The sequence below is a fragment of the Taurulus bubalis genome (genome assembly GCF_910589615.1).
Source record: "Taurulus bubalis genome assembly, chromosome: 1".
Taxonomy (NCBI): Eukaryota; Metazoa; Chordata; class Actinopteri; order Perciformes; family Cottidae; genus Taurulus; species Taurulus bubalis.
In genome coordinates this window covers 15,573,684-15,645,602 of record NC_136589.1, presented here as the reverse complement: position 1 = coordinate 15,645,602, position 71,919 = coordinate 15,573,684, and the positions used below count along the sequence as shown (strand labels likewise).

At 41.8% G+C, this 71,919-nt stretch overlaps 6 protein-coding genes across 7 annotated transcripts in view; 5 read left to right on the top strand and 1 right to left on the bottom strand.

The window, feature by feature from the left end:
- Nucleotides 1-19,889: 19,889 nt before the first annotated feature.
- Nucleotides 19,890-21,611, top strand: LOC306740759 (uncharacterized protein; the record flags this gene model as incomplete). The annotated part of the gene is made up of 4 exons (XM_079222987.1): nt 19,890-20,491; nt 20,581-20,911; nt 21,030-21,205; nt 21,380-21,611. The coding sequence occupies 4 exons, from the start codon at nt 19,890-19,892 to the stop codon at nt 21,609-21,611; spliced, it is 1,341 nt and encodes a 446-aa protein (XP_079079113.1).
- An 18,347-nt stretch (nt 21,612-39,958) lies between these two features.
- LOC306737502 (programmed cell death protein 10) lies at nt 39,959-47,209 on the bottom strand. Its single transcript, XM_079219235.1, has 8 exons — nt 47,171-47,209; nt 45,233-45,441; nt 44,954-45,007; nt 43,333-43,450; nt 42,426-42,552; nt 42,183-42,261; nt 42,008-42,090; nt 39,959-40,786 (listed from the first exon to the last, which is right to left on the bottom strand). The coding sequence occupies exons 2-8, from the start codon at nt 45,320-45,322 to the stop codon at nt 40,705-40,707; spliced, it is 633 nt and encodes a 210-aa protein (XP_079075361.1). The 5' UTR covers nt 45,323-45,441; nt 47,171-47,209; the 3' UTR covers nt 39,959-40,704.
- Nucleotides 47,210-51,601: 4,392 nt separating this feature from the next.
- LOC306736378 (inositol-3-phosphate synthase 1-A-like) lies at nt 51,602-60,020 on the top strand. Its single transcript, XM_079218010.1, has 11 exons — nt 51,602-51,714; nt 52,639-52,763; nt 52,842-53,003; nt 53,799-53,928; nt 55,003-55,196; nt 55,282-55,431; nt 56,275-56,490; nt 56,624-56,788; nt 56,875-56,988; nt 57,836-58,053; nt 59,143-60,020. The coding sequence occupies exons 2-11, from the start codon at nt 52,650-52,652 to the stop codon at nt 59,336-59,338; spliced, it is 1,659 nt and encodes a 552-aa protein (XP_079074136.1). The 5' UTR covers nt 51,602-51,714; nt 52,639-52,649; the 3' UTR covers nt 59,339-60,020.
- An 848-nt stretch (nt 60,021-60,868) lies between these two features.
- Nucleotides 60,869-62,870, top strand: tpgs1 (tubulin polyglutamylase complex subunit 1; the record flags this gene model as incomplete). The annotated part of the gene is made up of 2 exons (XM_079218320.1): nt 60,869-61,206; nt 62,158-62,870. 2 exons carry the CDS (start codon nt 60,869-60,871, stop codon nt 62,831-62,833), a joined length of 1,014 nt encoding a protein of 337 aa, XP_079074446.1. The 3' UTR covers nt 62,834-62,870.
- A 1,429-nt stretch (nt 62,871-64,299) lies between these two features.
- On the top strand, nt 64,300-68,968 carry LOC306740649 (uncharacterized protein; the record flags this gene model as incomplete). The annotated part of the gene is made up of 4 exons (XM_079222878.1): nt 64,300-64,464; nt 66,521-67,069; nt 67,160-67,320; nt 68,536-68,968. The coding sequence occupies 4 exons, from the start codon at nt 64,300-64,302 to the stop codon at nt 68,966-68,968; spliced, it is 1,308 nt and encodes a 435-aa protein (XP_079079004.1).
- A 2,110-nt stretch (nt 68,969-71,078) lies between these two features.
- LOC306746579 (guanine nucleotide-binding protein subunit alpha-11-like) overlaps nt 71,079-71,919 on the top strand; it is a gene marked incomplete at its 5' end in the record, with an annotated part of 23,292 nt that continues 22,451 nt past the window's right edge. For both annotated transcript variants that reach the window (XM_079229509.1, XM_079229510.1), the window contains one exon: nt 71,079-71,214. In XM_079229509.1, the coding sequence (XP_079085635.1) occupies nt 71,079-71,214 (136 nt within the window). The remainder of the gene's footprint in view (nt 71,215-71,919) is intronic.

Below are 71,919 nucleotides of genomic sequence, written 5' to 3'. Positions count from 1 at the left end.
TAATCAGTTATGTTTGGTTTAAAGTATAACCTTACATGGACTCCCTTTTTTTGGTCACATTCTGAGCCAGTTTGTGACACCAGTCCTTCCAGTTAATATGTCTGTTTTCAGGCGAGCGCAGAGAATATTGTCTGATCAATCCCAGATTCTCCATTGGAGTGTGAACTCTAATCCTCTGATAGAAGATATATTGTGCAGCCTGAAGGAAACTGAGCCTTTTAAAAAACTAATTTGTGCCAATAAAAATAATATTGCTTGAGGCTGTAGGCGTTGTTCAGTGGCTTCATGGAATTATGCACGGGATTGGTTTATTTAATGTGTGTGTAGTGTGTGTGGTTGTGATGTGCTTCAGTGTTTAATGTCTAGTCAAGTCGTCCACTTACCGTGTTCATTTGGGGTTTTTACTTGACAACAGATGGATTTTTGCAGTTTTTCAATTAATTTGTATTTTTAATTTACTCCCATGATTTGCTTTGTAGCAACCATCTGCTTTGTTCCGACTGGCTACCTGATGCTGGAGCTGCGTGCACATTGGAATCATGACGGGGGAAAGAGTCTTTTCTCTAAATGAAAAACTCTTCAAAGCTTTTGACAAACTGGCAAAAACAAGATGCAGCAGTGGAACTTGTACGGCAATCAAAATCATAAAAGATTTATTTTTATTTTTCAGCAGCCCTTACAAAGTACTTTTGCATGCAGTATTCATTCAACATATTATTGCACTTTGACCCTCTTGCTCATATATCTGCTGCTGGGTTAAGATAGCACCTTGGCGCAGTCGGACACCCTGCATAGTCCAGCCCGTACAGCCTGTTTTATTTTGAAAGCTCACTCTCCACATGGGTCACGAGCCCATGTTTGAGACGTTCCCAAGAAAAAAGGTAAACAAAGAGGACATTGCTACTTAAGCTCTCACCCGACATTGGTCATCACACGCCCAGCCGAGCATTGCCCATCTCACAGACTGTATAGACCAGACCTGGTCAACTTACGGCCCGCGGGCCGGGTGTGGCCCGCGAGCTCTCCCATTCTGGCCCGCGTGAGGTGAATAAAAAATAAATAAATAAGATGCACGCCATAAATGCAATACAACGGCACTGCTTTTACTTTGAAGGCGATTTATGTATGTGCGCGCACTTACGCAGCCTCGCCGACAGGCAGTGTTAACAACGAAGCACGTATTGTTATGCAGTTCCTGTGCTCAACGAGCAGCGGGTGCACCTCCGCCGTCCCAAAGCTCTCACAGGTCAGTCTCACATGAGCATCGCGCTGCAGTCTGAGAGAGAGGAGATTCGCTCAGATTGAAAATGAATCGCGCATGCGCAAAGCCGCCGCTGAGCTAACCTGCAGTCTGATACACTATGGCAAAGCACTTTAAGTCAGTATTACTTCTGGATCTTTACTCTTCTCTCAAAGAGGAGAACTTTCCTCACATGAGGAGGCCTGCTCAGAAGATGTTAGTTCTCTTTGGATCTACCTACACATGAGAACAAAGATTCTCAGTGAAGAAGTTCAACAGATCAGATCCTTGTGGTGGCAGGGGCGTGGTTAGCTCAGCTGGAGAGGGGAAAGGGAGAAGTGAATCAGAGAACAGGTGTAGGGATGCAACCTAATTGGCCTCAGCTGGAGCAGATTGTGTGTCTTGGCTATATAAGCCATAAAATGGTCAGAGGAGGAGGAAGAGGGGCGAGGAACGCAGGTCCTAACAAAGACATTGCCAAACAGCATCAAGGTCTGCGTGTGTCATTTGGGCTGGGGGAGACTCGTAGGTAACGAATCTTGTTACAATCCTCTCTCATTGAAGCCTGTCAGCTGTCCTTCACATCTCCACCTCATTCAACCAGACATCAATGCACTTGTTCAAGCCAACACAAACTGGACGTTTCTCTGAGTAAGAAAAACTGAACTGGAAAACATTAAAAACATGTATTGCTTTTATGTAAAGTTAATCAATTGTCTTTAACATACATCTTTAAGGTAAGATTTAAAGGTATCTTTAAAAAAATATATATATATATTTTTTTTTACATATTTTCATAGCCTTATTGTAACATGTATTCTTACCAGTAGCAGCTCAAAACCATATAATTTACAGGTCTTTTATAAAGTAATGACATTAATATTTAGTTAATTGAATTAAATTCAGCCTATTGGTTCGGCCCTCCACAACGGCCCCAATTTCTCATATGGCTCCTTGGGAAAATGAATTGCCCACCCCTGGTATAGACTATCACCCGCTGCATGCCGTGCTGTTCGTAACGTTTATTTAGCGCTTAAGAAACTTACAGTACATATATCCTCACAAGCATATATTAATTTGTATACTACTGCCAGCAGGCACATTTAAATAAATATAATCTAATTGATTTAGGGGGATGAGGCACTTAAAATTAGCCAATACATTTTCCCCAACACTTACGCATTGAACTTGATAGTTTGAGATGCTTATGTGACTCTAGCCCGACCAGTGGGGGCACCGTTATGCTGCTTTCACAAACGGGAAGTGTTGCGAATATTCGCTTTGCTTTGGATATGAACGCACCATATGACTTTGCCATGATTATAGCCTTAAATTCATCATGATCGACTTTGTTGAACCACATCCGAAGAATACCCCCCAGGAATGTAAATGTATCAGTGGCGGGCTGCGGATTTGGGCCTTCAGTGGATCAGCTGTTCGCGGCGTCCTGAAAAACAATTACATCATAAAATAGATATAACCTTTAATAAATATATAATAAGATCTTTTTTTGTTTTTACAGATTTTAAAATTGAATTATAAAATAGCTATAACTTTGATTCTCTTAGGCCAGCAGAGAAGGCTTAGCAGACCCTTACGGCCCGCCACTGAGGTGTGTGTGTGTGTGTGTATATATATATATATATATATATATATATATATATATATATATATATATGTGCTCAGACCCAACATTAAACATACCGGTACCATCTGGGCATAAGTGTGTTGTATAATTTGTAATAAACCATATACAGGGCTGTCACTTTAAAACTCATGTTATAGTGTGTTATTGATGTTTAAAAGACATTATTAGATTTCAGAACATTATAATAAACACAAATCTGTTATAAGTTACATCAGGGCTCTATGTGTCTGTATAACTGGCTAAAGTTATAACAGTTATGATGTGTGGGGTAAACCAGAGCTCTGAGACCCTTTGACATGGAGGCATTGTGAATTTTAAGAAGGATCTCGGCTAAACAATATTCAGTGGCTTGATTTCAACTACTTATATAATAATAATATACACATAAGTAGGGACCGGTGCCTACCAGATCAAAACGCAACGCAGATTTTGGTGCTTCCTTTCGGTGCCTGAGCCGAATGAAATACTTTTTTACACTACTCTGATTACTCTGCCCTGACAGCAGGTAATGATAGCCTATTGTTTGTATAGCTACAGTAGCTAGCTAGCCATCAACCTTTTAACAGAGAAAATGCTGAAAGGTAAACGGTTAAAAGTGTGGCTGTATTTCGCAAAAAAAGATTCGAGCAACGCGACGTGTAGCAAATGCAACAAAACAAAGAAGAAGAGCCGAACTCCGAGAGAGAAACGCTCTGTTTTCTCCACCAAACCTCGTTGAGGAAACGTTTGTTTTAAACGCTGGAATCTGGTGGACGTGTTTGTTACTCGGTTCATTTGGTGTTTGCAGAATTCAAGAGCAGCTCCGTCTGGTTCAGAAAAGCTTTCCCAGTTGATATTAATGATGACGTGTAGTCCAGTAAAGCAGTAGTTTGTAGAATCCAACAATTTCTGAGTGGAATTCTGTTGCACACGGTCCTCATCAGGCCACCTGATGCTTGTGTCTGTTCTTTTTTTGTATATATATATATATATATATATATATATATATATATATATATATTGTTCATAGTTTGAAGTTAAAAAGTTTGAAGCTGTAGTTTGAAGTCAATGTTTTATATTTATTTATATTTATAGTATATTTTAAACAGTTAATATATTGTTCAATTTGAAGATTTTTTTTCGCCTTGGCAATAAAAAAAGCCTTTCTTTAATGTCGTAAATCGTCGTTTTGTGCTTCTTTTTCTTTAAGTATCGGTTCAGGCACCGGTATAATTTTAAAAGTAACGTTTTAGCACCGATATCGGAAAAAACCCAAACGATAACCATCCCTACATATAAATTGAACAGTCACTGAAATGCTGCTAATACACGTTCAGAGTGTGCACAGACAATTTTAAATACAAAACTACACCCTGCAGCTGTACCAAGGTTTTGCTCACTCAGAAATATGAACATATAATCTCCAATATTAGAGGAATTAGATTCCATCGTTGTTATATATATATATATATATATATATATATATATATATATATATATATATATATATATATATATATGTGTATATGTCAAAGAGAACCTGGAAAGACATACAAATGAAAAAAAAACAACGACAAACACATGAAAGCGGTAACTTTCGATATTCTTGGGTTCAAACTAAAACCAGGATGGAGATTTTTACAGATAGTAAAAAGAGTTGGTTACCATGGTGGGAGAGAGAGTGTGTTGCTTCTCTCGGGGTTAATTAATTGTGTTTCCTCTCAACATGCTGGCTGGAACAAAGTCTCCTGCTTTGGTTGCTTGTTGTCTATTCTTCCCTCTAGTGGTTTCTCACACCAAACCAGCTTGTTCTCAGTTTTGGTTTTGTTTGTCCACCTGTGTAAGGATTTGCCTTCAGCATGCTCCTTCAGTCTTATCAGCCTTCCTGTTTTAGTCTTTTGGAATCAGCTTTTTGTTCCTAAAGCTCGCCGTGTGTCCCTTAAACCCACCTGCCGGGTGTGCTGCATGTGGTTCCTTCTTTTTTTTGACTGTAAAAAAACAAGTTGGGGACTAAACATGACTTAAAATACATAATCCGGTTTAAATAAAGTTTTGACAGCCTTGTTTAAATGAAAACTTTAAATTAATGTTAATTTACATCTTTATTATAATTTAACTTTGGGCTGAGTGCCACATACAAGTGGATCAGTACTGAGAGATGGACTACACTATTGCTGATCTTTTTATGGGGTTAGTAAATAATAAGAAAATATATTTAGGAACACCAGATGTGATGGATAGAGGTCATTCATTTTTGGGCGCTTTTCAGCGTCAGCTCCAGGAGACAATGCCGTTTAAAAATTCTTATTTGGAGTGCTACATGATGATTTATGGACAACTTTGATGCAGCTGTTGTAGTTATTTTGATAAAGCAATATCTCCTCAACCACAAGGGCTATTTGAATAATTTAAAAGGGTATAATATACAGAAAACACTTGTGAGATTAGTTAAGAGGTTCATATAGCAGTATGTGTTACTGGTTTATTGGTTGATAAAAGAAAAAAGAGACTTCAGAAAAAAAGGATGCAAAATTTGACTTTGATTAAATGAAGTATAATATTTTTAGTAATTAATTTAGTGCACATTTCGTGAACTGTAGGTTTAGGTCTTCTGAAAGCAAAAATGCCGTAACTTTCTTCCTGGACCTTGGACGCCTCTGGTTCCACAACAGAGGGGCTCTACTCAAGCAGATGCACCAATACATACCAAGCAAGTATCGTTTCATCCATAAGAAAGTCATATTTCAGTTTTTTGGGCTGTAAAAAAATGCAATGTGGTTGATATCTTGCTGAAGGTTTTGTCTGACAGTGGATTTGACGCTTGGGGAGCTCTCTCAAGTCACTTCCTAGTCCTTAGAGTCATATTTATGGTTTTTGTTAATATTTATGGTTGAATTCGGTTATAAACATGTACAATTGATTTATATGCTCTTGTAAGGCCAGGCTCTCCAGGTTTTTTTGCTATGTTACATCAGTGGCTCTGGTATCGATTCATGGGAGTATGAGGACTTGGAGAGTGAGGAAGACCTCCTGATGAAGAATTCTGCCCCCAGTTTTGGAGGCTGCTGGGGTTTATACGGTAGCATTTTACTGAATGAGATCACTGATTGGTTTTATTCAAAGGTGTTGATTCAAGTTCAGGCTCTGTGAATGCTGGTAATAAGAAGAAAGGATAGTGAAGAAAATAAGTATTATTTTGCAATTTCACCTTTTGATTTACTTATTGACTTAAAGCTGTATTATACATTCAGAAATGTACAATTGTTAAAGGTTCCAGAGTGAATTATGTTATGCTCGTCATACAAAAGGCATTTTTCAGTTCGAAAAGAAGTCGGTTATCCAGGATCCAAAAATGTTGGAAAACAAGTTTCAGGTTTCTAAAACACATAACAGGCCCGGGTCCTATTATTACAGAGCTGGAACCTGAGATGGCTTTGGGCTGTTGGTAGAGATGTCTTCGCTTTATAAATTGAATATTTATTTGATTGAATAACACCGTGTGGGGACTCTGCAATATAAAAGAAAGAGTTCAGGTTTATTGTGGACTTTGGAAGCAGAATGTTATTACAACTTAAATTAGATTTTATTGATCTTAAGTCTCTCGGTGTCAGTTGTTAGTCAAGTGTTTGGGTTTATGTCTTCTATTTGGTATTTCAAGACTCAGAATGCATGAATTCACTCTGTCTGAACAGTTACTGTTCAATAAAATAACTCCTATTCGACTTCATTGTATGTTGTGCTTCTAATTTGATGTCCTCTTGTTTATGTAAATGAAGGTTAACAAAATATTAGCAAGGCAAGGTAAGTTTATTTGTATAGCACATTTCAACAAGGCGATTCAAAGTGGTTCACATTAAACCTATAAAAGCATCAAAATCTAATGCAGAAGAAAACAAGATTTACAATTAAGAACATTCATTAAAACATTTAAAAAAAAACAAAGCACCACACAAAAAAATGCAGTAGTGAGATGCAGAAGTTGATTAATATCCTTGAATCTGGTTCAATTCAAGGCAACAGCAAACAGAAAAGTATTCAATCTGAGGGTCTCTGAGGGTGTCAGCAGTAGGGATGGGTATCGTTTGGGTTTTTTCCGATACCGGTGTTGAACCGATACTTTTAAAACGATACCGGTGCCTGAACCGATACTTTTTTATTGCCAAGGCAATTTTTTTTCTTCAAATTGAACAATATTATTAACTGTTTAAAGTATACTATAGATATAAATAAATAAGTGCATACAAAACACACTTCAAACTACAGCTTCAAACCTTTTAACTTCAAACTATAAAAATATATATTTAAAAAAAGAACAGACACAAGCATCAGGTGGCCTGATGGGACCGTGTGCAACAGAACTCAGACACTGTTGGATCCTAAAACTGCTGCTTTACTGGACTACACGTCATCATTAATATCAACTGGAGAGATTTGTTCCATCAAGCCGAGGACGGACGTTCAAAAGCTCGTGCTCGTGTCTCCAGCGATCTCTGTGTGCGCGCACTGTGTGTGAGCGCTGGAAGCCCCGCCCCCTCGAGCCCCGCTCTGCATGCAGGCAGACAGAGAGCAGAGCAGCGAGTGCGCTCTGATCCGCGCTATTTTAATAATCGTTTTTAGCGTGCGGGTACCGCGCTACCTTTTTAGTATCTATATACCGTGCAACTTTACAGAGTAGTGTAAAAAAAAAAGTATTTAAATCGGCTCAGGCACCGGAAGGAAGCACCGAAATCTGCGTTGCTTTTCGGTCCGGTAGGTACCGGACGTGTTGGAACTGCTGGTTCTCGGTACCCAACCCTAGTCAGCAGACCTGTAGCTTTCAGGGACCCTGTTCCAGATATGTGGAGCAGAAAAGCTGAACGCTGCTTCTCCGTGTTTAGTTATGACTCTTGGAACGAACATTTGAATCTGTTATTTTGTAATTGTCTTGATATGGCTGTCTAGGTTGAGGTCTGAATCCATAACTACAGCTAGATTTCTGGCTTAGTTTGTAGCTTTGACATCAGGGATTGAAGCTGAGCACTGTAATGAAGTGGAGCTTCTAATGAGGACCAAGACACGTCTGGTATGAACAAAATCACTTTACTTATGAACTGCAGTATTACAACTGTTAAAGCGATTGAGAACGCGCTCTTGCACCCTACATGTATATATTTTCGTAGCGTCAACAAGCCTGTATCACTCGTACTTTCTGCCTTCAAAGTAAAAGCACTTCCTGTTTCCATGCTCTTCACAATAAAAGTAAATCACGCAATCAAACAAGTTACAACATTCTCCCGCCCGATGAACAGTTATTCATTACTACTCAGCCCATTACTTTAACTTATCTCTAATGGATATATCAACTGAACAGGTCTTCTCAACAAACTGCCTGTAGAGGTATGAACAGTACAGGAACGAATGGGTCCATCCCTCCCAGGGAACAGTTCTTTTATCCTGCCCATCTTCCAGTTCTGCCTGGGCGCGTTGTCCTCTCCAATCAGGATGACATCTCCCACCTTCAGCACAGTGGGTGTGGGTGTCTCACACTTGTGAGCTGAATTCAAATCCATCAGGTAGTCTTTTCTCCAGCGATTCCAAAAGCTGGTTAAGAGTCTCTGCCGGTACCTCCATCTTCGGCCCATGTCCCCTCTGCTCACGTTGTTTGTCTGGGACGGTGGCAGCATAGTCTTTGGCGGTAGAGAAGTTAGTCTTTTCCCAACCAAGAAATGAGAGGGTGTGAGTCGTTGTGGCTCTGACGCATCCTCATGTACATAGGAAAGCGGCATGGAGTTCAACACAGCCTCTATCTCTGTGAGCATGGTTGTCAGCTCCTCAACGTTCAGTGAGTCCCTCCCCAGGATCTTCTTTAAGCAGGTTTTCACAGACCTTACAAGTCTTTCCCAGAAACCACCCCAACAAGCAGCTTGCTCTGCAATAAACTTCCAGGTGATCCCCTTGTCAGTGAAAAACTCTGTGAGCTCTGATCCTCTGAATGACTTCCATAGTTCCTTTAGATCTTGATCTGCTCTTTTGAACGTTTTGTCATTATCTGAATAAACAACCTTGCAAGTCCTCGCCTTGCGATAAACCTCTTCAAGGCCAACAGAAAGTTTTCTGTGGTCTGATCAGAAACCAACTCTAAATGCACTGCTCTGGTGACAGCGCAAGTGAAAAGCGCAATACATGCTTTCTTAGACTGACCACTAGCCTTAACGTATAATGGCCCTGCAAAATCCACCCCAATAACTTCAAAGGGAGGGGACTCTGCCACTCTGTCTCTGGGTAATGGAGCCGTGGACTGCTGGTTTCACCTTCAGTCTCCTGCAGATATAGCAATGTGATATCATCTTCTTGACTATCTCCCTTTTGGAATCCAATACCTCTCTCTCACTTACTAGAGTGTCTCTGACTCCAGAATGCATCACTCTCTCATGACAGTCCTGAGCAAGTAACTCCGAGTATCTGTGATTTCTAGGTAGCACCTAGGTGGGTGTTGCTGTCTAAAACTGAAATCAGAGTGCTGTAGCCTGCCTCCTACACTAATAAGGCTATTCTCATCTAAGAATGGTTTCAAGTCTTTGATTTTTGAATCTGTCTTGATGTCCTGTCCAGATTTCAGCTGGACGATTTCTTCGCTGAAGCTCTGCTCTTGGATCATCTTCACCCAATACACTTCTGCTGCAGTGAGCTCCTCTGAAGTTAGCTCTCCCTGAATCATTTGACTACAACAGGCATTAGCTATGAATCTTTTCACCCATGCAGTTATTCTTAATGCAGGTTTTAACCTGCTGTACTTCTCCAAGTCCAACAGTGGCTCAGCTGGTTCAGTGCTAGTCAGCTGTTCTACAGCCTGAAACTTATGCCGTGTTCACACCGGACGCGGCTCGAAAATTCGCGCCGCGTCCACCCCGAAAGTTTACTCACGTGAGTGAAACGAGGGTGTTCACACCAAACGCGAAAAATCTTGACGCGAAGGGGGCGTGGCTTAGCTCCGTTGCTTGCCCCTGTGAGAGACAAGCGGCGAAGCTTTCATTTCCGCTATCGACCATGGAATAAATAACCACTAGTTCTGCTTTATACTTGTTGTGGAAGTCCCAAACATGTCGGAACATGAAACGCCCTCGTATTTGGGTTCATAACACCATCCGTAGCTGCACACAGCTCGGTGAATTTCACCGACTCCTCCAGGAACTGCGTCTCGCGTATCTCCGTAAAACGATACCGATTATGCCATCCACCATGGAAATAACCACCAGTTCTGCTTTATACTTTTTGTGTAAACTCCACATATGTCGGAACATCAAACTCCATGGTGTCTGGGTTCATAATATTATCCGTAGTCCCACAACAGCGTCTTAATGAAGCCGCTACCAGCGCTGGTTCAGGCGGAGCGGCAGCAGTTTCATTCAGAAACGGGGAGACGGCGGTGGTGACGGGCGGAGCTTCTCAACGCTGATTGGCTGCCGCAACTTTGCGTCACACGATTTCTCCGCCAGAGTTGGGAGAATTCAACTCGCATGTATTCGCGCCGCGTCCTTCGCTTTGTTCGCTCCAGGTCAAACGTTCTGTTCGCGCCGCCTCAAACGCGTTCATCTCACCGCGGCACGAATAAATCGCCAATTCGCGTTGCAGCGCGTCTATGGATTGACTTTACATGTAATCTGGTCGCGCCGCAAATTCGCGCCGCGTCCGGTGTGAACACAGCATAAGACCTAAGCTCAGTGTTCACTAGGGCTGCAACTAACGATTATTTTAATAATCGATTAATCGGTTGATTATTTTTTCGATTAATCGATTAATCAATAAAAAAACTAAAACATTCATTTCCAACCCTTTATTCAAAAACAGTGCAAAACATCTTCAAAAAGTGCACAAACAGGTTGCTCCTTGAACATCCCTGAGCTGTTAATTAAAAAAATAAAAATGGACTAACACAAAAAACATACACATGTATGCATTATGTCTGCCAAATGTGAGCCCTTTTTACTGTAGTTGATCTCCTTGGAGCAGAGGCTGCATTTAGCATACCCTGCTTTATCAATATGTATGAAATACTGGGACAGCGGGAAGCTGTACTGCTCCTCTCACGTCTGTTTTGACCTTCACCTTCCTTTAATTCTTTCATTCACACCATCTGATCAATATCTGGGCCTCTTATGACCATGACGTCACGTTGTTGGCTAAGCCCAACTACGTGATTTGATTCATTCTACTTTGAGAAAAAAAAGAAACCTGCAGCCAGACCTGCCGGTGTACCGGTTTAACGTTAACGAGTGACAGCGTTATGTTTTTTTCCAAGCAAGACTGAACTGTAACGGAACATAACGGAACTTTAACGCCAATACACAACCCAAACACGTTAGCTAACGTGATAGCAAGCTGACTAGCTTCCATTAAAAACAAGTTTGAGGGAAATGAAGACGCTGTCGACATCTTAACGCTGATTGGCCAAGACTCGACACAGTGTCCTGCCTCATCCTCCACAGCTGGTCAAAAAGCTTAGACACACCTTTATTGCTCCATGACATAAGTTAACGCGTCTACAATAACCACAAATAGTCCAGCATAATTCGACAGTAGCAACAAATATAATATCGAACACTTACCTAAAACGTTATAAAAAACGTGTGGTGCAGCTGGCGTCAGATTAAGAAAAGACAGGTGTGAAATGAGACGTGAAATTTTCAGGATAAGATGACGTGGGTCAGGCTTTTCGGTTCCTCGAAGCAAGTTTAGAAAAATCACCATCAACACAGCCCAAAATGTAAACCTGCTCCCGGGCAGGCTTACTGAAATTTACTGGATAAGCTGGCCACTCCCCCCGGACAAAAAAGGCAGCTCCCTTCCTCATTGATGAAGGAGCAATATTAGTTATATTAGTTTTATAGGGAGAGAGTTCTTTTGAGATCGCAAAGATCCGTTCTCACATCTTCATGACTTGTACGCGGCGCTATAGATTCTGCCGACAAGGAATAATGTATTCATGAGACCTCCTCGAGCCGTACATTGTGAACAGCACACGGCGCAGCAGCGCACTGGCCGTCTCACAGACTCTATGCAGCCTTGCGCTTTTTTGCGAGCGGTACATTTCTGTACAATGTCGGCAGGCACGTGCACAGACATTTTGGGGGGAAGGTGCTCAAACCAAAAAAAAGGGGCACCCGTTGCCAAAATTATTTATGAAATGTATAAATATGAATGAAATATTTATTATAATAATAAATAAATACATTAAAAACACAGTAGGATATTTTTAACTTATATATTTATTTTTGTTAACAAACTAACAAACAATAAATAAATGAATAACAGGCAAACAAAAGGCCATATTGTATAACCAAATGCAATCAAAAAATATTCTAACTTAAAACTTATCAGAACTCTGCTCTGGATAAATTAATGCAGGGGTGTCAAACTCATTTTCACCCCGGGCCACATCAGCATCATGGTCGCCCTCAAAGGGCCGGTTGTAACTGTACAGTGGCAGGCCGTGGATTTTCTACCTGCCCACATCCCTGTCCAAGAGAACAACGTAACGGAGTTACAGCACATTACATGAATATAACAAAAATGTAATAAACGTCACACTGCTGCATTAAAAATTCCCTTCACTTGCCTTTAAAATAAAAGCACAGGGTTTGTTTTTTTTGCCCATGAAAGACTGAAAACTGCTGCGCGAGCGACATTAAACATGACAAACGTCCGTAAACAGCTGGACAAAGCTTTGAAATCACAGATTTCGTGAGTTTTTGTTTGTTAATTTTTTTAGGAAACGTCGGACCAGTTGCGGCGTAATGTTTTCAGCGGCGCTAATGTTGTGGTTAATTTATCATAATGTGGCGGCCTCTTGGCGAGGTCTGATTGGCCACGTCATGTATTTAAAAGCTTTGTTTTAGGGGATGCATCTTTTGCAGCAGCAGCATCCTCAGCACTGGAATCTCAAATATATAAATTAGAACATCAAGGAAAAGTTAACTATGGAGGCTGTACAGAAGTTGACTTGCCTGCAACTAAAATAATTGAATGTACTGACAATCCGTAGATTTCCACGCTGCGGGACTAATAAAGGATCATCTTATCTTGTCTTATCTTAAATATACTAAATAAACTATTTGCATGATTACTATTGTTCTGTCTGCTGAACTGAATGTAATGTGCATGAGGTCAAACTCCAGGAGGAGAAATGTAACCATGGTGTTGGTGTTCTATCACAGCTGTCAGTATCATTTCTTGTTCAAACCTTCAGGCACATAACATGTTAAACCAAAGTAGGCTAGCTGTATCCCTCTGTTCCCAGTCAAAGCTAAGCAAACTGTCGCCTGGCTCCATGCAGCTGCATATCTAACAGATGAATATGTGAGTGCTATCAATCCTCTCAGCAAACTTCAGGCAAGAAAGAGAATAAGCAAAAGTCCAGTTGAATTATTTAATTTTTACTTTTCACTATCCATATTTGAAAAAGAAACACAGATGAATACAATGCATTTCTCTCAGTTCTGTCATGAAATGTTGCTTGCACAGCAGGCGGAAACAGTTGGGATATTACTTTTTTGCATGAGTTGAAGTTGTGGTTAAATACCTCAGACGGCTCTGTGACGTCTCACACGTCTGCAGGTTGTTTGGTTTCCTTTTCGTGCTGCACTTCATTCTCAGGAATTCTGAGGAAGTTGGTGAGCCCCTGAATTTTTCTCTAGCGCCATAAATGCATTAATTAATCATTGTGAAATATCTCAACATCCTTATGGAAGCCTATTTACACAGTCAAAGAAAAAATTATTATGACTTTGTATCTCATTATTACTTTTTATCTCATAATTTCAACTTTCTATTTTTTTTCTTTTATTGACTGATATGGGCTTCCATAAGATCTACAAGGTGGCTTGCAACCATATTTTGAGGAGACATTCATGGTTCCTTATATGGTCATCATTTAATGTTTAACAATACTTTGGTTTCAGAACAGACCCCTGCATTACTGAAGACATTCCCATTGGCCTACGCTGTACTTTGTGGTTAGTGATAGTTTGCAAATGTTCCAATGCTAACAACAGCAAGAGATAAGAGATCAAATATGGCTGTGGTAAAGTGACATCTGGCAGGATAACGAGCACAATGAGGAGAGAGAGAGCCATGTTTTCTCTGTGGGAACATCTGCTGGTGGAAACTAGCATTCACTCTTTAAAATAAATGTAATTATTATTCCTAATAATAGAATGGTTCTGTTAGCTACTAGTGGCTATCACTACAGCCACTAATATTAACCATCCTCCTCAACATGAACTGGGGTTGTATTGCAGTTCCAGAGTTGTAAAACTTCAGATTGAAAAATGTGTTTTCTGATTTAATTGATGAGAATTTAGGATAGGAGTATATGAGCATTATGCTTCTACCTATACCTTTTTAGTCTTTCTGTTTTGTATATTAGATTGTGGCTTTATTTATTGTATTGTATGTAATGATTAACTGATTACAACACACACTACTACAAAAAAAAAAGACATTACATAATGAACACAAACATACTATAACCAACACATGCAAAAACTAAATCGAACAAAGCTTTGGACGTGTCACAAGCAAGAATCTTTTCCACCTCACGTCATAAGCCATTCATCATATATATCTCTTTAAACAATGCACATATTTGCAGAGGGTTTGCTAAGCAGCTTGACGCCTGCCTTGTACTTATTTCAGGGGCAAAGTGCACTGGTGGCGCTTCAATTTCCAAAGAAATTCAGCGCGGTGCTGCATTTCTGATCAGGATAAGGTCCGTCTAACTCATCAATTCAGAACAGAGATGAGACCATCGAGGGGCCGACACTGAACTCATTGTTTGGATAAAGTCATCAAGCGGTGAGACTCTTCAAGGAAGTATCTGTTGGGTCTATGTGTTGGTTAGAATAAACTAGACTGTTGCTGGTCAAAGTTCAGTTCTGAGCCTTCTGTCACTTACATTTTTATATTTTACAGTGTGCATATTATTCTAGTCACTGTTATCTAAATATTCACTTTATTTTCAATTTGATCGCTCTATCAAATTAAAAAAATTAAGCCGAAAGGCATTAGCTTACTAAATGTAAGGGTAAAAAAGAGACGAAAAGGTGTAGATATTTCATTCAACTTGCTTATTTGGATTATTCTAAAATAACTCTTTCTTATTTGAGTTGTGAGCTTGTTGTGAGCTCACAACAATGTCTTTAATCAAGCTTCACAAGCTTTACAAGCTTTACATCACTTTAATGTTGCAGCTAAAAGTGGAGCTCTTTTTAACAACTATATACTTGTAGATATACAGGTAGTTTGGTGTAAACATGTTGTGTTAGTTGGTTATATTTTGTATTAATAATATGAATCTGTAAAGTAGCTTAAGTTATTAAATAAATGCAGAGGAAAAATTACAACATTTGCCTCTGAGGCGTAGAGTAGGAGTATAAAGTAGCATAGAAATGGAAATACTCAAGTAAAGTACAAGTACCTCAAAATTAAACCAAATACAGTACTTGAGTAAATGCTATAGTAACTTTCCTCCAGTGATTATAGTGAAGCAGCGTACATGGCTTTTGGCATTATAACCAATTTTTGTCATAATGTATTATTTGCTAAATGCACCTTTTTATATAAACAAAAATAACCCATGTTTACTTTGTCATATGGTGGTTGTTGGGTGTGGCCTAAAACACACGTAATTATTCACTAAGGAGTTTACAATGCCTTTAATGATGTTGCTTTGTATGACATGCATGAAGTATTTGATCAATAAGGCTGGGCTACTTCTTGTGTATATGTGTGTGCGTGTGTGTGCGCACGCGTACACGCACATGCACACACGCGCACACATACAAGAAGTAGCCCAGCCTTTTTGATCAAATACTTCATGTATGTCATACAAAGCAACATCATTAAAGGCATTGTAAACTCCTTAGTGAATAATTACGTGTGTTTTAGGCCACACCCAACAACCACCATATGACAAAGTAAACATGGGTTATTTTTGTTTATATAAAAAGGTGCATTTAGCAAATAATACATTATGACAAAAATTGTCATACAACATGTCGGACGCACACGCAACATGTGCGTGTGCGTCCGACATTCGTCCGTCCGTCCTGTTGGGCCCTATTTCCGAAACTGATTGGAGTTGTGTGTGTATTGGCCACACAGAGTTATGATATTATTTTTGTACTGTAGTCTTAATAGACCTCAGTCCAAATAATTAGGAACTGTATACTGGTCTGTTGCTTGCATCTTGAAAAACGGGAACTACAGAAAGAGGATATTAATTTTCGGGATTTACGGTACATGTCACACTTACTGAAAATCTTTTTTTTTCTTTTCTGAAAGAGTCCCCCCGGTTTACCTCTGTCGGCGCATCAGTCACGCGCTCGGCACAGGTGAGGCTGTGCAGCACTTAACACGCGAGAGGCGGTCTGTCTGCCTGCCTGCAGTGACGGACCGTAACTCGAACTTCCACCGCTTGTAAATGTGCGGGAGTCTTCCTACCAAGGAGGGAGAATTACACTTCGATTTGTCTTCTTTTTTTGTGAGTATTTTTCATTCATATCGGCATTAAAATGAATACTCAGGCTCCTGAGGTTACTTTGCATATATTCCTCTCTCCAAAAACGCTGTAACATGTCACGTGTTCAGGACTTCTACTCGATTGTGTATGAACAGATCATTATAACACAGACTGGTCGTGGGTCAATGCAACAGGTTTTGTTATTGTAATATGCCAAGACCATTGACTTTATATTGACTCAATGTTTGCTGTTTTTTATTTTTCCTACAAATTCTTGTTCATTATCTTGTTCATTAACCCTTTTAGTACAGAGCCTGTCGCTGGCGACATAAATTAACATGCAAACAGGATGCAAAACCAAGAACACCATAACTCGATGTAACAAAAACGGCTGTGAGTTTCGTTCACAGGTCCGTACTTGGGTATTGAAACACGGCCGGTCTGTGGAGGAGGGGTGGAAGTGAGCCGAGCTGAGCACAGCTGCAGAGGATCAGGGGAGAGAGTTTGATTGGCATTTCACTGCTTTTCACTGCCCTTTAAGTGGCGTTTTCTTTGGAAATAATGTGTTGGGCAGTCCCGGGGTGGGTAATCGGGAGAGTTCCCGGTGGGCTGCTTCACTTCTGGGCCGGTCGAGAATTGTATTTGTTGACATTTGTCACGTTAGTCCATCTTCTCTTAAAGTGGGCTACACACGTTCCGCATTCTGACACCGCAGCCTCTGCATGGGTTGTACCATGCGAGGAAGTTCTCCCCTCCCAAATAGAGTTGGTTCGGTCCATAGCTCGTCTTTTCCAAAAAGTTCTCAGATAGGCTACCGATAGCTGGGCCGGCCCGACCGCAATGATACGCGTCAGGGAGGATGGACGGAAGAAGAGGGCAGGAGGGGCTGAAAAAAAGAAAGGCATTGGAGGAGGATGCTGCCAAATGTGCCAAGCTTACCGATTTATTTTCAAGAGGACAAACACAAGTGGCAACTGCAAGGCTCTCAAGTGTCACGCATTGAGCGTGACTGTCACGCATTTCGGTCTTAAGTCACGCCCTCCCGCCACACATCGTATTTCTCACGCTGAAAAAAAACTCTAGGTTATTTAATGTGCCGCAGCGCGCAAACATGACCTGGTCGCGCTGCAATCACCATGGAGGATTCAAGCACGTGGAATATTTTTTGTTAACTTCTCATCTTAAGTGGATTATTATTGTTGTATTCAACCTTTACATTATTGGTTGGACCATGGTATTAATAAAAAAAAACTACAGGATAGTAAGAGCTGAACTGTTGCTTCATTTATCCAATTTCCATTACCATGGAAAAAGTGGGCCGGTCTTGAGCCTGAAATTCCCGGGCTGAAAAGTGGCCCCACTCCGGCCCTGGTGTTGGGGTTGTAAATAATAGTATAGTTTATGAGAGTTCTGCCACTTGCTGGCTTTTCTTTCCCCACAAACACAAAGAAGGACAACGCGCAATGCATGCAAAACTATCCGACTTGAGCAGTTTTTTGACAACGCCTCATGCTGCAGCCGACTGCTCGTCTGGATTACAGGCGAGGCGCAACTATAACAAATGAGCCTATTAACTTGTTCCAGGGCCACCAAAATGCTGTCAACACATCCGGGATCGTAGTTATGTCCTTCACAGTGAGCTGTCACACTTCAACAACTCCAAATATGCAATAAAAGCTCCGTAATTTCAATTTGAGTATATACCACAACCTGCTGGATGTCTTGTTAAACTTTTCTTGTGTCAGTCACTTGCTAAACATCAGCTGATGCATGAAATTTAACAATTATGCACACATATGTTGTATATAACAATTACTAACATAACACAGCGTGCAGAGTAAGAGTTGTATTACTCATGATTGAAAGCTTCATTGTTAAAACCCTCCTGTTACCTTCAAATGTACTAACATCTTTTATCCAAAGAACATCAATGTGTACAGCATGTGTACAGGACAATGACCGCACATTTATTCACTTTATTGGATGATTAGAGCTCCTCTCGAGAATCTTCCTCACTCTGCCAAGTCAGCCAGGGGAATGGAAAGTGTCAAAAACATGTTCGTCCCATGTATAGTTCAAATATTTTGTCCGTTCGTTTAGCGATATTTGCTGTTGACTTCAGTTTTGTTCCCACCAGGAAAGTGTCACTGCTTTGTTGAGACATTTGCATTCATTTTTATTTTTAGTGGATTGTCTCAATCATTAATGGATTGATTTGCTTTGAGATTTGGAACAGACATCCACGTTCCCCTCAGGGTGAATTGCAGTTATTTTGGTGATCCCTTGACTCATCTGACAGGTAAAATTTAGCCTAGCTGTACTTTGGGTTTATATGGAGCTAAATCCAGGTCGTATGTTTTGTTCATTTGGAAAAAAGATTTGAACCTGAAAAATCAAGTTTTGTTGTTGAACTTTGAAAAATAATATATTTTTTCAGTAACAGATTTTAAACTTTCACTCTTTTTTTTTTTTTTACAGTTTTTAATCTTTTTTGGAGTGGGGGTTGAAATCTTTTTCTTTTTTTTCAGTTTAAAAACTTTTTTTCAGATTCAAATCTTTTTTTTTTTTTTTTCTTTCAGACTTTTGGCCTGGATCTGGCGTGGGGGCGTGGTTTCAATTGCAGGGGCGTGGTCTCATGAGTGACAGCTTAACATTGAAGGCTGAGAACCAGCCTCAACCACGTTGCCTTCAGGTAACGTGGGTACCGTGAGCATTGTGACTCATTATACCTTCATACAGCATATTCACGGGATTGGCAGCAAACTTAATTGACGCCAGTGACACAGTTATGTTTAGCAAGCTGTTTTAGGCCATACTTGGCATGAATGACAGTATAAGAGCAATACACACACAACACTATAATATCTGACGTTTTGCACCACTGTGAACACAGTGTGTCCCTGATGCCGTCCAGTGTGTGAGATGAACTGGTTTTGAATTAACTGGTTTATTATTTTTGCGTGAGGCAGATGTTCCGCTGAACGTCAGACCGGCGGGTGAATGTTCTCGGCTGGGCGAGTCGGCGACCTGCCAGCGCCCCCAAACATGCCGGAGCGAGGACCCGCTCACAGCTGCTAGCAGCTTTAATTTCTTTTTCTTTTTTTACTATGTGTCTCTTGTTTGCACTTTACCCACCTGATGCTGTAATCCTGCAACTGTCCCCACTGCGGGACTAATAAATGAATATCTTATGTCATCTCTCTGGTAATAAAAACACGAACATTATGAGCTTTACAAGGAAAGGATTTATTGTGGTTCTGTTTTATTGGATTGCATTGAAGTCGCTCAGTAACCCAGTGTATAACTGAAAATGAGTGTTAACATGACGGAAGAACATGAGACCAAATAGACAAATTGGGATCAAGAAAACGAGTAGTGGTAAAACGGCGCCTACAAATGGTAGTTCTCCTCTCTGCACGGATCTATTACAACAGAGCCCAGCTTTTGTTTGTGCTGTTCCTTTTTAAATGTGTCTTCTGATCTCTTGTTCATGATTCTGCCTCAGGTTGGGACTCTGTGGCTAGATGGACACGGCAAAACAAATCAAAAGGAAGTTATTCTTCCTCTTCATTGCCACCCTCGTTGTCATCCTCTGCATCGGCGTGAGAACACCCAGGACGTACAGGTCCATCCCACAGCCGCGTTGGGCTCCGAACACTTGCCCCTCGCGGATCTCTGAAGGGACCATCACCCCCCTCGGCAACACCAAGCACTTCCTGGTGTCGGCCTACATGGACCAGAGAGAGGCCGGCTTGGATGTGCGCATCATCAGCATATTTAAGATCGACTCCATCCGACCTCTTCACTGTACTTTCTGCTGTGCAGGCCAGTTATCAAGCACAACTCCAGGAACCATTCTACAACACTCGGACCACTTTGGTTTCCCCTACGTCACTACGGACATCATGTGTCAGATTCCTCCAAACTGCAGCGCTACACATGTCAATCTCCTGACTGAGCCAAACAGATTGAAGCAATTCAACCAGATCTGGCTTCCCATAAGGAACCAGAAAACCAAGGGCAAGGAGGAGGAAATGTTCCAGTTCAACTTCACAGTCTGCATCTCCAACCTGTTTGGAGACTACAACAACGTCCTTCAGTTTGCACAGACCCTGGAGATGTACAGGTCAGCACAAGGACGATGCCACAGACCACCATGTGAATTGGGTAAACCAATCATTTACCTCTTTCTTCCCCCCCCTCCCCTTGCTGCAGGTTACTGGGCGTGGATCGGGTGGTGATCTATAACACCAGCTGCGGCCCAGACCTGGACCGCCTGCTGCAGGCCTACAGCCAGGAGGGCTTCGTGGAGATGGTCCCCTGGCCCATCGACCAGCACCTGAATCCATCTCGTGGCTGGCTCTTCTCAGAGAGCGGGGGGGACGTGCACTATTTCGGCCAGCTGACCACTCTCAACGAGTGCGTTTACAGGTCCATGGACCGCTCGCGCTACGTCCTGTTGAACGACATCGACGAGATCATCATGCCGTACCAACACGATGACCTGACCTCCCTGATGGACGTGCTCCAAAGGCAGCATCCGGATGTAGGGACATTCTGGACAAATATTACGGAACTAGCTAACCGTAAGATTATATTTGACGTTGATTTTGCATATGTAAATCCTCTCTCTCCCATCTTCCATGCTGTACGACATCGTATAGACAGGAGTGTACCTCATCGAGAACCACATCTTCCCCAAGACGCATTTTGAACCGAGTGGGAGGTTTCACCTGCCTCAGTGGAACAGGGTGCCGGGCGTCAATATCCTGGAACACATCTACAGGGAGGACCCCAATAGGGAGTCCTACCACCCACACAAGATGATAGTTCAGCCGAGGTAGGCGGAAAAGTTACTCATGCAGGACCCCCACACATACACACGATACATTTAGCTTCAGTTCCTGTTTGTGAAACCCTATTGGGTATTGGTGTGAACATGTTGAAGAGGGTTATCTCATATAACATGCCATGCAATTGTTCTCAGAGGCTGTTGTGTATCTGTGCATCACAGGTCGGTGGTGCGGACATCGGTGCACGAAGTGCTCCAGAATTCTGGACGGCGGCTCAAGGTCCCGATGGACGTCTGTCGGATCGTCCACGTCCGCGTTGCCCTACGGGGCTCATTGACGCTGGAGCAGCTCAACGAGGACAAGCGACTGTGGGACTTCCAGGAAAAACTGATTCCCAGCGTGGACGTGGCGCTGAGGAGAGCCGGGCTGCTGATTACAGAGGGGCAGCGCTGATGGACAGGGTGAACGGACACTCGGGGGTGTGAGCGGCTCTGCGAGGCTCGACTTCACCACGGCGGTATTGGACACACTGACATGTTGAACCTCATGGAAGTCAGGGGATTATCACAGTTAATACACTTTTCCAGTCTGGACCCAAATCTGTGTGAGAGACCGATATTGTCACCTCTGGAGCCACGGGTGATGCAACAACAATACAACGCATCTTGTAAAATAAATGATGAATAAAAAACGTTGTGCAGTCGAGTACACAAATAGAGAAACTGTTTTCTCAAGCTGCCAGATAAAGTAAGATGATTCAATGCTGTTGTTTCGGTACAAGACGTTTGAGGATGATTGTGACTAAACATGCAGCTGCTTGCTAAGACAAATAGACAAACGGACGGGACAGGAGCTGGTCAACGAGAAAATACGCTAATAGGGAAAAATAAGTATAATACAATATTTGTGAAAAACAATTAAATTATAAAATAGATATAACTTTTAATTATAAGAAAATAAAAATAATTAATTGTAAAGTAGTTAACTTTAATAATAGTAATAACTTTGTGATTCTGTTTAGGCCAGCAGAGAAGGCTTAGCAGGCCCTGACGGCCCGCCACTGAGTCTGAGCTAAAGTTATATAAAACTGTAAATTATGTTTTAAGAAAAAAAAGCCCAAAACTGCTGTATTTGGATGTATTGATTACCATAAGTAATATACAAGTGAAATGTATGGTTTGGTACATGAAAAAATTAAAATGTCACAGATGTGCCCAAATGCAAATTGCTGTCCTCGTCTGAATTTTCTCTGTACTAAACCCTCTCTAACTTTGTTCTGCTTCACTTTATCAAAGTCGACCTTTGCAGAGAGAAAGTTCACATATTGTGCTATGATTTGGTTTCGAGTTAAACCTTACAGCTGCACCATTCCAAAGAAATAATCATCCTAAAAGTGCTTTTTTTCTAGGTGGAACTGAAACCTGTCATCTTCATTTACTCTTAATCATGTGTCATCTTCATTTACTCTTAACCAGTAACAAATGGTCTGATATGTACACATCTGAAGCCCTCGACTGAATTAGAAGATGAAAGTCAAAAAGTATTTTCCTCAATCCAGTTTAATTATTCATTTAACTGCTAAATAAATATGTTTAAAAAAAATCCTGTTAAGTGTTAAAACGTTGTTGATGATTAATTTTAAACTCGTGAGAGTTTACATGGTGACGAGTAAACCACACCACTAATACACATTCCAATCACACCTCTCTAGCTCCGGTCTCTCAGGGCTTTATGGTTAAATGGTGAAGGTAGTCGGATACGTATACACCAAACAAACGGGTCAGATTAATAGCTCAATGTAAATGTGAGCAAACAGTCGGACAACTCTTCTTACAGCTAAATAATTCAAATGACCTCGAGGCATATGTCTGTTCTTTTTAACATTTCTATTTTATATATTGCTGGCACACTGTGGAATAAACGGCTTACGTTCCCACCTTAACTAAATCACTTTTCTTTGTGCAAACACAAAGTTTTTGTTTTAGTTTTTTTCCGCTGTGACGTCCAACTATTCAGCCTTTTTTCTTTTCATGGCTGCCAATACAACAATTCAAAAGCAACTGCATCAAACGGAACCCTCTGCATCCTTTGTTCTATTTGATGGTCTGAACATCGAGTCGTTAACTGGTTTTGCAGTATAAACATGCACACAATGAATAAGCATGAATGATCCGCAGAGTACTTTAAAACCTTTTAAGAACCAAGGATGACTGAAAGATTGTTATTTAAAACTGTAAATCAAATATATTAAACAGAACCAAAACTGCTGTATTTGGATGTATTGAATACCATAAGTAATATACAGTCAGGTCATAAATATTTGGACATTGACACATTTTTCATTATTTTGGCTGTGTACACCACAACAATGGAGTTGAAATGAAAATATGAATGAATGAAAATATGTGCTTTAAGTGCAGACTTTCAGCTTTAATTTGAGGGTATTTACATCCAAATCAGGTGAACGGTGTAGGAACTACAACAAATTAAAATGTGGCCACCCTCTTTTTAAGGGACCAAAAGTAATTGGACAAATTAATATAATCATAAATCTAATTGTTACTTTTAATACTTTGTTGAAAATCTTTTGCAGTCAATGACAGCGTGAAGTCTGGCTTCTATAGACATCACAAGACGCTGGGTTTCGTCCCTGGTGATGCTCTGCCAGGCCTCTACTTTAACCGTCTTCCGTTCTTGCTGGTTCTTGGGGCATTGTCCCTTCAGTTTTGTCTTCAGCAAGTGAAATGCATGCTCAATTGGATTTGTCAGGTGATTGACTTGGCCATTGCAGAACATTCCACTTCTTTGTCTTAAAAACCTCCTTTGTTGCTTTCGCAGTATGCTTCGGTTCATTGTCCATCTGCACTGTGAAGCGCTGTCCATTGAGTTCTGAAGCATTTGGCTAAATAGGAGCAGATAATATTGCCCGAAACACTTCCGAATTCATCCTGCTGCTTTTGTCAGCAGTCACATCATCAATAAATACAAGGGAACCAGTTCCATTGGCAGCCATACATGCCCACGCTATAACACTACCTCCACCATGCTTCACTGATGAGGTGGTATGCTTTGGATCATGAGCAGTTCCTTTCCTTCTCCATACTCTTCTCTTCCCATCATTCTGGTACAGGTTTATCTTTGTCTCATCTGTCCATAGAATGTTCTTCCAGAACTGTACAGGCTCTTTTAGATGTTTTTTGGCTAACTCTAATCTGGTCTTTCTGTTTTTGAGGCTCACCAATGGTTTACATCTCGTGGTGAACCCTCTGTATTTACTCTGGTGAAGTTCTCTTGATTGTCGACTTTGACACAGATACATATACCTCCTGGAGAGTGTTCTTGATCTGGCCAACTGTTGTGAAGGGGTTTTTCTTCTATATTGCTCTGTTCGTCAACATTACTTTAAATGTAGCAGCACTTCTCTTTGTTTTCATGTTGTTAATGTCGTGGAGTCTCTTTTTTTTAACCTGTTTGCGTTCTGCCGTCCCGCAGGCGTCTTTTACTGTACATTCTATTGTACACTGTACATCTATTTATAGTTCGGTACACAGTGCTTGGTGTTTCTGGAAACCTATAATTCTTGTGATTCCAGCTGTGCACTCCGTTTCAAGATCAGACCACCACAGCAGCTACAGTCAATCCGTTTGTCAGACAACAACAAACAAACAAACGATAGCAAAAGCCAGGCAACTCACCGATGACGCCTCATATTGATCCATAAATCCATAACATTCCAACAAGAACGCCGTTGTTACATCGTAAAGGTCTAATAAAAAAAAATCCCATAAGAGATTTAGTCCAAAACGTGATTACATCCATACATATCCACAAACTGGTGTTGCATCATTTCATATCAGCTGGAAGATATGAAACAATGGCCGTTTCTCAATACCAAGTACGCTAAGTCCAGACTTGTGTACTTTTGGAGTTTGGACTTGGGGGTTTGGACTTGGGAGTCCAGCAGCTCCTGAGGCAGGTTGAACTTCCCGAGCTGGCGCAGAAAGTAGAGCCTCTGCTGGGCCTTTTTCCGGATGGTGTTGATGTTGGTGGTCCAATTCAGGTCCCGGGAGATTGTGGATCCCAGAAACCTGGAGGACTCCACCGCAGACACAGTGCTGTTGTGTATGGTGAGGGGGGTAGTGTTGGGGGGCTCCTCCTGGGGCTCCGACATCTCTACATGCGGGGCCGGTGGGCTGACGGGGTTGGGCTGGAACATTGTGCTTTAACAAGTCTCAGTTTTTTTTTTTGTTTTAATTAGTTGTTAACAGTATTTTTTAACTTCACAGGCTAAAAATTATCAAGTGACGCAACCACATATTTGTAAAAAAAATATATATTTTCCAATTCTTTTTTTCAAACAGACTTTTGGAAATGATCCCTTGTAGTGTCTACAGTGCCTAACACATTGTTGTTTTATGGTTGTTTTATATAAATAATAATGTAAGATAATTGCGTACTCTAGGTATTTAGTATATTTAACATTTGATTTTACAATTAAATAGAGAAACATAATAATACAAATATAGAACTGAATACATTCAATACAATAGTTCTTCACATCACATTCAGCAACCATTTCTTTACTTTAACCTATTATTTATTGCTTTAAATTACAATTTTATCTGGCTGCACCACCTGACGTTTTCAATTGGGCCACCTGACAATGTTATCTCCTTGTCGTGCTGATTTCTCTTGACTTGACAGTGGCATCTTAAATAGTAAAAGAATATTCAAAATGATCATGAAAATGGTTTGAACGTGTATACTATATTTAACTTAACACTGTTAAACATTTAAAAAATTTAATAAATAATCTTAACCTCTTTAACCCCAGAGTCCCGTGGCGCCCATTATTGGACAGGAAAAAAATTAAAAAGGCAAGTGACGTTCCTAAAGTATCTTCGGAACCACAACGTTGATTAACTTCATTTAAAGTGCTGAAATACAGTAAAGCCTTGTGGGAAGAGTTCTAACCGAACAGAAAAAATTAAACTTACCGTTAAGTTTATGTAATTACATGAACCCTGTAACATCGCTGTCTTTAGTAACTTAAAGTACACTTTACAAAGTCGGATTTCAATAAACTACACCTCTTTGTAACCCTACAAGCTTGTAGGAGTCTAAAAATCCATTCATCTCTGTATATTAGTCCCTGAAAAATCTATGTGCACCCAGACGTTTTTTTTCTTCTTCTACTTCCTCGTTGCGTTTTTGACTCTGGCTGCTTCTGTGAAGGTGAGAGGTTTCTTAGACTGCGCCACACGTCTTCGTCAGAGCTTCCTGGAAATGTCCTTACCCAGTGTAATGGAAGATTTTCCTATAGATCCGTTAAAAAGGAATGAGGTTTCTGAATCAAAGTTGTCTTAAGTCCGTTTATTCCTGCAGGAAGGAAAAGTCTGTCACAGCCACTGGTGCAGCCTGTTAATGCGTGTTAATTATTGGATGCCTGGTGCCTGGTAATAGTCAAAAGCCAATTTCCCACTGTAGTACATCAAAATCCTTCTACCCGTGTACCCATCCCCCTTTTGAAATAGGACGGAATTCACAAATCCGTCCTTTTCATCAACATCGAGGTGAAAAGGTTTTGAATAGTCGGGTGGGTGCAAAGCAGTCGCACTGGCCATGGCTTGTTTAGTGGCTATAAAAGCGGCATCATTATTTGCTTTCAGTTCCTGTTCTAATGATGTATGAGAGTGTAATCTGATTTTAGCTTAAAAATGTTTTATTCCTCTTATCAGTATTTTATCCTTATACTTATTCTTACTACTTATTCAACTCTATAATTATTATTAATCACTAGCTTTGATGTTTGGATGGTGTACGACAGCGTCAGTTTGGTTGCTAAAGTGTGTGTTAGTTCATGTGGAGGAACAAGTGGACATAAATTTTGGTGCCAAAGGGTTAAATCCCTGCTGTACCCTATCTGCCCACTGGGGTATGAGTGTCTTGTCCCTACCTCTAGGGGCACTCTTTCTTATTTTGGGTGTAGTGCTCCCCCCGGCCACTAAGTGTCTCCCTTCTATCTTTCTTGTGTCTTGAGATGTTCTTGACTCCTCTTTCTTGTATTTCCGGTCCCGCTTTTCCTGTTATGCTAGGGGGGGTTAGCTGATATGCTAGGCTAAGCCTCGTGGCTTACTGCTCTCTTTTCCCTGTATCCCCTCCAAGTTTCCACTCTGCAGCTTCTGGAAGCGTTTTACAAAAACTCTGTTACGCTCCGCTCTGTACTCCCTATCTTATCAACCCTGACCTCGTCCAACCAGCCACAAATCAGACCGCCAGAGGACACAAATCAGACCGGCAACTCCCACAGCACCAGAAAAACTCTTTTCTTTTCTCTCTCTTCCAGCACGCACAGCGACTCTCCGGTAGTGCTCTCTGTACGTTAGACTCTCTACGTTAGTTATTTCAACAAGACACGCCTCCACGTCACCAGCCCAACTCTCCGTGAAGACCGTACACGACAAAGTTTATTTTATTTATTTACACGTATCCTTCGAAGCCAGGAGAAATGGATGCATTACCCAATATCGTGAATCCAATCAAGAAGCTTCTACTGTATCAGAGAGATACAGCGCTTGATTGCTGAGGACTTTAACGCCAATTCAACAATATTGTTTTATTTCTCCCTGCTTCGTAGTACCCTTAGACTATGATTTTCCCTTTTATTCCTCTTCAATGCCCCACAGGTATGTAGTCTGGTCGAACACCATTCATCCGAGGAATTCTCAGTTTCCTGATACACCTGGATTTCAGGTCTCGTCAAAAACACCAAGCTCTACAACAAGCTCCCACACATTTGCCCACACAGCATATGAAAAACAACAAATCTGTCCCTGTGTCCTCCCCTCGCCTTATAGCGGCAAACTGACCGTACACGAGGACCCAGTCTCCCGTGCTTTGAATATAGTGGCTCAGTTGCCAGAGGTATCTACATATCTACGGATTTCAACTTGATTTAACAGAGGTATCTACATAGCCTACGGATTTCAACTTGGACTTCTATCGACTAAGAGTCGACTCCGGTAGCTCCAACGAGCGTCCCTTCGTCCTTTTTAAACTCTTTATATACTTTTTACCTAGATCCCTACCAGCGGACACTTATTCTCTTTCCCTATAAAAAACCATGGAAATATGTGCTTTGTACTTTACGTGTGATCAAGAACACTTTAAAACTATTTCTAAACTATGGGTAGAGGCTTATTCTGCTGTTGACAACTAAATTTAGTCTATCCAATCACAGACATTTTATTCATTTGAACAAAAGGTTGTCTGCTCACCTGTTCTCTCTGAGGCCTCTCGTTGTCAACCGCCAAACAGCCGCCGGCCCTCGGCAGGGGGCCCGGGAAACGGACGTCACCGCTCTATGTCTTTATCTTTGTCCAGATCAACCAACCGACGTCGGGGTCACCACTGTTAATGCGTGCTAATTATTGGATGCCTGGTGTAGCCTCCAGAAGAACTCAGTTCAACAACTTCTCTCGTTCTCTATATTTATTTACTAAATGATCACAAGCAAAGTACTCAGCGCTGCAATTGCAAAAGCAGTGAGTGGTACAGCCAACACGCAGGTTGGGTCAAGAACAACTGCCCCCCAAACGGAAGTGGGGCCTTTCATACACAGGTTATCGTCACAGGTTCGTCTCGCCTCGTCCAAACATTGATTGGCTCTATCCTGTCAAGAGAAGGAGAATCCCATGTTCTCATCTTTTCTCACAAGACTGGACCGTGCAACGACCCGTCTGCTTCACTAATGTCAACATACTGATAAACAGTTGTGAGTGTTGAAGTGCGCAGGCGTGTGACTGACTTCCCTTGAGAACTGGACCTTTCATAGACACAACCAACTCCAGCTGCATAGCTGTGTTATACTGACCTCGCTGACCTGAACTTTAATCGGCATGAAGAGTAATGGAGAATATCTGCAGAATATAAGGATTTATATTATCAAGCCTGTAACACGGAATTCAAAGAAGCAATGGTCATCAGCCCAATTTATAACACCATGAGGTCTCCGCCTCCAAACCCCCCAATGAAGGAGACCAAGTAGCTGAGTCTGTTAGCAAAACATGAACCCGCACTGTTCCCGTCAATAGAATTCACATTCCATTTTCTCCTCACAATCAACACCTTATCTGTTTACGACCCCTTCATATACAAGTGGCACAGTGTCATGAAGTGGAGCTTCTAATGAGCACCAAGACAAGTCTGGTATGAACGGACTCACTTTACTGGTGAACTGCAATATTACAACTGTTAAAGCATTGAGAACGCTCTCTTGCACCCGACATGTATATATTTTCCACACGTAACATTCAACATTAGTTAGCACGCATCATTGTACTTTTTGCCTTCAAAGTAAAAGCACTTCCTGTTTCCATGCTCTTCACAATAAGAGTAAATAATGTAATAAAACAAGTTACAACATACAGGAGGGGGAGGAGGAGATTGGTGGTGGTGTTAGCAGGTGAGTGTGCTAGCTAACATGTTGATGTTGTGGATGAACACTCATTCACTAAATGTTCAGAAACGTTGTCTATGAACTTTACTTGAATAAATCTTGTTCTAAAGTGTTGGAAAATGATATACTATCCTGATTAATAAACCACTATTTTATGGTGTTGTGGTTTGAGCATGCAGATCTGTTTTTTCACATTTTTTATAATTACAAATCAGGTCACCAGAGTTAAAGTGTTTTAAGTATCAATATACTTTCTTTAAGCTCCAATTTGTTCAAATATGCTTTACCTATTTTTTTCTGTCAGTGGTCATGGTTTATTGTCCATGCGTTTCTTTTTTTTAACACTTATTTATGGACATTTTCAGATTAAATTACATAAAATAAGAGACAAGGAGACAATGACTCATTTCAGTATAGTAGTGTTATTAAGGGCTTGTGTGATTATATGCACAGTACATCAACGGACCGAGTTGGCACAGTATCTGCGCGCGAATTGTGGTGGGTCAGTCTGGACCAAAAAGTCCAGGGCCGAATTTTTGTCCCAGTCCAGGCCTGGATGTGACAGCAGGCGGATGTTAGTGACGTCAGTCTGCAGCGGTGAAACTACAATGTTGTCGTCCCTCTCGGACCACAATAAAGCGCATCTTAAATACTTAATCCGTGCGTTCTCACAGTGTTGCGTCATGCAGACGATTTAAACAACCCGGTTCATAGTATGACTTTATTAACGAGGTTGGGATAGAAATTAAAGAAGGAATGTAAAAGTTAAATCATTTTTCACAAAGTACAAAGCTACTAAACTGTCTCTTCAGTTTCAAACATGCTGAATTAAATACGTTCTCACACTAACAATGTCTCATATCCCTTTATGTTGTTATGGTTTATATGCAGATTCTAATTTGATCCTAAAAATACGCAGACAACAGTTCATGAAACACCACACAACTCGTGTTGACTTGATAGTGTTTTATTGTAATGTGACAAAATAGTTGATTAAAAAGATGATAATCAGAAACATGACTCAGACTGAAGAGCTCGTCCAGTTTAACACTTTCATTAAAGCTTCTGTAACTGAAGTAAAATAAGATCAAAGAATGAGGGCTAAAGCTGCAGTTCAACACCAGAGAGAATATCAAATACATCAGTTTGATCACTTTACAGCAGTTTTCGGCAACGTAAAAAAAAATATATATATATATATAACTTTGTGATTCTGTTTAGGCCAGCAGAGAAGGCTTAGCAGGCCTTGACGGCCCGCCACTGATACACATATATATATATATATATATATATATATATATATATATATATATATATATATATATATATATATATATATATATATATATATATATATATATATATACATATATATATGTATATATATATATATATATATATATATATATATATATATATATATATATATACATATATATATAATGCAGTGGCGGGCCGTGCTTTATCGACCAAGGCCTTCAGTGACGTGTAGTCCACATCAGGTGCGGACTGGAAAAAAAAAAAAAAGTGTCCCGGGAGTTACTGTCAAACCGACCCGCGCGTGTATTGAACACGGCACGCTGACCGGCGCGTTCATACAGACTGTCATACGCTCACTCTGCTATACAGCCGATTTTTGTGCACTATTACGAGCACGGAGGGAGGTCACACGGGGTGTGGACCGACCTGCGCAGCTATTTTAATCACTTAAGACGAGAAAAAAAACGACGCTTTATTAACGGTTACTTATTATTATTTTTTAAAACTCTTTACAACTCTTCTCACAAGGGTTACAGTACTGTAGCAATTTAAATTAAGTTAAACAACCATATGGTTGCGGAGATAATTAAGGTGCCTTTACTCGACACCTGGAGGTAAAATCATAGATCAGGACATTTATTCTTCGAAGAGGGAACAGAGTCAGAATCACAACATGACATGTCAATTGCGTATCGTGGACTGCTCTTTGAATGAGCAGAGAGTTACCTCTTAAATACATTAATGACATAATCACAGAAGCTCTCATGACGTCTTCAGATTCGCTTGCATCGGCATGGTGATATGATAACAAGGAACACCACGTTCTTCACACAGAGACATGTAGGCATCCACAGTCTCAAGACTCCATCAGAAGGTCACTGTTAAAGCATATGTATGTTTTAACAGGAGAGGAGGTCAAATGAGAAGCCACAAGCCTTTACACATTATATGATTAATAATATAACTGTGAAACAGTAGTTGATTAAGAGTAAATACGTTGTTCTTCTGACATTTCCCTCATTTTTATACTAAGTATAACAATTTAATTAAAAGAAAAACGTTTTAGAATATATCATCAAAAAAATCTTATTGTCTAGAGCAGGGATTCCCAAAGTGTGGTGCCTCTAAGGGGTGCGCGAGAGGAAAAATGTAATGGTGGTCTAATGGTGTAATAATTAATATTAAACATAATTTAAAAAAAATAAGTAGGATTCTTTAATTATAAAAATTCCCTTTGTAAGATTTACATTTAATTACAATTAAAAACGTACAATTTAATAAATAGATGCACTTCCGGTCCGGCCGCCAGACTGTCTTTTACGTACACACTAGCTAGCCTAGCTTGTGCACCTAACGTCATTTCATTCATTCAGCAACATCCATGAAAATATGTTAAAGTGGCTGAAATCGGGGAAGCTGTCAGGTGGGACATCTGAAGCTATCAGTAATAAAAGAGGAGAGGGACAGAGAGCGAGAGAGGAACGAAGCCACAGTGCGTGTCTGAAGCCTCTTATTTACGCCTCCACCTGAACACCAAGCATGCCAGTGCAAGTCAAAAGCCCCTTACATTTTTTAGATCAAAATTGGAAGAGTTACAAAACAGCCAAAAACAATTACAGTCTCATTCATGTGTTGGGTCTACACCAGGGATTCCCAAAGTGTGGTGCGCGCACCCCTGGAGCCTCTTTTTTTTAATTTATATCTGTTTCTGAGCCTATGCATGTGCCACTCTTTGTTCTTTACGTGGCTTACTGTGTTTAAGTAAATACATGTGAAATGCAATCTGCCTCTGAGCCTGTGCGTGTGTCCTCGCCATCCTTATTGCTCTTTAAAAGTGACGCCTTGTGTAACTGAAATTTATACAGCGGACTAAATCTTGTAACAAACGCCACGCGCGAGCAAACAGTTCTCGCGTTGGTCCGATTTTATGCGGCTATAAATAGGCTCTGTTGCGTTTTTTTTTAAGGTGTGGAGGATTGGGGGTGCGTGAACCCGGTCGGGATGTAGAAGGGGGTGCGTGGCCTAAAAAGTTTGGGAACCGCTGGTCTAGAGTAACAATGCCTTATTTCTGGATAAAACTTCGTAGTCGGGTAAAGATGTTTACATCAGGATGAAAACCTTCTTGGAGGATAAAACCTTTCTATGAGCAACTTTTCCCTTCCTGAAATAAATTAATGTTCTTTTCTCCACCAGCTGCAGATATGGTACTGGAATCATCACTCTGGAATGTCTCTTGATTTTCGCCGTGTGAATCATAATTGTTTTACAGTCCAGTGTTATCAGTTTGTTCAGACAGTGTGGCCTTGTCATAATGCGGGTGAACCAGGAGTCTGCTGCCCCACTTCTTTTGGTGGGGAATTGGACCACGATTCCAGCATGATTTAGGCCTTCTCTGGAAATTGATTTACCCTCATTTTGATAAAAGGTTTGGACATCCTGTCCAATGTTATCAACAGATAGTTTATACTCCCCTGAATCCCTTAGACTATTTAACTTATTTATTGTTCCTCTGATGGCATAAACCTGGTAGTCTAATTAGATGCCCTGTTCTAAGTGTCTCCATTGCTTTATCAATTTCCGCAAGTGTTTCCCACTGAAGCCCTGCCTTACAGACACCACTAAGCCTCTTATATGTTGTTAGTAATCTTCACTGGTTTCAGACAAATAATCATATTGAATTCAAATCCCTGTTTACCCAGACTTCACATAAGAGGTGCTTGGTATCCGTAATTTAAGGTTTATCAGCGGCAAAACTCTGCAGACAATTAATTGGTTCACTTTCTGCAGTGTGTGCAAAACAAATATTTATTTCCATCAAACTAAATTATTATATATTTTTAAGTAATTAGCATAGTCATATGCAGTAAAAACGTCTTTTATGTATTAGTCTTGCTGACTGGGGACAGTGAACAATGATATTTCACCTCTGTCCCAGATACAGCAGCCAAGTATGTTAAGACCTTGTTTACTAAATGTGTGGCGTTATCACAGTAAATTATTTCTTAGTGAAACCCGAACCTCGGTATATGTCTTTCGTCAAGGCTTCTGCCACCACTGTTAAAGCATCTGATGAATTAGTTGAACATACTTCAACCTATTTTGAAAACCTTATTTTATAATCGTTTAGACAATATTTATTCCCCTAACATTGGTTGAGTTCAATGGAATTCATGCAAATGTACTGAAATGGATATTCTGGTTCTGGCAATTTTTTTATTTGAGTGATTAGTAAAGCCATATGCATTAAACCCCTTCCTAGATACCCTCCCACCTGTTTAGCCATAGTGCCACATGGCTAAAAAGAGCTGTATCTCCATGTAATGTTTAAGGCAATACTAATCTACCTTCAGGAAACCTTCAGAACCCTTTCCCCATCCCTCCCACAGCTATGTTTATTCTTATTTATTTTGCTTGCTGTGGAGCACTTGTTTGCATATTTTCTTTTTATTATTTTATTTAATGAAGTGTTGAACTTCAAAAGTAAAATGGTCTTTATCAATTCTTTATGCCTAATAGGCTTGTTAGATCAGTTCTTGGTAACACAACTCTCAATACGGTCATGTGTTGAACCTTTATCAGCTGTGGGCAATATGTTATATCATCTCTCCATAGTCAAATGAGGTTGTGAAAGCAACACTGCCAGCATTAAAGGTGTTTTGCAGGTGACATATGAGCTCTCTCTGATCCAACCACGATCCCTCTCCCACATACACACTCATTCCTTAATCTTCCTCTCTTCACATTCCATACACCATCCAGTCCACTTTAAACAGTTTCACATTACTTTCTTTCTTACTTTCTTTCTTTCTCTCTCTCTCTCTCTCTCTCTCTCTCTCTCTCTCTCTCTCTCTCTCTCTCTCTCTCTCCACTAAGCTGCAGTTTATTTTTGTTTACTTTAATGTTCCAAAGAATTTCAAAATTGTGCCAGAGTCCCTTCTCTGCACTCTTATCTATTGTTTTGGATCATACCAGAGTAAAATCTGACTCTCCTGCGGAGTTTTAGCTAGTTTAGCAGCCTTTCCTCTGAGAAATGATGGTAAGATTTTCACAATACCTTCTTATTCTAAAAAAAAAAAAGTAATATTACCTCAGTAAAGATTTGTTATTCTTATTTTTGCCGTAAGGCTTTCAACCAGCTCTCGTATTTTTGTTTTTAAGAGTAAGACAGCGTGCGCATGACCCTCGTTTGTTGTTGTTCCAAATGGCGGAGCCACTTCATATCTTTTTATTCTTTAATTCCTACGTAATAGATTGTCGTGGCTAGGTTTAATTTATAACCATAGTCTGGTAGCAGTCATTTTATTGTAACCTAAACTACTTTCATGCCTTCTTGCGTTTGATTTATCATTTTATTAATCTGTTGTCTTCTGAGGTTCAAATAACAGATTTGTATGTTCTGGAATTAACCAACAATATTATTTTATATTATATCTAGTCACAAACGGTCTCCCTCTTGCAACAAACACTTTTATATTTCTTTGATTTAGTGTCCCCAGGCCCATGTGGTGTGTTTGTACGACCTTGTGATTCCGCTGAAGTGGATCATTGACGCGTCTCCGATGCTTTCCATCCCTTCCAGCTTGGATACAGATTAGAAAAGTTAGTCATGTTTTGTTCACACTTCTTGTAATTTTCTTGCTCTTTACTCTTTTTGCTAGTGTTTGACCCCATACTTTATTCGTTTCTCTTTATTTCTATTTTATTCCTATACTAAGCGCTTTTTATTTTTATTTAGTTTTTTCCACCTTGTCTTCCCTTCTGCCTTGCCTTAGATTCCTTACCCACTCCTCTTCTTGATTGTCCTTAATCTCCTCAATTGCCTCTTATCATTTAAAACCTGCTTCTCGCCTTTGAGCCTGTGTACAATTTCCCCCTTCTTCTCTTTCACCTGGGTGGCCAAATATTTACTGTAACGTAATTACTTCCCGTCTCCGGGTGGTAGCAGTCCTACTCAATGATACCCTTAGGCTTATCACATGATTTAACAGACCACATCACCCCCTTCTAAGTCCTGATGTTGGGTCGTCTAATGAGTTTTTTGTATCCTTAGAAGCCAGGAGAAAGGTTTTATGAACCCAATACCAGAAGACCTGAATGCGAAGCTTCTACTACAACAGAAGGCTGCAGCGCGCACTCACTTGGGGCTTATAAAGCCAGTCCACCAATATCGTTTTATTTCTCCTTGCTTCTTAGCACCCTATTCTCACCAGACGTCCCCCTTTAATTACTTCAAAAATATTATCCACCCCCTTTCTTAAATGTAAGTTTAATTATTGGAAATGATGCGGAAATGTCAAGTTCTTTAAAATCTGCCACCTTCCGGGAGATCCATCTTTTTACCGACGAACAGACACTTAAGACATACACACCTGAAATAATTTCCTCACTGGGTCGGTGAAAAAACAAAACGGATCTCTCGTCACTCCTCTCTCCTCCAGTCAAACCTGGCCTCACAAAAACACCAAACTACACTCTTGCAAATTGTAGGGCGGAGGACATTCTGTGAGAGTCCTGGACTCCCCCGTGCACAGTTTCAGGAAAGACACTCTGGAGGGGAGGAGAGATGTTGAGTCCGGCTTCGAAGGACCAATAATGATAGAAAAATGTACTCGACACCTGGTGGTAAAATCATTGATCAGGACATTTAATCTTTGCAAAGAGGAGCAGAGTCAGAAACACAACATGACATGTCAATTGCGTATCCTGGACTGCTCCTTGAAGGAGCAGAGAGTTACCTCTTAAATACATTAATGACACAATCACAGAAGCTCTCATGACGTCTTCAGATTCGCTTGCATCGGCATGGTGATATGATAACAAGGAACACCACGTTCTTCACACAGAGACATGTAGGCATCCACAGTCTCAAGACTCCATCAGAAGGTCACTGTTAAAGCATATGTATGTTTTAACAGGAGAGGAGGTCAAATGAGAAGCCACAAGCCTTTACACATTATATGATTAATAATATAACTGTGAAACAGTAGTTGATTAAGAGTAAATACGTTTTCCTTTTAACAGTGCCGTTTTTAAAAACATTATTTTTTTTTCTCAGAAAATGAGGCTCTGGGAGCTTGGGGGGCAAACAGCCGACAGTTCGTGGAGCAAGCCTCCAACCTCGCCGTTGCTGCGTCATTAAGTTCAAATCAACAACCAGTCACATTTAGTTATAACAAACCAATCCAACAAAACCGCGGCACTAAGACACTGAACACACACACACAACATCTCCAGCAGCTGCTGCACCTTGGCGCAGGGAGAGGCACGGCCCCAGTACCGGCTCCTGCTCGACCAGCAGCAGCAGCAGCAGCAGCAGCAGCAACAGCGCAGTGGCTTGTTGATGATTAAATACGACTGCAGGTGTAAAAACAGTGACACAACCAGCATTTCACTCACCACATGCACATGTCCCTCCGTAACCCTCTGTGTGAAAGACGTCATCAGTAAATCCACCATGCAAGTCCATTTCTCAGACTTCAGCTCTACCGGCTTTCGTCAACACCACAGTACTGAAACTGCTCTTGTTAAGGTTTTCAACGACATCCACTTAAACACAGACAGTGGCAGAATCTCAGTCTTAGTATTATTGGATCTCAGTGCTGCATTCGACACGGTTGATCATGACATACTACTAGACAGACTGAAAGTCTGGGTAGGACTCTCTAGCGCAGCACTTAACTGGTTTGAATCCTACTTGAAGGACCTACAATACTTTGTGTCGGTAGCTAATTACACTAATTAATTCAGAGCTGACTAGGATGACATGTGGTGTTCCCCAAGGTTCAATACTGGGGCCTCTTCTGTTCAACATCTACATGCTTCCACTTGCTCAGATTATGAAAAACAACAAAGTGTGTTATCATAATTATGCAGATGACACACAACTCTACATAACTATATCACCAGGGGACTATAGTCCCATACAAGGGCTGGCTAAATGCATTGAAGAAATCAATAACTGGATGTGCCAGAATTTTCTTCAATTAAATCAAGATAAAACAGAAGTAATTGTTTTTGGTCCCAAGGACGAACGATTGAAAGTCAGCGCTCAGCTTCAATCACTAATGTTAAAAACCTCAAACCAAGCCAGAAATCTAGGTGTAGTTATGGATTCAGACCTCAACCTGAACAGCCATATCAAGACAATTACAATGGATCACATCACTCCAGTTCTGAGGTCTTTGCACTGGCTCCCTGTCAAACAAATAATTGACTTTAAAATCCTGCTGCTGGTTTATAAAGCACTGAATGGTTTAGGGCCTAAGTATGTTTGCGATCTACTGCTACCTTATGAACCATCCCGGCCACTCAGGTCGTCTGGGACGGGTCTACTTTCTGTTCCAAGAGTCAGAACTAAACATGGAGAAGCAGCGTTCAGCTTTTCTGCTCCACATATCTGGAACCAGGTCCCTGAAAGCTGCAGCTCTGCTGAGACCCTCAGCTCCTTTAAGTCCACATTGAAGACTTTTCTGTTTGCTGCTGCCTTTAATTGAACCAGATTCAATTACTGCATCTCACTACTGCATTTTATTTCTTAAACTGCACTGCAACTTTTATTCAACTTTTATTTTTTATGTTGCTTTTTCTACTTTTATTTTGCTTTTTGACTGTTTTAATGTTTTCTTAACTGTTTTTAAATCTGCATTATGTTTTGATGCTTTTAGTGGTTTTATGTGAACCACTTTGAATCGCCTTGTTGTTGAAATGTGCTATACAAATAAACTTGCCTTGCCTTACCTGGAACCTAGAAGCTTCTTTCGTTAACAGAAGTCACGCTGCCCCACTGACCAATCACAGTGCACGTTAATGGTCACGCGGGCCCTGTGGCCAAACACACGTTTCATAATGCTAGCAGGCCTCTCCATATAGTTTGACCAGCTCTCGATTGCATAGAGAAACAGAGGTGAAATGTGATTGGATGAGAAGACCCTTAACAAGCAGCGGCGCCGTGCCACACAGCAGGCTGAAGGCTTCTGAAGGCTGAAGAGAAGGCAGAGAACAGAGCAACACAGGAGCTGGGCAATGAGAAAATAAGCTAATAGGGAAAAATAATTATAATACATGTAGTGTATTTGTGAAAAACAATACAATTATAAAATGGGTATAACTTTAAATTATAAATATATATATATATATATATATATATATATATATATATATATATATATATATATATATATATATAAAAGAAGAAGAAAAATTATAAAAGACCTGACGGCCCGCCACTGATAGGAGGGTGAAAAGAGGCCTAGTTCAGTATTTATGGCCACAAAGAGGCTCTGAATCGGTGACCTTCGGGTTCTGGGTGTTCTCCAAAACATTAGACCACTTAACCGCCTCCTCCCTCACAACATCGTCATCTTCATTTACTCTTAACCAGTAACATATAGACTGATATTTACACATCTGTAGCATTTTATTATAACACCAAAACTATTAAAATAGCCCAGTGGTTGCAGAGATACACCCTTTTTAGTTTGGGTATGCAATTTTTGAGCAGAGGCCTAAAAAATAGGTTGGTTTTTAAAAGGTTTTAAACCTATTTTGACACTACTTGTACACTTTTACTGACCTAAACAGGTGTTTTATGTACAGGAAATGGGCCTCCTTTCAGAGCTATTCTATCCTTCCGGTTTCTGCGACACTATTTGCAGGTGATGCTGGAAACATCCTTCCATCGCCTCGAGGAACAACAGTCTGATGAGAGCGGCATCAAGGAAATGACCCGGTAGAGTTAGGAAGCATCTGCTGACGAGGACGTGCACGCTCATCAAATCAAGGGAAGCGACCTTCGAGATGAACAGGAATAATTTACTAAATAAAACTAGGGCAAAAGATATTTGTTTGCGAGGTTATTTTTTTTACGTTCTTTTAGGCCATTGGTTCTCAACCCTTTTTCAGCCACAGAACTCTGTAATTGCTTTTCTGAAAAATAACCCCACAAAAAGATTTGCATAAAAAATAAAAATGTTCCATGCATCGCAGAAAAGCAACACGAAAAAGAAGAAGTTTAAACTCGTTTCTCAAGTCACCCCACACATATTGGACTCGGACGCATTTAAAAAAGCATCATCATTTGGAAACTATTTATTGAACATTTGCAACCAGATATCAGTTAAATACAGAACTCATTTCTCTCTCTGCATCCCCCAGCAGGCGGGGGACTGGCTCCGCTTCACTACACTGAGAGGAGGGAATGTTACAGGACTTGGTAAGGCGCACACTGTGCTGGAAGTCATTTGGCTTTCTGTCTTCTGATAATAAAGAGAAACAAAAACAAAAATCGGAGTCTGCTTCTCCAATGTCCGACGCTGCTGCGTCCTCTGGATCCTGCGCACACAGACCAATGGCAAAATGACACAAATAGGAGCCGAGAAGAGAAAACCAGTACAGGCGACTGGGACACACCCCTGCTGAATGCGGTCTGAGGTGTGCAGCCGTGATTTGAGAAAGCTTAAAAGTAAAATGATCAACATGAATATATTAGGAAAAAAAATGGCAATTAGTCTTTAATAAACACCTCGCCTCACCTACTCCCAACAAGACCAGGGTTATAAATTAAAACTGTCCAAATCAAATCAACCAAGACTTTTGGGCCCATTCAGTTCCATTTCATGACTGGAAAATCCTCATTGACAAAACAAATGGCACTTTTCAGTCTCTTGAACTGGAATCTAGAATATCGACTCCCAACGGAATCGACCCCCAACCCTAAAATCAACTCTTTCTAATTTACATATATGGGTCAGGTGCTCTTCGAGCTTCCACCAGCCTAGCAGTTGCTCCCCACACGACAAAGGGAGGGGAACCTCCGTGATCTCTTGAGGGCTAGGCTACGGTTTTGAAGGTCTGCAGTATGAGGTTGGTTTGGTGGATGAGCCGGTTCGCGCTGATGAAGACGTTTATTGCCCTGTGGGAACACACAACGTTAAAAAACATGAGACAAACAATCGGGTCCTTTCTTCCCCTGAAACCTCCACGGGTTCTTAGTATAATGGAGGAGAAGACGACCTTTAAACAACGCCAACCACACGCGTAACAAGTTCAGTATCAGGGTTCATACACATTTTGACCAATTGATTTCCATGACTTTTCCATGACTCTAAACCAAATTTCCATGACGAGACATTTTGTGAAATCTCGGTGTATACATGAAAAAGTGAGAACATTTATTATTTAAACTAACAATGAGAATCCAAAGCATACAGTATACCATAAATCAGTGGTTCCCAAACTTTTTCTGTCAAGACCCCCTTTGATGATATAGGAACATTGGACGACCCCCCCCCCCCCACTGGGGTCTCTCATCCTGACCGACAATAGTGCTTGTGAAGCCCAGAGACAGATATGCCTCGCTATATTTCCTTGCCTTTACCTTAGTTTGAGGCGTTGTCGAGGTGGTCGCGTCGCCTGTTGCGGCTGTAACAGAAGTTCCATTGGATTTGCGCTTTAGACCAGTCACAAATCTGTCCATCTTTGTACATACTTCCTTCTCTTATCTTTATCTTTCTCTGTCGCTCCGTATCTTTCTCGCTCTGTGTCGCTGTGTCTCTCTCTCGTTCGCGCTCCCTCACTCTCTCTCTCCCTCGCTCGTTCGCGCTCTCTCGCTCGGGCGCGCGCTCGCTCTCGCTGGTTTTGCCACAGTCGGTCTGTGACATGAGCCGCTCTGTTGGCGTGGTTGGAACACAGTGCATGTCACGTCGGTTATTTTATATTGTTTTACCGGTGTATGTGTGCGTCTGTGTGTGTGGGTTGGTGATGAAGCCGCGACCCCCCTGGAGTACCACCGCGCCCCCCCCCTTGGGGTCGCGACCCCCACTTTGGGAACCACTGCCTTAAATGACGCAAATGAATGAGACAATAGTTTGATTAAAAGAATAAACATTTATAGATATCTGAGTGTATGCCTGCTTATATTTTGAGCGTCTTTCTTTTAAAAGCATATTCATTATTTCAAACTCAGCGTAAATGAATGACATGAACATATGAATATAACAGATTGCCATGACTTTTCCAAAACCTTTGGTATTTTATTTTTTTCAAGGACTTTTCCAGGCCTGGAAATAACCATTTTAAAATGCCATGACTTTTCCAGGAACCCTGTCGTATGTGGTGTTGCAGTTACACTTACTTTCCGTCTTTGAAGTATGTTTTGAGGGTGTCGCTGAAACTTTTGGAGTATTTCACAAACTCCTTTTTCTGGTGCTCCAGAGCCTGAACCAAACGAGACAAGAAACACAAAGGCGTCAGAAAGAAATGAGGGGAGACGCGTACGTGGGTCTGTTTTCTGCGTGCTTCACACTTACTCTGCGATTCTGGTACTGATATTTCTTTATGACGTTGTTGACCGTGTCCAGGAGCTCTTTTATGGCGCTGGCTATGTCTCTGTGGGAAACCAACAGCAACACAAGAGAGGATTTCACAAAACAGAATTCAACCAAGAGGTGTAACACTCGATGATGACAGTGACGTTGAATTAACCATTCTAACGAGGACAGCACTGTGTTATTTGTACTATCCTGCATGTGTGTGTGCGTGTTCGCTCTCACTTGATAGTCTGTAGGAAGCGTACTCTGTCGTTGATCTCATCGGGGATTTTGCTGAGAATGTGTTTCAGAGCTCTGGCTTTCTCATTTAGGTCTTGGAACTCCTGCTCAGGCCGGTCAATCATGAACTCTGCAGGGAAAAAAAAATTCAGCACATTCCCAGAGACCTTGATGACTTTTACAACTGGACCGATACAGAAAACAAACAAAAAGTCAGGATGGAACAAGAGAATTGGACAGAGGACGGGTATACAGCTGCATCTCTTTAACTTTTAAAAACCAATCCCCTCCTAGAAGGGGCAGACTGAGCGATTGTTATATAAAACTGTAAATCATAGCTTGGTTTATGAAAGAAAGCCCAAAACTGCTGTATTTGGATGTATTGAACACCATAAGCAATATACATGTGAAATATATGGTTTGGTACCTGGGAAAATTCAAATGCCACAGATGTGCGCAAATGTGCCCCAATGCAAATTTTGGAGACCTCGTCTGAATTTTCTCTGTACTAAACCCTCTCTAACTTTGTTCTGCTTCATTTTATCAAAGTCAACCTTTGCAGAGAGAATGTTCACACATTGTGCTATGATTTGGGTTAGAGTTGGACCTTACAGCTGCATCATTTCAAAGAAATAATCATCCTGAAACCTTTTAATTTTTTTCTGTTTGTCATCTTCATTTACTCTTAACCAGTAACATATATACTGATGTTTACACATCTGAACAAAATCTCATATGTGCAGCCTTTTATCATAACACCAAAATTATTCAAATAGCCCCAGTGGTTGCAGAGATACACCCTTTTTAGTTTGGGTATGCAATTTTCGAGACAAGGGCCTAAAAAAACCTGGATCGGCGGGTCACAAAAAGGCCACGCCCCCCACGCCACCTCTTCCGCTTGTACACGCACCTTCCACATCATCGGCCGCCATGCGCAGTAGGGATTCGGTGAAGTTGATTTGGACGTTCTTTTTCTCCAAGATCTTCATAATGATGTCCTGAGTCAGGCCGGGGTTCTCCCTCTCCGCCTGACCAGAGAGATTGGAGCAAGTGGGGTGAGGAGCAGAGGACTCAGCAGTCCACACATAATAAGACATAGAACGCCGTCTCCAAGGAGAGGCTTTCGATCTGCAGGTACTCTGTCGGATGTCAGACCAGATGCCCCCCAGGCCATTCAGCGAGACCAGTAAACAAAAGACTCACACGTGTCCGAGTGAAACAGCTGTAAGGCGATCGCGTCTCCTTTTGGTCGGGATAAAGACAAAGCTGCTCCTGCCTCATTATTATTTTATCGCAGAGGTAATCTATCGCCACGGTGCTTTTATTATTCCAGTGCAATCACAGCAGTGTGTAAGATGGCAAAAAAAAGAGGATCAATACATTCAGAAAATATCATCTTAATCAATGCCAGGTGCTTGAGCTTAATGAACATCATATGAACCCAACAGTTTCTACATTGCTCATAACAAAAAGGTGAGATTGACATTTTGTCGGGCTTCATACATGTAAACGGTCACTGAATACTACTTCACAAATGTCCCCTTTAACCCTTCAATACAAAAGGACCAGGTCCATGTTTTCGGGGCCTCTTTGGGACATGAGACAAACGAGGAAGTGGTGTGATAACAGAATGACTCAGTTGGAAGTTGATTGAAGATTGCTTCTTTTTTTCTTCTTCGGTGATTCGCTGGTGAATCAGCAGCAACAGCATGGCTCCCACCAGCGAGAGGAAATATAAGACGACGCGCTTTATTACAGCTTGGGTTCTATATACCTCCAGCCATAAATTATATTGCACAAGAAGATAACACTGACCTCGCCCCGACTGAGTGCTAATACCTCTGAACGTGTCTGTGCAGGTCCAATAGGGCAACAAGCCAATTACTGGAGGTCACGACCCTACTGCAGATTGTAAACCAGCTGGCGGCTTTCCCAGATGATCTCAGCCCCTTTACCTGGAGGATCTGGACAACCAAAACCAGTGCAGGAAGTCAAAGGTGACTGAGGAAGCTGGCTGGGGTTTAAACCCTGATCAACAGGAAGCACATGGGCCACTATAATGATAATAGATTACCTGTAATCAGTTTATTATCATAAATCAAGTTAAAATGCCCAAAGTTCTCTGATTTCAGCTTTTCAAATGTGAGGATTTGTTGCTTTTGTCTCTCACTGAAGTTACTGAACTGAATGCCTTTGGGTGTCAAATCATTTGATAACATCACATAAAGCTCTTGGAAATTATATGTGTGCAAATTCATAGTTAAAACAATTAATCAGAGAGAAAATAATAATCAACAAAACGGTCGAGAATGAGAATAATTGCTCATTGCAGAAACAGTTCCTTCCTGTTGGCGTCCTCGAGGAAGGAACTGAATATTGTTAAGATCCTCAGATACATTTTAAATTCAATGTGTTTTAGTTTTTTGTATTTTAAATGGGGAACTGGGATACAGTCTAAATTCAAACCAAATCGGAAGTTGTGAAAGGTCATGGGAATGATGATATTAATAATAACTATATAACAGTTGTACCTTGATGAAGGCTGCTCGGAGCGTCTGAGCTGCTGATAGGTTGATCCTCTCCAACTAATGAAGAAGAAATAAAGAAGAGCGAAAACACACATGATCTGGACTGTTTAGTCGTTTCCGCATTTCAAGTCTTGTTGCACTTCTAGCTTATTTTTTTTATCAGTCTGACACAAATGTAACTTGCCTATAATAAGTAAGGGTATTTGTTTTTTTTAAATACTATTTATAAGGAGGTGACTGCTGACAGCATGTCAGCAGTCACTGAGTCATAGGTGTTTTTACCTCGTTGAAAACTGGGTACATCACAGCGTACAGCGTCATGGATACCATGGAGTTTGTCTCCGCTTCATTCTTCATCTCCTCCATTGTCATCCTCCAGGGAGGAGCTGCTCTTGGTGAAAAGGTGGAGCTCACACACACTCACACATACACTCACCCACTCACACTCACACACACTCTGAAAACCACACAAGCTCCAGAGTGATAAGAGTCTAGAGGAAAGAAATTGAAAGAAAACAGCAGGGTACTGATTAATCTGAGTTTGATTATATGGCAAGACGTATTCTAATAGGGTTCTTTTATATTTGGTTATTAGCAGTGGTGTATAAAGTACCCAAAGCTATACTTGAGTAAAAGTAAAGATACCTTACTGGAAAATTACTCAGTACTATTAGTAAAAGTCACCGATTAGAATACTACTTGTGTAAAAGTCTTAAAGTATCTGATATTTATCAAAAGTATTTTTTTTTATATTAAATGTACTTAAGTATTGAAAGTAAAAGTACATGCTGTTAATAAAAAAGCAAAGGGTCAGAATTTTGAGAATTATGAAGTTTATTCTTTTAAGTGTTTGGTCACGGTGGCCACTGTGACCAAGGACAAGGAGTTTTGTTCAACATAATTGGGTTGGCTGTGATTCATCCAGGAGCAACAATGTTCAACATAATATACTGTACATTTCTACTTCGTTACTATATACCACTGGTTATTAGTGAGAATGCACTGATTTGATGAACCGTATCAGTATTGGCGCTGATCCTAACTTGATGACATGGATCAGGTATCGGTTGCGATGTGACCGGTCCACATGAAATACGGCTCCTTCTGCGGCATCATTATAAAATGCAGTGTTTCAGCGATCGGTGACATCCATTTAGTCACAGATGGCTGCTGACTCGTGGCGCATCAGTCCTTGGCTTCATGTTGCGTGGCAAAACTAATAGTATATTGACTTCCACGCTGTGAGTTTAAGCATTGGAATCAGTATTGGTTAAATAAAAAGTCGGATCGGTATGTACTGAGCAGGATATTATGCAGTTATAAACATATCAACGCTCTTTGATGGACAAACCACGACACTGTCAAGAGTCTGTAACACCTTAAACATACAAATCATAGCATTTCTCTACTGTAATGTATTTTTACTTATCATTATTATTTACTTATTACCAACCAACACTGTGTGTCTAACAGAGTAAAACTCTAGGTATGTATCCAACAGGAATGGGTGAACTGGTGACTGGTTTAGGGGAGTGGCACAGTTATGTGTTACCAGCCAACATGACCAAACAGCAACTTCAAAGTGTAGTTATTACATTACACAAAGTAGAAATAAAGGAAACAAACAGTTATTGCAAGCAAGACCCCCTTCTTATCCGTTGTTGTTGTTGTTATTACATATATTTAGGCCAATTTAAGGAACCAGAAAACATCACTGACAGAGAAATTGTTGGCAGTGTAACTCAACTTTTAGCTTTTACTGGATTGTAAGGATTTGGACATTTTGCTAGCTTTACTGTCTGTTCGTGTCAGCCATGACCTGTCCAGTGAGACCCACAGTTAGATGTGTGTCTGCCACGGTGTCTGACGCGATGGCAGTGCTAAAGACAGGTAACAGCTAGCTGGAGGGCTAGCTAGCCAGAGCTAACAAAAGTGGCTGATGTGACGTTAACTGACGTTTGGAGTCGTGCTTAAAAGCGACTCATTATCTAAATTAATCGTCGGAACAATAACTCGCTGTGTGTGGCGACCGACTGATCCCGATCTAACCGCAAAAGAGACTCAATTGAGGCCTTCTGGCGGCTAACAGCGCAGCTTACGCGCTAGCTTCAGGACATTGGAGATTTATATTCGCTGATGAGCTAAAACGCGTCATCAAACTGCTTAAAAAAACACGCGTGCGCGTCGGCGCGTGCGTGTCCAATGTATACTTGTATCTACCTGCGGTCCGACTTCTTAAATCGGTTGGTTACGCCGTCGATTGCCTTTTAGCTGCTATGTTTTCTTTACAAGTTAAGGCGGAAGTTTTTTAGGACTGGCCTGAGCGACAACTTCCGGTCCGGAAGGCGTTTACGTTGCTACGTCACCGTGCACGTCCTCCAATCAGAGTGCGGAGGGATATAGAGACCGTAAAGTCGTATAAAATAGTTACCTTTCTGTTATTGTATTATTTAGACTTTGTCGGTCTAAATTTATGGAAGCCCACTTCCGCCACTGTAATTAAAAAATAAAGATCCTGTAAGTCATTATAATGAGATACTATTTTATAGTTATGATTTAGGAGATTATCTAATTATGACTCATTATCTCATAATTATATGAGTTATATGAGTATGACAGGCAAACTAAATGTATGCCTTATGTCAACTAATGTCTGTCATTCAAACCCAAATTCACGAATCAATCTGCCAAACATTGTATATGTTTATAATCTATCATTTTAGGCTAAAGCAACTTGTGTTGTTCAAAAAAAGATGACAAAACTCAAAAGCCTAGTAGAGAATTAAAACATTGGTTGCAGTAAATACTACAGCTCCTTCTGACCTGCTGAACTGGGCCCTGTATAGTTTGTATTTGTTTGCCTCTATCATAAATAGCCTACTGAAGTTATGGTGAGCAATTATACTTTTTTTCAACTGGTGAGTGACAGAGTTTCTTTTCAGCCCCATGAACATCTCGTTATCTCATTTCTATATCTCCCTATTACATTTTTCACAAGTGAAAGGGTCAATGGGTCAAGGGTCAAATTATTTTCTCCGAGGAATGTAGAGGTTATCTTGCACGCTGTCAGCTAAGTATCTGGTTATAGTCACTCTAATGGACCGGATGAGTGGAGGCTCCAGGTGGATGAAGCCTGAAGGCAAAAGCATTCTGGAGATGAAATCTGCTCTGTTGTTCATTTGGTAAAAGTCAGGCAACCTGGTCTCATCCTAGAAAAGCACATTTTATGTCACAAGGTGCATGTTGATATCAACATGGGGGCTCAAGGTTATTTCCCTGCTACAAAAGAAGGATTTTAGAGGAAAGTGTGTCGGTCAATAGCAAAGAAGACAAAAATGTATTTAACAAAAACAAATGTTGGCACCGGGCAAGGATCAGATTTGTTATCTTATGTAAAGAAATCTAATGACTCATTTCAGGATATATTACTCAAATAATAAAGGTTGGGAGGGTGGGATATTGCCAAGAAGCTGGCCATTGTAGTTTCAAGAAGCAAACCCGGTAAAGAACTATATCAATTGCTTTGACATCAAATATTTGCAAAATAATGGAGAAAATTATGTAGAAAGTAAAGGATAAATACCAGAGTGGTTGCAAGAAAGGGAGAAGTACAACAGAAAGCTATTCTGGAAAGTTTGGTATGGAAATTGGAACACCTCAAGGTATAGTCAGTCCAATATTCTGCATTATGATAAATGATGTGTTCAATGATGTATTCAGTCGCTATTTGCAGATGATGGGTCAATTTGGAAGAGGAGAAGACACCTGGAATTCACAGTAAAGAAACTGCAGAGAGACATTTTGAAGAGTGGTCATATAAATGCAGTTTTATATTTTCAGTAAGACAAAGACGATGTTGTTTGCAAGGAAACAAATGGAAGAAAAAACAAAACTATATGATCGTGAATTTGTGGTTTGACGAAAGGGTCACACAGGCTGTCACGGAAAATTAAATGGCGGATAAAGCTGCAAAAAATAATGTTTCAGTCGGCTTCAGTAAATCAGAAAGAAAAAGTATTATCAAACAGAGGTTGATGGGAATGGGAGGAAGACAGAAAAAGGACGATGGTTTTACCGAGTTCAGAGGAAAGTGTTTATACACACCGGGTTTAACAGTCCTACTCAATGTAGAAAAACATGATACACTCAAATGTGACTATTGTGGGCAAGAGGAAATATAGGAACATGTTAGAAACGCCAGGATCCTGTTCGTGGACTTCAGCTCTGCCTTCAACACCATCATCCCGTCTCTGCTGCAGGACAAGCTCTCCCAGCTGCACGTGCCCGACTCCACCTGCAGATGGATCACAGACTTCCTGACTGACAGGAAGCAGCACGTGAAGCTGGGGAAACACGTCTCAGGCTCTCGGACCATCAGCACCGGTTCCCCCTAAGGCTGCGTTCTTTCCCCGCTGCTCTTCTCCCTGTACACTAACAGCTGCACCTCCAGTCACCAGTCCGTCAAGCTCCTGAAGTTCGCGGATGACACCACCTTCATTGGACTCATCTCTGGTGGGGACGAGTCCACCTACAGGTGGGAGACTGACCACCTGGTGACCTGGTGCAGCCAGAACAACCTGGAGCTCAACGCTCTGAAGACAGTGGAGATGGTTGTGGACTTCAGAAAGAATGCAGCCCCACCGGCCCCTCTCATCCTGTGTCACTCCCCCGTCGACGCTGTGGAGTCCTTCCGCTTCCTGGGCTCCATCATTTCCCAGGACCTCAAGTGGGAGCTGAACATCAGCTCCATCACAAAGAAGGCCCAGCAGAGGATGTTGTTCCTGAGGCAGCTGAGGAAATTCAACCTGCCAAAGAAAATGATGGTGCAGTTCTACACTGCCATCGTTGAGTCCATCCTCTGCTCCTCCATCACTGTCTGGCATGCCGCAGCCACTGCCAAGGACAAGGCCAGGCTGCAGCGCATCATCCGCTCTGCGGAGAGGTTGATTGGCTGCAATCCAGGACACTGAAGCGGGCAAGAAAGATCGCAGTTGACCCCTTTCACCCTGGACACAACCTGTTCGTGTCCCTCCCCTCTGGCAGGAGGTTGAGGTCCATCAGGACTAAGACCTCACGTCACACCAACAGTTTCTTCCCGTCAGCAGTCGGGCTCATCAATAGAGCCCGGGTCCCCCACTGACTGACTCTACCATCACAGGACTATTCTCGGACAATTCTTTCGGACCATTTATTTTTCTTCCTTTCTCTCCTCTTACCGGTCACTCCACTGCACACTTCATATTTAAACACTCATGCCACATACATTTAACTTTAACTTTAACTTAAACACACACATCACTTTAACATACACTTATATTAATGTTATCTGTTATCTGAGCACTTTATCCTTATCTGATTTAGACATCATTGCACTGTTGCTGTCGTTGATTGTTGTTTGTCTCGTCTAATTTCTAATGTCTAATGTATGCACCTTCCGCCTAATTAAATTCCTCGTTTGTGCAAACATTCCTGGCAATAAACGGTTTCTGATTCTGATTCTGAAATATGAGCAAGAAAGAAGACAGCTAATTGGAAACCTCAGCAAGATTTTGATATGATATATATATATATATATATATATATATATATATATATATATATATATATATATATATATATATATATATATATAGTACGTGTTGTAAAGCACTATTTCAGTATCTTAGACCAACTAGTATCATTGAGAAAAATATGAGTGTTTTTTAAATTAAATAATGTAAGTACTAGACAATCCTGAGACCCACTCCTCGCCAGAAGGTGGCGGTAATGTACCAAGTCGTTGTTTGCCAACCGCCAATAAAGAAGAAGAAGAAGAAGAAGAAGAAGAAGAAGAAGAAGAAGAAGAAGAAGAAGAAGAAGAAGAAGAAGAAGAAGAAGAATGAGCTAAGAGGGCGGTTCCTATTGGCATTGCTGTCATGTGCGACACAAACAGACTCTTTGCATATGAACAATTTCATACATTGTCAATAAGAAACGGCAAAAATACATTTAAATACAGTTAAACCAACCGCAGAGAAAGAAAAAATAGACAGAAAAATAAGCATTAAATAAATAAAATAAATATAGAAAATGGGACTGTGTAGCTGTGTAGACTGTGTAGCTGCATCCTTTGGTATTTTGAAATGTGAAATACCTGTGAAATACATTACTACTGGTTTAGATATGTGTTATGAAAATACGATTTTGTATTATCAACCATACAAGATGTGTTTTTAGATTAAACCTGAGACGAATAGTCAATAATCGAGGGTTAAGTATTACAACTACACATAAAATAAGGATTTTCTACAACACGTGCTGTCAGATCTAAGAGCCAATCAGCTCTCTGATGTGGCAAGAGCCAGGCGTTTCCCATCATGCGTTTTCGCCGGCTTGGTCTCGTGAGAGTATCGTTGACCACGTCTGCATGACGTCAGAGCAAGTCGGGACCAAGTCGGACACAAATCTAACCGGCATGCATTGCGCAATGCATTCTGTGCAGTCCCCATTGCGTCGCCCCGCCCAGAGGAACCTGATAGAGCCTGCCAGTCGACACGCTGGGTTTCAAGCTCACTTCACCGGGTGACATTATAGGGACGGAGCCGTCTGATGGTACCGTGCATTGAAAACCGCGAAAGAATAATAGTTTTTACGCAGTGAGACGAGACTGGTTCTGGTACTACCTGGTACTTTTAGATTTAAAGGACTTCCGTACTTCAGTTTAAAGCGGTCAACGACACAAGCCGGGACCGGCCTCCTCTACGCACTTGGACGTCTTTACTCCGGTGAGTGTTTCCGGTGTTGTGTCGTTCATACATTGTATTGAAACTCTTTCTGGGGGTTTAAAATTACAGAAGAGAGCCCGAAATGGAGAGACGGGGTTTGCTGGGAAATAATTAACTGTTTTTGAAAACATGTTTGTGAAAACACTAAAACGTGTTATGTACAATGTTCTTATTTTGTGCGGTTTTTTTACTATGCGATTTGAACGTCTTCCACCCCACAAAAGGTAATAGTCAAATAATCAATTGACTCATTTGTGTCCAAACTGCTTCACTAAGCAACATTCAAAGAAATGGCTGAATGAATGAATATTATATATGTTTAATATAGGAAGTGCCTACACGCTTGCACTAATTATGTACCAGCTTAAATCCTTAATGCTGCTGCTAACGTGTGAATGGCTGAACACCATGTGCCGTCCTCCTTAGGTTCTCAGAGGTATTTAAGAAAAGATAAACATTCTCCTTTCCCAAAGTTTCAGCCTCCTCCTATCCTTGCTCCTCGGTCCTGCAGCGCAGAGGCTGTGAGGAAAGGAATCGAGGATGTACAAACTGGGAGATGAGTGGAGGCCTTGGGCTTCCCCTGGTGACCCAGTGTTTAATGTCACAACGCTATGAATTGCGGGTAATTCCCTCAACTAAAGTCTCTGAATCTGCCGGAAAGTGTGCATAAAGGGCTCAAAATGTCTGTGAGAGAGCCCACAAGGGCTTGATTAGACAGATCACTGATTTTGCGGGATCACGCCTCAAAGTCAGTGAGTGTTGACATTGGGATTGGGTATGTGTCACACCACATGGCTCAGGACCGTTTCCCAGCTTTCATTTAATAAGCCTTGAACGTGTTGAGGAAATGTCGCTTTACCCATAGTGCCATTTCCACACCAGAAGAAGTTGGGACATATTCTTTTTTTGTTTGACTCTCCGCAGACTCTGTAGCCATGTCGGTCAACGTTCATATCAACAGCTCCAATGTGAAGTACACAGATACACACATTGTGTCTCAGTATCCCTACCAGACCACATCAGTCCACAGAGATGGGAACAAAGTTACAGTACGTGGACCTTTTTTAATCATTTGTGTGTGTCCTTTGAACGGCGTCCCTCTAATTTGACTCCTTATTGGGGAACAGGTGACCCCGCGCACCACCGAGATGACATTTTCCACAGAGAGACACGTGCCCAAGCTGGGTGTGATGCTGGTGGGCTGGGGAGGCAACAACGGGACCACGGTGACGGCAGCTGTCCTGGCCAACCAGCGGGGTCTCACCTGGAGAACCAAGACTGGAGTAAAGGTGAGTGGTGTCATGCAGACAGATGGGGAATCATAGCTCAGGCTGATAGTTTTCTTAATATATATGTTGTCTAAATATTCTTTTTGACCTATTTGCACTTTATTATTATTATCTGTATTCACTTTATGTTGGACAGGAGAGGAACGTAATTTCAAATCTTCTGTATATTTGCAAATATGGAAGAATTGATATTAAAGCTGACTTTGACTTTGAATCAGCTGCTGGTTTACTTTCATTTCACTATAATGCAGGAAAACAACTGGGATGGACTTGATTATGTACTGTATTTTACGTTGAATAAATCTAATAACTTCACTGTGCAAAGCAAAAAACCTTGAATTTGCTGCCTGCTTGGATCATGGCGTATATTGGTAGTTTTACAGCTAAAACATGCAAACACCACAATGATTCTTCTCTCCGAAAATGTTCTAAATTATGAATTATCTCTTTCCTAACGGACTACAATAGTGTGAAAACTTTTAGGCTGCCACGAGATAGCAAATGGAAAACCTTCTGGTCCTATTTTATGAATATAGTCTTCTGTATTCCCCTCGATAGTGTTAGAGACTCATTATAAACAAGTTATGCTGACCTGTTCAGTAGAGTGTTAAGGGCTTTACTGACTCTGGTCATACATTGTTACCTCTGAGCTGTGTTCCCATGATTTCCTTTTCAGACTTTTTTCTCTGGTTCAAAGGACACTTATAATAAATCTTAAAACCCTCTCGGGGTGAAAAAACAGTCTATAGATGGAATGAAATCTGTGTTTTTCTCTTCTTCTCCCACATTTTTCAGAAAGCAAACTACTTTGGCTCCCTCCTGCAAGCGTCGACTGTTTGTCTTGGATCGGGGCCCGAGGGCGAGGTCAATGTGCCCATCCACGACCTCCTACCCATGGTGCACCCTAATGATATAGTCTTTGACGGTACGGACGATTGCAGACGCTTTGACTCGAGGCCTAAACTCCGATACGGAAACTGAGAAGTGCTGTGTGTGTGTGTGTGTCATACAAGAGGACAAGTGAGCCGCTAATAGCGGTGTGAACAGCGGGGAAATCTGACCCCAGAGCAGCTTCACGGAGAGCCCCCTCCATGAGGTGAAGATGGTCCAGTATATGCCATCCTCAGCTGCTATCTAGTAGGGGTGGGAATCACCAGAGGTCCCACGATACTTAAGTCCCAATACGATATTATCCCGATACTGCGATATATTGAGTATTGCGATTTATTACCTTTTTTCAACCGCAAATTGTCCCCAAATGAAACCTTTGTCATCATATGTTTTCAGTCTGTTCATCTCACTTCAATCATTTTTATTGCAGCAAAATGGGATTGTCAAGCAGACAAACTGACCAACACGGTCCTAAATGTTGCACCTGACAAACTGAACCGTTTTTAGTTTTGATCAACTTCCTATCAACCACACTCATCCGGACTGAAAAAGCAATGGATTGTATTATTCTTGGACCAAAAAGTTTATAATTGATATAATAAAAGATCGATACTTGACTTCCGTGTATCGATACAATATCCCCACGCAAAATATCGCGATACAATGCTATATCGATTTCTAAGGAAAGAGCTTTAATTAATGATTTAGAACTCAAAGAACTGATACCACTTACAGCTTATAAATCTTAACTGAAAGAAATGGAGGCAGGTTCCCAAAAAGGTAAATGTTCCATAAATTAACTCACTGTCTCTTAGCTTTTAGTTTAGTTTTAACTTGTCTTGTTCTGTGTTTTCTGTCTGTAACCTTGTGTTTCTTATGTTGCTGCCTGTCTTGGCAAGGTCTCCCTTAAAAAAGAGATTTTTAATCTCAATGGGACTCTTCTGGTTAAATAAAGGCTTAAATAAACAAATAAATTTAACAGGCACGCTGTTTAGAGCTGCTGTTGTCTATTATAAGATGGATGCTTTGACTCGCATAGGTCAGCCTACACCCTTTTCTGGAAAATTATTTTTATATATTTATACTTGAAGTGCGTTTGTGTTTTTAGGCTGGGATATCTCCTCAATGGATCTTGGCAGTGCGATGGAGAGAGCTGAGGTGCTCGACTGGTCATTACAAGAGCAGCTGCGGCCACACATGAGCAGCATGAAACCCAGACCGTCCATCTACTTCCCAGATTTCATCGCCGCAAACCAAGAAAGTCGAGCGGACAACGTCCTCACCGGTAGCATGGCGGACCAGGTAATGCCCGGCGTCTCTGCTCCGAATGTGTATTTCACTTCAGATTTGTGTTGCATTTGAATCTGATTTGTAAATGTTCTTCCAGGTGGAGCAGATCAGAGCTGACATAAGAGACTTCCGTCAATCAAGTGGCGTGGACAAAGTCATCGTTCTTTGGACCGCCAACACTGAGCGCTTCTGTGATGTCATCCCGGGGGTTAATGACAAGGCCAAGAACCTGCTCGCCGCGATCCAGGTCAGAGCGGAAGGAGTTATGAACCGGAGTTTGGTTTCGAAAAACTTCCAGATTAGTGAAACGTAGCTTTTAAAGCGGCAGCTCTCAAGACACAAATCCTTAAGTGGGTTTTCCGTCGAGACCCGGTGCGGTAATTAACTTTTAATTGTCCTCAAAGCCATCCTAAACTGTGATGGTGGCCAGTAGTCATGAATTCTACTTTAATTTCCTCCTAATGCTGAGGACCAAACAGTAATCCTCCATCCATTTAGGGATTAATAAAGCTTAGAGGATGAGAAGATTAGCTCTCAGAAACACTTCACTGTGGATTTGGAGATGAAATTCCATAATGAGTCGGCTATTTTTTTTTTTTAAATATATATATATATATATTTAAAAAAAAAAGAAGCAATAGCCGACTCATTATGGAATTTCATCTCCAAATCCACAGTGAAGTGTTTCTGAGAGCTAATCTTCTCATCCTCTAAGCTTTATTAATATAATATTTTATATATATATATATATATATATATATATATATATATATATATATATATATATATATATATATATATATATATATATATATATATATATCTCAGATTAGGGGGAGAAAATTATGATTTTCCCCTTGTGGGTGAGTTTCTGTTTTATCTCACGTCTTCAGCATGCTTGTACAGCTGTCGGCAATGATAATGGCATATTTCACAGATTTATGATCTTCAGCAAACAGCTCAATTTTAGATGGGCATGACGTTGATGATGGAGTTGTTATGGAGACGATGTGGAAGAGGGTCTCGGGAAATGTACGCCTTGTGAGTCAAGCTGCAACATGATACTCAGTAACGGTCATCTCTTCATTAGGATGGAGCAGAGGTCTCCCCCTCCACTCTGTTTGCAGTGGCCAGTATCCTGGAGGGCTGCGCCTACATCAACGGCTCTCCGCAGAACACTTTCGTGCCGGGCGCCATCGAGCTGGCCGTGCAGAACAACGTGTTCATTGGAGGAGATGACTTCAAATCCGGCCAGACCAAGGTCAAGTCGGTGCTGGTGGACTTCCTGGTCAGCTCGGGTATCAAGGTGGGTAAAAGGACGCACACATAGATAGATAGATGGATAGATAGATAGTACTGGTCTGATGCTAATCACATGGTTATAGTCGACTAGGACGGCTAAGAACACTGAAATCTAAGCCCCCACCCTCCACCCACAGCCGACCTCCATCGTCAGCTACAATCACCTTGGCAACAACGATGGGAAGAACCTGTCGGCTCCGCAGCAGTTTCGCTCGAAAGAGATCTCCAAGAGCAACGTAGTGGACGACATGGTCCAGTCCAACCCCATATTGTACAAGCCGGGGGAAAAACCTGACCACTGTGTGAGTGACTCACACGCAGAGAGACAACAAGCTCCATGTTGACGCTTATAAGATGTTTTTCAACCTGTCTCTGTCTGTTATTTCAGGTGGTGATTAAGTATGTCCCCTGCGTGGGAGACAGCAAGCGAGCCATGGATGAGTACACTTCTGAAATAATGATGGGCGGGACCAATACCATCGCACTGCACAACACCTGTGAGGTCAGTGGTCATGGCTGCTAATCTTATTTCTGTAAAGCATGCAACTGATAAAGGGCAAATCTAGCGTATTAGAACCATATCCAGAGTCCGGGCTGCTAATTACTTTTCAGCTCTATTCTTCTCCTTTGTCTGACGGTAGCTGTGGAGGGAGAAGCTCGGGAGTGCCGGAGTTTACTGTTAATCCTTCTTAACAAGTGTTGAGGCTAAATGAAAGAGACGTCTTCAGGTTTTGCTGGCCGTGCAGCTTTAGGCCACCAATCATACACATGAAATAACATCTCTGTCCAACGAGAGTTATCTGGCCATTCCCCCAGGATTGTCCCAATTTCTTTCAACAAAATAATCAAATATTATCTGAAAAATTATGCAATCGCACAAACAAATGCTGCAGTGACCTCCCAGCATTGTCCAATTTTCTACAAACAACTTTTTATATTTTGCAATTACGCAAAAATGCTTCACATTTGTGGACATAAAAGTAGAAAAAAAGAAATGCATTTTCATTTATTTCAAATGTACTTTCCAAGCAAATAAATGCTGAATTTACATTTAACTGAAACAACGAGAGGAAACCTCTGGGAGTAGTCAGCTCATGGATCCAACAACGGACAAGCACTTGAAATAATGTGGAGTAATTTTCTGCATCACTATAGTTTTGCATTATAGCTCTTTTTAATGTGTAGAATGAAAGGCTTTTCTATGGCGACACCTAGTGGTCGTATTTATGTTTTTTATTAAGACATTGGTATTGTATGAATATAATGTACAAGGAACTGCATTATGTTTTCCATGCATTAATGAATGTGAGTTTTCCATTGACATTCTCCTGTTTCTGTCTTTGCAACAGGACTCTCTCCTCGCCACCCCAATCATCTTGGACCTGGTGATCCTGACGGAGCTTTGTCAGCGTATCACTGTCCGACCCCAGGGGGAGGAGGACTTCATGTCCTTCCACAGTGTCTTGGCACTGCTCTCTTTCCTCTGCAAGGCCCCCCTGGTTCCAGCCGGGACACCGGTCATCAACTCTTTCTTCCGCCAGAGGACCAGCATAGAAAACATCATGAGGTACGGACGAGGCTTCGGCTCCCTTCACCTAGATTACCACACATTCTTTGGAAATGTATCGTACATTCAATAGAGGAATTATGATTTTTAAGGCTTGTATACAGGTAGGGCTGCAACAACGAATCGATAAAATCGATTATCAAAAGTGTTGGCAACGAATTTCATTATCGATTCGTTGTGTCGCGCGATTATTACGCCGGGCAATAAGTCGCGGAGAAGAAAAAAAAGAGCGGCGCAGAGCAACTGGCCGGCCAGCGTTTCTGAGATTGGAGTGAGACACGAGAAAAGCTGAGGTTGTGATGTTCTCAAAAATAGAAGATCTTTGACAAATCGAGTCTTGGCCAATCAGCGTCTTCATGTTCCTCAAACTTGTTTTTAATGGAAGCTAGTCAGCTTGCTATCACGTTAGCTAACGTGTTTGGGTTGTGTATTGTCGTTAAAGTTACGTTATGTTCCGTTACAGTTCAGTCTTGCTTGTAAAAAAACGTAACGTGATGAAACATGCCGTCACCCCCCGGTCTGGTTCAGTTCACGTTGTCACTCGTTAACGTTAAATCGGCACACCGGCGGATCTGGCTGCAGGTTTTTTTTTATTTTTTACTCAAAGTAGAATGAAGTAAATCACGTAGTTGGGCTTAGCCAACAACGTGACGTCGTGGTCATAAGAGACCCAGAATGAAAGAGTTTAAGGAAGAGGACGCTCTATATGGAGCAGTACAGCTTCCCTCTGTCCCAGTATTTCATACATATTGATAAAGCAGGGTATGTAAATGCAGCCTCTGGAGGGATCAATTACAGTAAGAAGGGCTCACATTTGACAGATGTAAAGCATAGATGTGTATGTTTTTAGTGTTAGTCCATTTTGTTGTTTTAATTAACAGCTCAGGAATGTTCAAGGAGCAACCTGTTTGTGCACTTTCTGAAGATGTTTTGCACTGTCACTTCTGTTTTTGAATAAAGGGTTGGAAATTAACGCTTTTTTGATTAAAAACATTTTTTTATCCGATTAATTGATTATTAAAATAATCGTTAGTTGTATACACGCTAGTGGCAGAAGTTGACAACGGTCTCCTCCCCTGTGTTTTTCAGAGCGTGCCTCGGCCTTCCTCCTCAGAACCACATGCTGCTGGAGCACAAGCTGCAGAGAGACTTCCTGCCTCCGCGTGCCACCTACGTGAATGGCAACATGGCGGCTTTAAAAAAGGCTTCGCTCACCAACGGGAACCATATACCTCTCTCAAATGGTATCCATGAACATGGTGACGATTCAACTCATGCGTTGTGACTGTAAACACAACACTACAGCCCCAGATTGAACTCTTCCTTTACACAATTGTCCACTTGATAGCGTGTATAACAAGAACAAACAACAATAACAACACTGGTTTGACAACTTTGCAGATTCAATTTAACATTTAAAATCATAGGAATTCAGCAAGTCTTGGCTTATTAAAAAATAGTTTACATATCATACATGTCATTGGCCTCTATAGCTACTGAGGGGTCAATATGAATTAAGCTCTATGAAGCCCATAAACTACACTAATATCCATAGAGCATAGCACTGTTCAAAGCAGGCAATTGTGTTCAAATGTGGGCCTAATTCACTGTTGTTTTTTTAGACGTAGAATCAGAAATGTATTGACTATTTTAAAAAACTCTCTTGCATCGTTACTGAAATAGTTTTGTGTGCAATGCATATGTACAACACTGTTGCACAGTGTAGTTCCTAGGAAACGTTCTATATTGGATAAGCAAATACTGATCGTGCAGCTGTAAAAAAAAAAAAAGTAAACCGTTAAATGATTTGTTAGTTGTTTTGATGAATGAGGGGTGTCTTAACTTTATTTTGTGTCATTGTTTGAAGCGAAGTTACAGGAGATATGGATTCAGTTCAGTCACTGTTGTGTTTAACCGTAACCTGGGTTATTTATGTACAATAAACCTTTCAATATTGTTTGAACTTAACGAATATGAAGGATTCTGTGTTTGTCTTTTATTTCACCTCTCCTCCCAGTTAGCCACCTATCAAGTTCAAGTATGGATGCAAGTTGAAGATGGATAGCTATTGTTGTAAAAGCAAGTACATGTCACAATTAAAAATCATGGTATTTAGGAACAAGAAAGAACATAAGGCCAATGCCATGTATTCAATGGCAGATATTAGTCACAGTCTCTCCTTTGTGCACACCCATAAACTGGATACTATGGGTGTGTGTTAGACCTCAATACCTATTTATTTGACTAAATTGTGTCTCTTATCGCCGATTAGAAAAACTGTCAAGCTGGCACTGAATGTCTGGCTAGCTTCTATATTTCATCCTGTAAAGTATGGTATCAAAAGAAAAGTATTGTTATAAATATTGAGTGGCCTAAACCTGCACTAGTATTTATATAAAATGAAAATAAAACGTCATGCACACATGGAGCCATAGTTGGTATTAGTAAGGTATGTGGGTTTCAGTTGAAAGCAGCCAGAGTACAGGCTTTGCACCACTAAAGCACATTTTATTTCAGTTGTGTGCTTATTCCCTATATTTTAATTAATGTGTTGCACTTAGCCTAATATCTGGTGGCGATTTTACTGTTATTTTAGCACCAAAAAAAGTCCCTTGCACGGACTACTTGACGCGCACGCACACGTCAGACAGCGTCCCTAGCAACCGGCACGAGGGGGCGGACTGATTTCGCCACATTCTTTTCTTGCCATTTTGCTGACTGAACTAAAAGGACCTATATGAACCGTTTCCTGTCTCTCGGCCGGAGTTGAATCACTTCCGCTGCCGTTGCTGCGACACACGGGACGTCATCAGCTATGGCGGACAAGGAGAAGCGCCGGTCCGGGGCCGCTGCTCCGGGGATGCCCGAGGGCAAAGCTACCCGGGCGGACAGCGACAGGGAGTTCCTGTCGCAGGCCGGCGTGGGAGAGCTGCTCCGCGGGGCCATCCTGAAGATGGTGGAGGCCAGGTCGGACGACCCCATCGGCTTTCTCGCCGACCACTTCTGCAACCTTGCCTCGGTGTTGGAGACCGGCACAGCTGGATGCAGCGACGGGGACCACCTGAACAATGGCGCGCAGAGCGCATGCGCGCAGGAGCAGCAGCACCTCAACCGCGCGCTGTGGCACCTGCGGCTGGCGCACCACTCCCAGAGGTCTGGACCCCCTTTATAGAGACGTACGGTCCTAAACCAGACCCTTTGAACCGCATATTACTCTAATGGGGCCTGTGATAAAAACAAAAAACCATCATTATATTATTTCACATTTAAATCTATCAGCTGTTCATAACTCTCTGACTTAAGCTGTCTGTTTACTATCATTTTCTCTCATGCTTTGTTGCAGCCTTCCCTTGTCCCTGTGAAATGTATAGTAATATATCTAAAGGATTTGATCAATATATGAGTATTACATCCATGAGGTTTTAGAATAACTCACCATACCATCACAACATGCAGGCCTATGTTGGCCACAATAATAATGGTGCCACAATACAGCTCTGATGCACAATATTCCATAAAATTGTTGATCGAGGATGGGACTGATGACAAACTGCAATGCGTAGGGGTTATACATATTGTAACTAATGGTTAGTTATTCACTTATGCTTAGAACCACTAGGGTTGCCAGGTTGTGGCTGGTGTTTGTCCTCTTTCGCCACTTGATTTATCACTCCAAAAAGAAGCCAAATCAAAAGCCAAATTAATTTGATCTGATGGATCTATAAAGCATATCACATCTGCATCGTAAATGATGAATTCTTTAGCCATTAATACAGCCATTAGTTCCACCATCTAAACCCTTTATAAAGGACATCAAGTTCGAAAATGCTCACATCTTAAATCCTCTGTAAATATTGTGTAAATATGCCCCTCTCTCTCATTCATATATATATATATATATATATATATATATATATATATATATATATATATATATATATATATATATATTTGTACGTCTGTCTTATTTAATCAGGTTTGGAGATATTTAGATATTATTTGTATCTGAGATCCATGGAATTTAATGTGATCATTAAATCCTTAATTTTTTTCTAACTAAATAATTGTTTTCTCTTTGTATCCCATCTCTCATTTCAACCTCAGATCTGCCTTCAGCAACAATGTCCGTGTGGCATATGACCTTTTGAACCTCACCAGGCCCCTCAGACGTTCAGGTGAGGCTCCTGAATGCCCTGATGGCTCCTGCACCAGCAGCCCGACAGGGGGAGAAGGAGGAGGAGGGGGAGGAGGAGGAGTGGTGGTGAAGGGAGGCCTCTACACACAGACCCTACAGTGTCTGTGCAGTGAGGGCGGAGTCCCGGCCTCCACCTCCGCTCCACTTCTCCAACGCCTACATTGCCAAGACCACGAGGCCGTCCCTTTTGACATCTTTCGTCACGGTGTGCTCACATGTGCAGTGTTCTCAGACTACATCCGGCAGGCTCAGAGGCTTTACGCCGAAGTGTGCTGCCCAGACGAGGGCCCGGCCTCGCGGGTGCTGTGCACCGCCGTGTTGGGGACCTTGAAGGAGGCCCTGGAGACTTCCCAGGGATGTGAGGCAAACTGCTGTGATAATGCTAATGCTAAAGGGAACTCCTGCCCGGAGGCTAACGTGAAGGCGCTACGCTACCTGGAGGCCAGCGCCAAGATCTCTCCATACAAGCTGGGGCAGGCCATGGCTGGGGCCCAGACACGGTGCCCGGGCGGCAATATGGACGCTAAGGAGTTTGAGAACGCTGCGGCAGAACTTTTTATCACTCGAGTGAAAGTCGTGTCCTAGGTTTCTTGTCAATATCCACATAATTTATGAATGTACAACAATCTAAATATATACTATTAAATAAATACCTTCTGTGTACTGTAGCTCCTCTAACTTCTCACCTACACTCACATATATGACCTCCTCCCTTGACACTGTATCCCATAATTCAAGTTTTCTTTTTTGGAGGACAATAATTAGAACACATTGTTTGTTGCCTTTTTATTGATCTTATTAAAGTGGAAGAGATAAGAAATCAGCACATTCTGTGACTGTGGAAAGGACAAGGAGTTCCTTACTAAATGTATTCCTTGAAATCAGCACTTTTCCATTATATGCTCAGATTAGAAAGTAACACTCTGTACTGATCTGCGTCTAATGCAATCTAACAAAACAACCTTGTAATGAATTCTAGTGTTGTTGAGAGGGATGTTGATCTCGGTGTTCTCTCTGAGGCTGTAGATTGTGATGCCGTTGTATTGCATCATTTAAGTGTTTAATTTCTTTCGGTTACCAATTATTAGAAAAGCAGTTTGGCAGGAAGCAATCTCATATGCTGGTAGAACACATTTTGGGGGAATAAACATGCAATGTTCACTGATTTCTTGTAGTTATTTGAAGTTCTTATCTCAAGTCTATCATTCAAGAGAATGCAGAGAAAATTCTCACATCACAGATTTCCAAACACTGACAAATTGGAGCAAAAAAAAGAAGAAAACAAATGAAATAAGTGCCAAAATTCATTCAATTAATTTCACTGGAGTCACTCAGAAAAAATGGCCCCAACACCAAGGATTGACCAAGTAGGCCTTCATTCTTACTCAGTAATAGTCCGAAAAGGACGAAAAGACTGCAGGTTTGGTCAAGCTAAAAGAGACAGAGCAGAACGACAGCTAAATGAGCAAGGCACTGAAGCACTTCAGAGAATTGAAGATGTCTGGCTGAAACTGGAATAAATTAAGTTAAAAAAGGTTAACTGTTATTTCAACAGCATTTATAAGCATGAGAAGCAAGTCCTAAGTACAATTTGAAATGTAATAATTCAAAAACGTAAAAGACAACGTAAGAGACAATCTAGAGAAACTATTATAGAGGAAAGCAGATTTAAATCCATTACTGTTCAGAGTATGGGCATTTGGAAATGGACTTGGCAAAAATGAAAAGGACTTAGCACTTTTATATAGATCAATATGGAAAAGTAAACAACAATGAAGTCCAACCCCCATTTTACATATGAAACGATCACGTTAAAATGGGCTCATTTGCGTGACACGTCTGACAAACGTCTCCCATGTGGAGCCACCGATGCCGCCACCACCAGCCGGCAGCACCACTGTGGCTCGTGGGCCAACGCGGACCGGAGGGAAAGCGGAAGTACACCACGCGCAGTTTCCAGCTTGATGCCAAAGTGACAGCGGCGCGAGATCCGCGTCTGCGCCTTGATAAACGGCGTACGTCTCACACCTGGTCGCGCTGAACGTGTCCGGATGGAGGAAGAGGAGCAGCGGCGGTCTCTCGCGCTCCTGGTGACTTACATGCTGCTGAAGCGCAGGAGGGACTTGAACAACGCGGACACCCAGAGGCGCAGCGAGGTCCAGAGGCGCGTCAGGCACCGGCAGTACTTCTTCCAGAGGCAGCGGAGGATGCTCATGGTCAGTGCTCCCCTCTTGGGCTCATTCTGGACCCCGGTGTATCCACGGCCATGTGCGTGCACGTGCATGAGGCCGTGTTGCAGGTTTACTTTATTGTACATTATCGCTAAACCCTGTATTTGTGGATTGTAAAAACACAATTATATGTGAGACTTGTTCTTTTTAGTATGAGAACCGGACCACCCAAATAATACAAAAAATTATAATAATTATTATTATTATACCCATCAGTGAGTTTAGTTTCTTCCTCTCAACAAGTAAAAAGACAGAATTGTGTAATATCTTAAATAAGTTTTCATCAGCGATTTGAATGTCATTTATGTTCTCAGTAATCAATCAATTGTTATAAAAATGTCAAAAATAACTGAATTAAATTATCCATAGGTTACCAAATTGTTGCAGATACATTTTCTGACGGATTAATCAACTAACTCTTTCATCCTTAAACATAAAATACCAGAATAGTTGCAGTTATACAAACAACAAAGATAAAGAAAAGCCAGTCTGCAAATAGCTGACATTTTTCTGTTTGCACTGTATGCAATATTAGAGTTTTAAATTATGTATTTATATTCATGGACCCCCAGGGGTCTATGAAGCAGCTGACGGGTACCGGCAGGCCAGAAGGGCTGCAGCTGCGGTGGTCACGGATGCTAAAACTCGGGCATGGGAGGAGTTTGGGGAGGCCATGGAGAAGGACTTTCGGTTGGCCTCAAGGAAGTTCTGGCAAACCATCCGACGGCTCAGGAAGGGAAAGCAGGGCCTACCCCAGGCTGTTCTCGGGGGGGGGGGGGGCATCGTCGGCCGCTGGAAAGAATACTTTGAGGAACTCCTAAACCCAGCCAACATGTCCCCTGGAGAGGGGCAGCGCCTGAAGACTTTGGGGTGGTTGCACCCTGGCAGAGATCACTAAGGTGGTCAAAAAGCTCCTTGGTGGCAAGGCGCCGGGGTGGATGAGATCCGCTCTGAGATGCTGAAAGCATTGGACATTGTTGGGCTGTCTTGGCTGACACGCCTTTTCAGTGTTGCATGGGGGTCGGGAACAGTGCTCATGGACTGGCAGACTGGGGTGGTGGTTCCCATCTTCAAGAAGGGGGACCAGACAGTGTGCTCGAACTATCGTGGTATCATACTGTTCAGCCTCCCGGGAAAAGCTTATGCCAGGGTGCTGGAAAGGAGGCTCCGCCTGCTTGTCAAACCTCAGTACGAGCAGTGTGGATTTGCTGCTTTAAGCTATCACTATTTTAAGCTATCAGCTATCACTTTTAAAGCCTAATAGTTAATGTATTTGCAGGTCAAGACAAACATCCAACAGGCTGCAGCCTGCGGAGGTCCATAAATGACGTTTCTGACTTCCCAGTAAAACAGGCGCTGCACAGGGCCGCCTTGGTGAAGAGGGAGCTGAGCCTGAAGGCGAAGCTCTCCATTTACAGGTCGGTCTACGTTCCAACCCTCACCCTCACGAACTCTGGGTCGTGACCGAAAAGAACGAGGTCTCGGATACAAGCTGCCGAAATGAGCTTCCTCCGAAGGGTGGCCGGGCTCAGCCTTAGAGATGGGGTAAGGAGCTCGGACATCAGGAGGGAGCGAGTTGAGCCGCTGCTCCTTCGTGTCAGCTGAGGTGGTTCGGGCATCTAATCAGGATGCCTCCTGGATGCCTCCCATTAGAGGTTTTCCAGGCACGTCCAACTGGTAGGAGACCCCAGGGAAGACCCAAGACACGCTGGAGGGATTATATCTCCCGGCTGGCCTTGGAACGCCTCGGGATCCCCCAGAATGAGCTGGAAAGTGTGAGAGGGAAGCCTGGGTCGGCCTGCTGGGCCTGCTGCCACCGCGACCCGACCCCGGATAAGCGGCTGATAATGGATGGATAATTAAATGTATCAGATATAATTTGTCCTTTTTATGTTTCTTGCTGTTGTCAAATAAACCCAAACAAACATTTCTCTATTTAAAAAAAGAAGGCACAGCGCATTTGGAAAAAAATTGAGTAATGGTCATAATAGATGTGAATTAATTGAAAGCAAATCTTTATTCTATTATTGGTCTTCCTCAGATGATGATAGCGGGAGGCATCCGCTCCAACCTCCGCATCCGCACACGTCCCTGGACCACCACTCAAAGCACCGATTGGTGGGAGCGGGTGGTGATGACGGAATTCCAGCCGTCCGATTGGCTAGATAAATTCCGCATGAGCAGGGAGACGTTCTTCTACCTGTGTGAGGAGCTGAGGCCTCGTCTCGCTCGCCAGGACACCAGCTTCCGCCTGGCTCTGCCGGTGGAGAAGCGCGTCGCGGTGGCTCTGTGGCGCCTGGCATCAAACGTTGAATATCGCACCATCAGCGCCCTGTTCGGCGTGGGGAAGTCCACTGTGTGCAGGTGCGTCCGGGACATGTGTCACGCCATCGTGGCGCTCCTCGGCCCCGTCTACCTGCGGCCTCCCAGCGAGCAGGAGCTGGAGGCCTCAGCCCAGCTCTTCCTGTCCAAATGGGGCTTCCCTCACTGCGTTGCTGCCATAGCGACGCTCCACACCGCCATCATCACCCCATCAAACAACGCAGCGGACTACGCCAACCCAGCCGGCTGGCTCTCAGTGCTGTCTCAGGTAGAGAGGACGGCCACACACGCCACTGACAATATGCTACATGTTCTTTTTGTTGGTTGATAATTGATTCTGTCTCTTTGGTGTTTTGAGGTGGCGGTCAGTGGCCGAGGGCAGTTCTGGGATGTCTGTGCCAGTTTCCCAGGTGGGACGGACCCAACTGACATCTTCCAGAACTCTTCGCTGTGGGCCACAGCTGTAGACGGCGGCCTGTCACCTTCCCCGGCGCCCGTCTTCATGGGAAAACCGCTCAGGTAGTTAAACGTCACATTTTTCAGTTATGCACCGTATTTCCATCTTAAGGAAATAAGTAAAATATGAGTCTTTTCCCTCCCTTTTTCTTTAGTTTTTTTCAGATTCATTTGTCCACCTTGAAACAGATCTAGTGTTCCGCTGCGATAAACACCATCTGTGAAATTTCCACAGTTGTCAAAGAAGCCGCCCAACATCATCGAAAAGTCAATTACAGTGGCGAGGATTGACATAGACACACCATCTCACAAGTATACACACAGACTACTGTTGTATATGATATCCATTTAATTGTTGTTTTAAAAGGTTGCATGTTGTATTTATAGTTTAGTTGGACCTTTTTGTCTGATTTCCAAGATCTACCACCGGTGATTGGATATCTTAAAAACTCCATTTTCATCTGTAGTCTCGTCCATAAACTTCCTCGCTCCACAAATGAACTCCAGCTGAGAGCTTCTCGTCACGATCAATAGAAGTAAAGGAGCGTCCCACTTTATTATTTGCAGCAATACCTTAATACTCAATTTTCCAGATCAAATCAAATATATCTTATTTATTTATGGTATAAAATTTTGAAATGGTATCCATCATGATTTTATACTATTACCAGGTTAGGTTAAATCCGGGATGATGATGTACTTAACTATCTGTTAGCATAAGTGATATCAAGGCAATTTAAAACGTTGCTGGTGTCTTAAAAGTCAGTATAATTTTGCTAAAAACCTTTTTGTTTGTTTTGTTAGATTAAATGCATACTTTTTTTAAATTACATTTTAAAGCCTGTTGTGTTTTTAAAAGAAAGCAGTACACCAGCCTATGAAAAGCTGAAGTGAATTCAGAGTTCAGTCAATTAAAATTACTTCACATGCTAGAGTATAATAAATAAAAGGGTTTGAGCTAGAGGAAGCAATATAACAACTCCCTGTGTTCAGTAATAATAAAAACCAACAGACATCCAGATACTGTACATTCCTATATTTCCAAAAATGTACATCTCATACAGCTCGTCTTTTCTAGCAGCCCATTTAAGGCCATTACGTGTAGGAGTCAAATATTTGCCTCCCAAGGTGAACCTCAGACCAGTTAGTACTGCCACAATCCTCAAAAAGCATGTTTGCCTGTTCACAATTGGTCTTATGCAGTAGAACTGTTGCAATGCTGAGTCCTTTGGGGATTTCCAGCCTTCCATTGTGTGCTGTAACTGACTGTGTCTCTAGGTATGTGCTGCTGGGGGAGGCCTGCTACCCTCTCCAGAGCTGGTTGATGAAGGCCTATCCCGAGGAAAGGAGTCGGAGGGCTAGCCACCCGGCGCTGGCCGAGCCACAGCGGCTCTTTAATTGGCGGCTCGCCCGAGCGCTGCGGGCCTCCGAGGAGGCGCTGCTGAGGTTGAGGGCCCGCTGGCAGTGCTTGAGCAAGAGGAACGACTGCGGACTGGACGTGGTGCCCACCATGATTCTAGCCTGTTGCATTCTGCACAACATTTGCGAGTCCCACGGGGACGCCTTCAAGGTTGAGTGGCAGGTGGAGGTGGCCGAGGCGGAGAGCCCTCAGCCCGGCCACAAGCCACTTCCCTCCACCGGTGTTGACCATGGCCGTGCTGAGGAGACCCGAAACCTCTTCTGTGACTATTTTAAGGCGCAGAATATTTGAAGACGTTTCCTACACATAAAGACTTATGTAAACATTTATGCTTGCACTATATTTGTTTAGCCACACAGGGCTGGTGGTTGTTAACATGTGTATTTATTCCAACTGTGTCCATGGCAGGTTAAAGCATGGCGATGTCAACATTGATCCAGAGCTGGATCCGACGTCCTCAAATCAAGTCTGAGATATTCCAAAATCATAATACATCTTGGGGAAAAATATGTTATTATTTAGGCAGGAACACATGTTTACTTTGGTACCTCCTTCTGGCCAATCGTCGCAAGTTCCAACTTGTGGTAAGGAAGTAAAAACAGCTAAGTTGTATTTGTCTACTGTGTATTACTCATCACAGCCTAAAGGGGCTACTATCAGGCGATACAATTATTTCTGTATTCATCATGACCGCATAGTGTGCTCTTTTATTTAGTTTTGTAAATTTTTATGTTGTGCATCATTGCATAAATATTGCAGTTTTGTTTTAACTTGAGGTTTATTGGGTATGGTTTCATCTCATCTTTGATTCTGATGGTTTGTAGCCAGTGTGTCATGTACACATTTGTTACACAGCTGTTATAAAAATGTAAAAGGAAAAAAGCTACATTCCTAAAAAAACAATATATATGTAACCAATAGACTTATTTAATACTGTGAATAGGTGTTACATGCAATTTAGCTCCAGGACCACAAGATGCCACTACAGTACACGGCCATCGCTTATAATGTGTGTGTGTGTGTGTGTGTATATATATATATATATATATATATATATATATATATATATATATATATATATATATATATATATATATATATATATATATATATATATATATATATATATATATATATATATATATATATATATATATATATATATATATATATCTCAGGTTATTGATTAGGATTGACTAATATTGAAATGCTTTGTCTTGATACATTCCCACACTTTGAATTTTTTTTCCAGCGGTGCAGATTATGCAGCAGGTGTTGCCTGTATTTAAAAAGGATGTATAAAACTTGAAGAATAAAAAAGCCCAGCCCTTCCTTATTCATATTGGCTTGTGCATCTTCTCAGCGAGCTAACGCAGGCGGATCCCAGCCCGAGGACCCGCCTCGCCCGTTCAATTGGTCTGTCACAAACCGGTTTCACGCAAGCCCCCGGCCTGTCACTCGCAGCCACAGCACCTCCTCCTCGCCTGGCATCAGACTGGTGTGTGCGCCGACCTTGTTCCAGCGACGAGCCAAACCGAAAAGCCAGCTGTTTGCAGCGAATGCATTTTATAGCAAAAGCCACCGGGGCCGGCACGCATCTTAAACCCCCGTCCCCTCATCTTTTTGAAGGCCGTGGTAGCAGCAGCAGCAGCCTTATATATGTGTATATATATTTTTTTTTTTTAACCGTCAAAATGAGCCGGGACGTGCTAGGATAGGGTGCTGCCCTACCATCGCCAGCTAGGCGGACACATTCCTTCAACCAGCTCGCCGTTTCAATCACTACGGGGGTTGGACACAACGTTAGCCGAGGCGTTGCTAGGTGAGCTAGCGGGCTTAGCAACGCTGCTCTCGAAGCCTTTACGCGCGTGCTGTGGCGGTTGATATTAGAAATAACGGTTATCGGTTTTAATTTGGACCACCGAATGACAATAGGGGGGGGGGGGGGGCTGGTATAAAGCTGGGTGGGGAGATGGGGTGGGGGGTTAAGTGGCTAATCTGCGGCAGTTGCAGTCATTTATATAAAAACAATTGTTTAACATTAACTGTATTTTTAAAGACAGGAGCTTCTCAGGGAGGCCCCGCCGTCTCTTGACTCCTTCCTCCCCCCCACCACCCTGTGCGAGTCTCCCGTGATTTGCCGAGAACACCGTGGGTGAAGTAGCGGTTGTTCTCGGCTGGGGGGACAACTTGACAGCGAGCCCCCTGGCTGGTCTCCCCTCCCCCAGTCCCGTCCACCCGTGCCCGCCCGCCCATCCGTTCGTCCAGAACGACAGACCACCTCCTCGTCTGAGATTTGAGGCGGGGGGACGGAGGGACGGGGGGGGGGGTTGCGGGGGGATTTCGGGATACAGCTGAAAACCGTGTCCCGTCTCAACCGGGCCGCCGCAAACCAGAAGGGATGACTCTGGAGTCCATGATGGCTTGCTGCCTGAGCGAAGAGGCGAAGGAGTCGAAACGAATCAATGCAGAAATTGACAAACAACTCCGCCGAGACAAGCGCGACTCCAGGAGGGAGCTGAAATTACTTCTTCTCGGTATGTGGCACGCTTACTCCTCAAAAACACACGCACGCTCATCGCCATGTCTTGTGTCGTTGTGTGGAAACACTCACGTTCATGGGGCCTTATTGGCAAAGCTAGCAAATATGCTACTAGTTAAGGTTGCTAGCTGGTTGGTTTCAGCATGAGAAACGTTATCGCATGATTTGGGGAAATGCGTGGTAGGTCTAATCGCTTACTGGTAATCTAGTTGTATATGTGTATAGTTAGCTTACTTGTTTAGGTGCATGTCTGCAAGAGCTGGCTAGCTAGCCATATTGTCTCTTTACTCAAGTAACGTTATGTATTTGCATTGGTGTGCAGACATTATTTGACATTATTGACTAGCTCTCAAGCTAATTAGTCGGCCGACATTAACAAAAACTGCCGCGGTGGTTTGTTAGCTGGTGATGGTTGAAAGGCGGAGATGGACAACTGATAATAGAAGAAGCACTAGCTTTGGATTGCTTTACACTGTTGCTTTCACCATGTTGCATAACATTTGTTCAACTGGGTGAAGCTCCAGGTGCCTCAGTTGGACCTTTTTGCTTGGTGTCCATTCATTCATTTATAATTGTCTGATATGTATTAGTCTTCACCCAGTGTCACAAATCTACCCATCCAGAGGACAAGGATACTGAGCCATTTACCCCCTCCTCCTGGAGTCTAGCTGAGTAGGTTAATGTTAGCTAATTTTTTTTT

Excerpts from the sequence above, each read along its gene's own strand:
- LOC306736378 (XM_079218010.1), top strand. The coding sequence starts at position 52,650 with ATGTCGGTCAACGTTCATATCAACAGCTCCAATGTGAAGTACACAGAT. Across the intron at positions 55,432-56,274 it reads ACCTGCTCGCCGCGATCCAG|GATGGAGCAGAGGTCTCCCC; the intron begins GTCAGAGCGGAA and ends TCTCTTCATTAG. Across the intron at positions 56,789-56,874 it reads GGGAAAAACCTGACCACTGT|GTGGTGATTAAGTATGTCCC; the intron begins GTGAGTGACTCA and ends CTGTTATTTCAG.
- LOC306737502 (XM_079219235.1), bottom strand. The coding sequence starts at position 45,322 with ATGACAATGGAGGAGATGAAGAATGAAGCGGAGACAAACTCCATGGTA. Across the intron at positions 42,262-42,425 it reads CGCTTCCTACAGACTATCAA|AGACATAGCCAGCGCCATAA; the intron begins GTGAGAGCGAAC and ends GGTTTCCCACAG. Across the intron at positions 40,787-42,007 it reads ACATACTTCAAAGACGGAAA|GGCAATAAACGTCTTCATCA; the intron begins GTAAGTGTAACT and ends GTGTTCCCACAG.